The sequence below is a fragment of the Pezoporus wallicus genome, unplaced genomic scaffold (assembly GCF_028554395.1).
Source record: "Pezoporus wallicus isolate ANWC-B61680 ecotype Strahan unplaced genomic scaffold, APGP_CSIRO_Pwel_v1 scaffold_1904, whole genome shotgun sequence".
In the NCBI taxonomy this organism is placed as follows: Eukaryota; Metazoa; Chordata; class Aves; order Psittaciformes; family Psittacidae; genus Pezoporus; species Pezoporus wallicus.
The window spans coordinates 70,828-134,126 of NW_026636499.1; the positions used below are offsets into that span (position 1 = coordinate 70,828).

The window sequence follows — 63,299 nt, forward strand, 5'->3', positions numbered from 1 at the left end:
AAAGTATAAATTTTATTAAACTGAGTAAGCGATAGCAGATAAAACAGCACTGGGTGTGCCGGGGAGTCCTCCGCTCCGCCCAAGACGTGCATACGCGGTCTCTGGGAGTTGGTCCTTTATCTTTTTCGGTTCAAGGTCCCAGCCGATCCTGTCGCCCCTCCTCACTCGGATGTTGACATGGCTCTTCCCCATTGGTTCCCTTTGTTGCAGGGGTCTCATTACCGAGAAGTTTCAGGAAGTTTCGAGAAGCTCCCAGAGGCTTCGAGAATCGTCCACTACCAGCCTCCTCACCATCGCAGCCCCCTCCCCTCAAGCGCTGCAACAAGACACCACTTCGAGCCACCCAACCCCCCTCTTTTCTCTCTCACAATACTGTGCAACAATACAACTGACCTCCCCCCCATTACTTACAGAGTACAACAGTTACAGAGTCAAAAGGGAGAATTGTTTCACATAAGGACAGCCACAGAGAGCCTCCCTCCCCCCAAACTTCTTGATGAATAAACCCCACACATTACAGTATGAGGCTTGGGCTTTTATACTGACCAAAATGCACACTCATTCTGACACAGGTGGCCAGCCTGTGCTGGAAGAAGTGGCCAGCAGTATCTACAAAGGTCTCCAAAGGTTGATAGAAACCTGGACATACTTATATTTACCAACTTCTAGTACATGAGTATCACAGAGAAACTGTATGGGCTCCCCCTGTCAATTGCAAGAAAAAAATCATAACATATACAGCTTGAGTATAAGAGGATTTTAACGCATACGTGGTCACTGTTTGTCAGGCCTCCTTAACTATTTTGAGATCAAGAGCTTCCCACTCTTTAGCCCCCTGCTGTGTAGTAAACACAGGATATGCAAAGATGCCCATTGCAGAAAATTCCCCAGTAATGATCGCATCCTTGGTTACCCATTGTTACAGCTGAGCGTCTCCAGGGCCAGTGAGTCTGAGCAGACCGACCTGGGAGACAAAGAGTCAGAGTCTGGAAGCAGAGGATATAAATCTGGATCGGATTCAGGAGATTCAGGGGCTGATCCTGGGCCGAACTCAGGGTCTCTGTTGCTTGCAGCTGTGTCTTTCTTCTCAGATGTCTCTCGTTCGGTATGTAGCCATCTGCAGACCTGGCTCCTCCGTAACTGAGTTAAAAATTTCCACTCTAGGGCATAGTGGGTTGGAAAGGCTCGCAGTTCCTTTAAATCTCCCGCTAGCGCATGATCTCTATTTTCTACTGCGTGCTTCAAAATGGCGCCGCAATCGATCCGGCGCCGAGGCACCGCCCTCTTTCTTTCGGATTCCTCGACATTTATCATGCGTATCCCTTCTAATATACTTTCTCTGTTCTTTTTGAAGTCCCTACTTTCGGAACTGGGGTGGTAGGGGAGCAGGGGGTTACACCTCCTCCACGGCACCTTCTGATGGAGGGGGAGAAAAGGAAGGCAGGGGGAAACCCTGTGCTCCCGCGAGTTGGGGGAAACGAGTTGTAATCTACCCCGGTTTCAACCGACCGGGGACGTCTGTTCCTAGTTTCTCCGTTGCTACCGCAGCAGTTTTCTTTTCCGCCTTGTATCTTTTTATACAATTTATTACTTCTCTCCGTGGTTTATCGAGTTTCTTTGCCGTTTTATCATCATCAAGCACTGAGTCAAATAGTTCATCACCAAACTTTCGCCACTCACTCTCCTCAAAAACTGTATTAGGATCTACAAAAAATCCCTTAGCCTTCCCTACAGCCACTAGACCTGCTAGCTGCTTTAGAGTCTCAGGCTCAATTCCCCGCTTTTATAAAAAGCACTGTAATAAGTTCAGGGCTCAATTCCCCGCTTTTATGAAAAGCACTGTAATAAGTCCAGGGCTACCTCTCGGTCCATTTTCATGGCCAGCCTTTTCCGGATCATCTTTTTCTGGGTCGTCCTGTAACCTCGGTCTCCAGATCGGCCTCCCGACGCAGCAGTGTGTGGTTCGCCCCAGCGGCGGACTCCTTTGGTCAGTCCAAGCACCCAGGTCCGTAACGCCACCGCAGCAGCATTGCCCGCGCTCCCCAGCCGCTGCTGCCGGCACCGCTCACTCGCCGTTCCTGGTCCCTGATACTCAGGGCCCTGTATTCCGGGCCCCTGTCAACCGGGGCCCTGTAATCCGGGTCCCCGTTAAACTGGGCCCTGTAATCCGGGTCCCCGCTAGTCGGGGCCCTTTAGTCCATGGTCCTTGTTCGGGCGCCATTTGTAAACGGCAAGGAGAAGCAAGACAGGCCAACCCAGTATGGGTGATAAGCAAACTTCTACTTTATTTGTGACGCAGTTCACTTATATAGGCGTGGTATTTAGCCACGCCTCCTAGGCACAACAGTATTGGTTAGATCCACACACCTTCCTCCACATTCTCCTCCCACCTCCGGTTTCCGGTTACCTGTGGGGCCTACCCCTTGCCTTGCTCGAACAGGCCTCTAAGGCTCCATGGCCTTGCTCTTAGAGCCATTCTGCAACAGACAGAGATTGCAGAGCACAGAAGAGTGTCCTGGGTTCAGCTCTAACAGTTATTTTTCTCCTTCTTAGTAGCTGGTGCAGTGCTGTGGTTTTGACTTTAGTCTCAGAACAACACTGATAACACATCAATGTTTTTAGTTGTTGATAAGTAATGCTTACCCCAGCCAAGGATTTTTCAGTCTCTCATGCTCTGCCAGTGAGGAGGGGAACAAGAAGCCAGGAGGAAGCAGACACAGGATACCTGATCCAAACTAGCCAAAGGGGTATTCCTTACCACTGCATTTCATGCCCAGTATATAAACTGGGGAGAGTCACCCAGAAAGCCCAGATAGGTGCTCAGGTCAATCTGGGTATCGGTGGGTGGGTGGTTGTTGCAGAATGGCTCCAAGAGCAAGGCCATCGATCCTTAGAGGCCTTGTGAGAGCAAAGCAAAGTGTAGGCCTCACATGCAACTCGAAACCGGATGTGGGAGGAGAATGTAAAAGAAGCTGTGTAGAACTAACCAATACTGTTGTGACTAGTAGGCGTAGCTAACACCAGGAGGATATAAGCGATGTGCGACATGAATAAAGTAGAAGCTTGCTTATCACCCATATTGGGTTGGTGTCCTGGGTTCAGCAGTAGCAGTCATGTTTTTCCTTTGTGTTAACTGGTGCAGTGCTGTGTTTTGACTTCTAGCTTGAGAACAGTGTTGGTGAAGCCGATGTTTTCGGTTGTTGCTAAGTGATGTTTACCCTGACCAAGGACTCTGTGAGGCTCATGCTCTGCCAGGGAGGAGGGGAAGCTGTGAGGAAGCAGAGACGGGGCGCCTGACCCGGGCTAGCCGGGGAGGTATTCCATACCACAGCACGTCATGCCCGGGGTGGGGGGGTAACTGGGAGTTACCCGGAAGGACAGGGGCTTCCGGGTGGAACTCCCTTTCTTGGCCAGTGGTATCGTATTCTCTTCCCTTGTTATTTTCCCTTATCATTGTTGTAGTTGATAGTAGCGGTGGTGATTTGTTGCTGGACTGTTCTTGTCTCAACCCGTGGGAGTTGCACTCTCTCGATCCTCCTGCCCGTTCCTCCGGGAGCGGGGAAGGGGAGAGCCCCGGTGCGGGGGGGGGAGACGGACACGGACCTCGATTGTTGTCAGCTCGGCACCACTCACTGGGAAGTGAGTGAACGAGTTACCTGACTGGGTTTAAACCACGACAGTTCTTTTTGGCGCCCAACGTGAGGCCTGTCTTGCTTCTCCTCGCCATCGCAGGTGGTGAGCAATTGTATTGTGTGTCATATGTGTTAATTGGTTTGGTTTTTTTTTCTTCCTTTTTTAGTTTTATATTCTCTCCCCTTGTTATTTTGCTTATCATGATTATTATTAGTATTATTAGTAGTGGTTTTGTACTATACTTTAGTTATGGGACTGTTCTTATCTCAGTCTGTGGGAGCTACATTCTTTTGAGGCTCCTCCCCATCCCTCCGGTAGGGGGAAGGGGGGGGGGAGAAGAGGGGGAAATGAGTGAGCAGCTGTCGTGGTTTAAACCCAGTCAGGTAATTTGTTCGCTCACTTCCCCCCCTTTCTTGCCCTCCCCCTGCTCTCGGAGGGACGGAGAGGAGAATCAAAAGAATGCAACTCCCACGGGTTGAGATAAGAACAGTTTAGTAACTAAGGTATAACACAAATCACTACTGCTACCACCAATGATAATAATGATAAAGGAAATAACAAGGCAGAATACAACACCTCAGCACCAGCCGACCGATAACTTGCCCCCTCAGCCCGACCAAGCACCGACTAGATACCTCCTCCAACCCTGCAGTCTCCCAGCCCTTCCGGCTAACTCCCAGTTACCTCCTGGGCATGACGTGCTGTGGTATGGAATACCTCTTTGGTCAGTTTGGGTCAGGTGTCCTGTCTCTGCTTCCTCCTGGCTTCCCCTCCCCCCTGGCAGAGCATGAGGCTCACAAAGTCCTTGGCCAAACCAAAACATCGCTATCAGCTCTGCTCCCGAGCTGAAAGTCAAAACACTGCACTACACCAGCTACCAAGAAGGAGAAAAATGACTGCTACTGCTGAACCCAGGACATTATCCACCCCTTATTCCATACCATTCACGTCATGCTCAGATCCCACATTTTCAATATACCATCACTCTTATCTCAGTGCACTCTTATCTTAGTGCATGGACCAGTCCCTATAAAGCTGCTGAGTCCATCTGGTCCATGATGTCAGGCTCCACCTCTTGTAACAGTCTTCCAGAGCAGGAGAGACTGTGTGCAGTGTTCACACTTGTGGATAACCTGGGCAATAGTGTCCATTGCTAAGTCCACCCCTCGATCATGAGTCCATCTCTATGTTGCATCTCTGCTCTGATGGCCTGAAGTGCCATGGGCCCACCAGGCTTAAAATAATTCACTGTCCCCTTCAGCAGTTTCTGCAGCTTGTTGCTGGGGACTCCATACAGCTGCCTTCCATCTCCAATGCTTCCAAAGCACTGGAGGGGCCCAGTGGACTAGATACTTGCCGATACTGTCCCACACACCCTGCCACTCATGACTATCCAGCCTTGGGGAAAACCTCTTGGTCCCCCTATATTGTCGTCTAATCCCAGACAAGACCCAAACCTGACTCTGCTTAACTTTTGAGATCAGACAAAATGGTTGTGGGTAAAACACAGTCTGTATGTGTGCCAACATGCTGATCCCCATCACAATCAGCAGGCAGGTCCCAAGGATACCCAAAGGCCACTCAAAACCTTCAGAACTCTCAAACGATGCTGCTGTACTTGTCACTGGGGCTGGTGTAGCTGCTGTGCTTGTCACTGGGGCTGGTGTAGCTGCTGTACTTGTCACTGGGGCTGGTGTAGCTGCTGTGCTTGCCGGCTCTCCCACCACCGGCTTCTCTTTTCCTGAGTCCAGCTCTTCCTCCTCTGCCTTGCTGGGAAATGCTGCGTGGTCTCCTGCATCCTCCTGAGGCTCGGCGGGTGGCTGCCGGGGAATGCTCTCGGCCGTCGCGGGGCTCGGCTCCTCCGCGGGGCTCGGCTCTTCCGCGGGGCTCGGCTCCTCCGCCGCCTTATCCCGCTGCTCGGCAGCCGCTTCCTTCTGCTCCTCGACCGCCCCGACCTCCTCCACCGGCAGCCGTCCCCTGGCGGCCTCCGGCCCCGCTCCCGCCGCCGCTTGGTCCCCGGGGCCGCTCTCCCGAGCCGCTTCAGCAGCCGCCGGCTCCCGGGGCCGCTCCCCCTCGGCTCCCCGCAGCCTCACGAAGATGGAGAGTAGGGTGAGGGCCAGGGCGGTGAAGAGCAGCCGGACGGCCAGGTACAAGTCCACGGCCACGTCCGTCCCGCCCTGCTGCTGGAGCCCGCCCGTATTACAAGCCATTGCCATAAAGCACAGTGAGACAAGAACCTTAGCCCAGGCCCCACACTTGATAAACACTAACACAGCAAATACCGGCTCTAAGTAAGTTACAACATTCTGAAGCTGTGAGATCAACAAGAACAACTGTGAGAGCCAATAAATCAGCATTGTGGACGAGTGACTATTAATCCAGTCAAATCTGTTGTTATCTCAACCCTTCGTGCCCCACGTTGGGCGCTATCACAGGAGCTGGAGTAAAATCAGCTGTGTGATTCTGAGTTACCGGCTGGGCTTAAACCACGACATATACTTTATGGGACTGTGTTCAGTATGTTAAGGAGGAGGGAATGAAGACTGCTGTTTTTGTTGGAGATGCAGACCTATCAGTTCCATTTTGAAACAGGATTATTAGGACGGGGGTTCCGAGATCGAAGTGTGGGCCTGGATGATGATTCAGTGGTAAATGGTGAAGTATTTCGTCTTAATCTCTGCTCTCTCGTTATGGTGTATAGGCTGTCAGTATCTCTTGCAGTCGGAATATAGCCGGCCTCGGATCCTGTGTAGCCCCAACTCCAAAAGCTGAGGGGTTGACCTCAAGTCTCCCCTGGTGCTTTCTGTCAGAGGCTCGAGGTAGGACTGCTACTTCAAAAGTTGGTTAGAGAAACTCTCTAAGCCTCGATTTGCAGTTCTAGAAAGAAGCATTCTTCATTGCAGCGCTGGGCGAAAGCACAAATCATTTTGCAAAGGTGAGTGTACCATTACTTGCAGGCAGCAGCTATACATTTAGCATACTCATGCATGTTTACAGCTTTTCAAGTAAAAAATGATTTGCATATTCATGAGATTTCTGGGAACTAATTATAATAGTGTTATAGAATCATAGAATAGTCAGGGTTGGAAAGGACCTTAAGATCATATAGTTAAAACACCCCTGCCATGGGCAGGGACACCTCACACCAAACCATGTCACCCAAGGCCCTGTCCAGCCTGGACTTCAACACCGCCAGCAATGGAGCATTCACCACTTCCTTGGGCAACCCATTCCAGTGCCTCACCACTCTTACAGTAAAGAACTTCTTCTTATATCCAATCTAAACTTCTCCTGTTTGAGTTTTAACCCATTGCTCCTTGTTCTGTCACAGCAGTCCCTAATGAAGAGTCCCTCCCCAGCAGCCTGAGGTCTCCACACAGCCATCTCTTCTCCAGGCTGAAGAGCCACAACTTTCTCAGGCTATCTTCATACGGGAGGTGCTCCACTCCCCTGATCATCCTCGTGGCCCTCCTCTGGACTTGCCCCAAGACATCCATGTCCTTTTCATGTTGAGGACACCAGAACTACACACAATAAGTGAGGTCTCACAAGAGCAGAGTAGAGGGGCAGGATCACCTCCTTCAACCTGCTGGTCACACTCCTTTTGATGCAGTCCAGGATACGGTTAGCTTTCTGGGATATGCGTACACACTGCCGGCTCATGTTCATTTTCTCATCAACCAACACCCCCAAGTCCTTCTCCACAGGGCTGCTTTGAATCTCTTCTCTGCCCAACCTGCAGCTGTCCCTGGGATTGCTCCCACCCAGGTGTAGGACCTTGCACTTGGCATGGTTAAACTTCATAAGGTTGGCATCAGCCCACCTCACAAGTGCGTCAAGGTCCCTCTGGATGGCATTCCTTCCCTCCAGCGTATCACCCGAACCACACAGCTTGGTGTCATCAGCAAACTTGCTGAGGGCGCACTCAATCTCACTGTCCATGTCAGCGACAAAGATGTTGAACAAGACCTGTCCCAACACAGATCCCTGAGGGACACCACTCGTTACTGGTGTCCATCCAGACATTGAGCCATTGACCACAACACATTGTGTGCAGCCATCCAGCCAGTTCTTTATCCACCGAGTGGTCCATCTATCAATTTGATGTCTCTCCAATTTAGAGACAAGGATGTCATATAGGACAGTGTCAAATGCTGTGCACAATCCAGGTAGATGACATCAACTGCTCTGCCCCTGTCCATCAGTTCTGTAGCCCCATCATAGAAGGCTACCAAATTGGTCAGGCAGGATTTCCCCTTAGTGAAGCCATGCTGGCTGTCACCAACCGCCTCTTTGTTTTTCATGTCTTTAGCATGCCTTCCAGGAGAATCTGCTCCAAGATTTTTCCAGGCCCATAAGTGAGACTGACTGGTCTGTAGTTCCCTGGGTCATCCATTTTCCCCTTCTTGAATATGGGGGTTATATTTCCCTTTTTCTAGTTGTCGGGAACTTCACCTGACTGCCATGAGTTTTCAAATACGATGGCCAGTGGCTTAGCAGCTTCATTCCCCAGCTCCTTCAGGACCTGTGGATGGATTTCATCAGGTCCCATGGACTTGTGCACGTTCACGTTCTTAAGGTGGTCTTGAACCTGATCCTCTCCTACAGTGGGGCCTAGGGTCATAATTCTCACAGTCCCTGCATCTGCCTTTCAAGACTTGGGTGGTGTGGTCAGACCATTTGCCAGTGAAGACTGAGGCAAAGAAGTCATTAAGAAGTTCTCCAAATCCAGGGTAGCCAGTTCTCCTGAGAGCTTCTGGAGAGGGCCCACATTGTCCCTAGTCTGTCTTTAACTTCTACATGCCTGTAGAAGCCCTTCCTATTACCTTTCACATCCCTAGCCAAGTTTAATTCTAACTGGGCCTTAATTTTCCAAAACTGGTCCCTAGCTTTCCGGACAATATTCCTGTATTCTTCCCAGGCCATTTGTCCCTGCTTCCACTTTTTATAATCCTCTTTTTTCCCCTCAAAGTTTCCTCAGCACTCCTTATCCATCCAAGGAGGTCTCCTGCCTCTCCTGATGCACTTCCTTCTAGTTGGGATCCAACACTCCTGAGCTTGTAGCAGGTGATCCTTGAATATCAACCAACAGTCTTGGCCCCCCCTCCCATCTAGGGATATATGCATGGAACCTTACTAAGCAGGTTCCTGAAGAGGCCCATGTTTACTCTCTTGAAGTCCAGGGCAGTGAGTTTGCTGCACACTCTTCTCACTGTCCTGAGAATCTCTAACTCGACCATCTCATGATCTCTATGACCAAGGCTGTCCTGGAGCAGCCCCTCCCTGTTGGTGAGCACTAGGTCAAGCATGGCACCTCTCCTTGTCGGCTCCTCTATTACTTGCAGAAGGAAGTTGTCTTCCACACAATTGAGGAACCTTCTGGATTGCTTGTGCTGGGCTGTACCATCACTCCAAGAGATATCAGGGTGGTTGAAGACCCCCATGAGTACAAGGGCCTGCAAGTGTGAGGCTGTTCCTTGTTGCAGAATGGCTCCAAGAGCAAGGCCATGGATCCTTAGAGGCCTTGTGCGAGCAAAGCAAAGTGTAGGCCTCACATGTAACTGGAAACCAGATGTGGGAGAAGAATGTGAATGAGACCATTTAGAACTAACCAATGCTGTTGTGACTAGTAGGTGTAATTAACACCACGAGGATATAAGCCATGTGCGACACGAATAAAGTAGAAGCTTGCTTATCACCCATATTGGGTTGGCATGTCTTGCTTCTCCTCGCCATCGGGAAATGGCGCCCGAACAGGGACCCCGATAATTGGGACTAAAAGCCAGGAACGGCGAGTGTGAGCGGCACCGGCGGCAGCGGCCGGGGAGCACAGGCAGTGCTGCTGCGGTGGTGTGTCTGACCCGGGTGCTTGGACTGACCAAAGGAGTCCGCCGCTGGGGCGAGCCAGATACAGGTGGATCGGGGGAACGATCCGGTAACGGACGATCCGGAGACAGAGGTTACAGGACGATCCAGAAGAGGACGATCCGGAACAGGGAACAGGCCGGCTGAAGAAAATGGACTGAGAGGTAGCCCCTGATTTATTACAGCGCTTTTTAGAAAAGCGGGGAATTAAGCCTGAGAGTCTAAAGCAGCTAGCAGGTCTAGTGGCTGTAGAGAAGGCTAAGGGATTCTTTGTAGATCCTAATACAGTTTTTGAGGAGAGTGAGTGGCGAAAGTTTGGTGATGAACTATTTGACTCAATGCTTAATGATGATAAAACTGCAAAGAAACTCGGTAAGCCATGGAGAGAAGTAATAAATTGTATAAAAAGATACAAGGCAGAAAAGAAAATTGCCGCTGTAGCAACGGAGAAACTAGGAACAGACGTGCCCGGTCAGTTGAAACCGGGGGAAGATTACAACTCGTTTCCCCCAACTCGCGGGGTGCTCCCTGTGCTTGGAGCATGGGGTTTTTCCCCCCTCCTTCATCAGAAGGTGCAGCGGAGGAGGTGCAACTCTCTGCTCCCCCGCCACCGCAGTTGAGTTTCGAAAAGCAGAGGGATTCTGAAAGTAGGGATTTTGAAAAGGACAGAGAAAGTATAATAGAAGGGATAGGTGTGATGAATGTCGGGGAAGCTGAAAGGAAGAGCGTACTGCCTTGGCACTGGATTGATTGGGGAGCCAATAAAAGGAAGAGCCAGGTCCGCAGATGGGCCACATACCGAACGAGAGACACCTGACAAGAAAGACATAGCTGCGAACAACGGAGACCCCGAGGCCCCTGAATCCAAGCCAGATTTATATCCTCTGCTTCCAGACTCTGAATCTTTGTCTCCCGGGTCGGTCTGCTCATCTCATCAGCAACTACTTACTGGCCTTGGAGATGCTCAGCTGCAACAACTGATGAAAAAGCTTGAAGCCCTTGAGACTCGGATTGACACATCTCCATCGGCGCCTCCACCTTATCCTCCGTAAAAACCCCTTCCTTAAAGAAGGCAAGCAGGGGGAGGGGGTGGGAGAGGTACCCGGGGGCGGGGGGCACAAATCCTGCGCACTGTTGGCACGGGTTAATCAAAGATGCAATTATTACTGGTGGATTTTCTGCAGTGGGCCTCTCTGCATATCCTGTGTTTACTACACAGCAGGGGGGTAAAGAGTAGGAAGCTTTTGATCTCAAAATAGTTAAGGAGGCCTGACAAGCAGTGACCACGTATGGGTTAAAATCCTCTTATACTCAAGCTGTATATGTTATGATTTTTTTTGCGATTGACCAGAGACTTTAATACCCCCCCCCCCCCCCCCCCCCGCTATGATACATGGTCAGGCATTAGGTTCAGGTTATATGACTAAAACTCCGGGTATTCAGGTCCAGTACAAGGATTTGGAAACTGGCATTTGGAAAGGTCCTGTGAAAGTCAAACTAACAGGTTAAGGTTATATGTGTGTAAATTACAGATTCCGGTTTGCAGTGGGTGCCAGCTCGATGGGTGAAACCCTGGAAAGAGTCAGCACCCCTCCAGGACACCCCCTTGTCAGTGTTTGAATGAATTGAAATTTGAGCTTAGGACATCCGTTTTATGGATGTTTTCAGTCCTTCTTAAAGTGAAGGGAGCAACTTTTTTTACGTTAAAGTAAACAAACAAACAAACAGAAAAAAAAAGGCAAAACCCCCAAAAAAAAACCCACCCCCATGCCCCCCTCCCCCAAACCTCCAGGGAAGCAAGATCAGCACGGGATACAGACTTATTGTGTGATTTTCTGGTGGTGGGAAGGTCTTTCATATGTTCTTATCAGGGGTATTGGGCATACTGTGACTCATTTAATACAGTCTCTCTGTGATACTTATGAATTAGAAGTTGGTAAAAATAAGTATGTCCAGGTTTCTATCAATGTTTGGAGACCTTTGTAGATACTACTGGCCACTTCTTTCAGCACAGGCTGGCCACCTGTGTCGGAATGAGTGTACATTTTGGTCAGTATAAAAGCCCAAGCCTCATGCGATGTGGGGGAGGCAGAGCCTCTGCGGCGACGCCCACTAAGGATGAGCCTGCCACCTCGCACTGCAATGATGTTTCTCGGAGCTGTTTTTTTTTGTTAGTCTCCACAGGGTCCTTATGCCACGTTCTGCGCATGGGACCGTGTAGTGGGAGTAATGATTGTCTGGATTTTGTGCTTCAAATATTGTAGTTGTGTGGAGTGTGCTTGTGGGATCCCACACGTGTGTGTGTGTGTGTGTTGAGGGCAATCGGTGTTCTGTGTATTGTTGGGTTCATGTAAAAGTTTTTAACGGGTAGCTGTTTAACATTTCGGGCATGAAAGGGTTAATGTAAAAGTGCGGCTGCCGGCAGGTATTTATAGTTGCTGCTGAAGCAGGCAGGCGGCTGTAGCTGCTGCCGTGCAGGCCCGCGTTTGCTGGGATCACAAAAAAAAAAACCCAAAAAACGGGGGGGGGGGGGGGGAAGAGCAGTGATACTGCAAATATGCAGTTTAACCTGTCTACTTCTCAAGAACTGATAACCTGGGGGAAGGGGTATATTTGTGTCCTCCTGCCTACGGGTCCATGGCGACTTCCTGCAAAGTTTGCCAAGCCTTGCCATGAGCTGGACAGACGAATGGAGGAACCTGGTGCCTCAGCTACAGGTGCTGACCGTGAATACCCCAAGCAGAATGAGATAGAGGAAGAGAAAAATGAATGATTGCAAAACATCACTTGGGGACAACTGAAAAGTGACATCCTGAATATGTGTGCTTGTAAAGTAGCTATTATTAGAAGTTGTGATTATGTGTATAAAACAACCTGTATTTACTAGCTAGGTGCTAATAAGAAACTAGAAATGGTAGTGTTATAAAGCAGGTGATGGAACAAATTAAGAGGGTGGGAGAATTCCACTGGTAAGAAATTTCTTTGGCTAGTCCCTCGCTAGCACCAGCATCTTCAAACAAAAAGGGGGAGATGTGGAGACAGTGTTATCACGGGAGAATGAATAATTGGTACATAAACTCTGAATAATTCTGAAAGATACAGCAAGACCATGAGAGGCCTGAAGAAGCTTAAGCAAGCAAGATAAGAAGCTGAAATTCACCAAGTTAATGAGAACTGTGGACTGTTGGCAAGCTTTCAAGGTTGAGTTCTCACACCTGTGTTTAACCAATTATATGTTAGTCACTAAGGGTCTTCAAGACATGTATCCAATCATAATATGCCAAATCACTGTAAGTGCTTCAGCCGGGGCCTTGGCTTAACTAAGCAGACTGAGTTGCTAAGCAGACAAATACTACATCGAAGGCAATTTCTGATTTGTTGTTTAAATGTTGACTCTCTAAGACATGCAACACTGCAGAACCTTTTGTTGTTGGAACAGGGACATGGATGTGAAGAGTTTGATGGAATGTGTTGTATGAATCTTTCTGGTCATTTTAATTCGATACATGCACAGCTGAAAACCCTGGCTCAGCTTACCCAGCAACTGCAAGTGAGCAATGACTTAGGGATAACTAAATGGTTGTCCTCATGGGGCATTACAGGTTGGCTTAAAACACTGCTATTTGAAGGATTGCGCTTATGTATCATTGTTATTTTAATCATTGTAGTTGTTAGCCTTGCTTATAGTTGTTTAATGAAACCAGTGAACAGAATGACCTGCAATGTTTTGCTCACACAAAAGAAAAAAGGGGGAATTGTTGCAGAATGGCTCCAACAGCAAGGCCATGGATCCTTAGAGGCCTGTGCGAGGAAAGCAAAGTGTAGGCCTCACATGTAACCGGAAACCGGATGTGGGAGGAGAATGTAAAGGAAGCCGTGTAGAACTAACCAATACTGTTGTGACTAGTAGGCGTAGCTAACACCACAAGGATATAAGCGATGTGCGACACAAATAAAGTAGAAGCTTGCTTATCACCCACATTGGGTTGGCGTGTCTTGCTTCTCCTCGCCATCGGCAGTTGGGCAGAGAAGAGATTCAGAGCAGCTCTGCAGAGAAGGACTTAGGGGTGTTGTGTGATGAGAAAATGAACATGAGCCGGCAGTGTGCGCTTACAGCCCATAAAGCCAACCGTATCCTGGTGTCGTGGTTTAAACGCAGTCAGGTAACTCGTTCGCTCACTTCCCCCCACCTTTCTTGCCCTCCCCCTGCTCTCGGAGGGACGGAGAGGAGAATCGAAAAGAATGCAACTCCCACGGGTTGAGATAAGAACAGTTTAGTAACTAAGGTATAACACAAATCACTACTGCTACCACCAATGATAATAATGATAAAGGAAATAACAAGGGAAGAGAATACAACACCTCAGTACCAGCCGACCGATAACTCGCCCCCCCCAGCCCGACCAAGCACCGACCGATACCTCCTCCAACCCTGCAGACTCCCAGCCCTTCCGGCTAACTCCCAGTTACCTCCTGGGCATGACGTGCTGTGGTATGGAATAGCTCTTTGGTCAGTTTGGGTCAGGTGTCCTGTCTCTGCTTCCTCCTGGCTTCCCCTCCCCCCTGGCAGAGCATGAGGCTCACAAAGTCCTTGGCCAAACCAAAACATCACTATCAGCTCTGTTCCCAGGCCGAAAGTCAAAACACAGCACTGCATCAGCTACCAAGAAGGGGAAAAATGACTGCTACTGCTGAACCCAGGACACCTGGGCTGCATCAAAAGGAGTGTGACCAGCAGGTCGAAGGAGGTGATCCTACCCCTCTGCTCTGCTCTTGTGAGACCTCATTTGGAGTATTGTGTGCAGTTCTGGTGTCCTCAACATAAAAAGGACATGTGTTGCGTGTCTTACAGAGTCAACATCAAACAACAAATCAGAAATTGCCTTCGATGTAGCATTTGTCTGCTTAGCAAGCCAGCAACCTAGCTTGTTTAACTGAGCCAAGGCCCCGGCCGAAGCACTTACAGCGATTTGGCATATTACGATTGGATCCATGTCTTGAAGACCCTTAGTGACTAACGTGTAATTTGTTAAACACAGGTGTGAGAACTCAACCTTGAAAGCTTGCCAACAGTCCACAGTTCTCATTAACTCGGTGAATTCCAGCTTCTTATCTTGCTTGCTTAAGCTTCTTCAGGCCTCTCATGGCCTTGCTGTATCTTTCAGGATTATTCAGAGTTTATGTACCAATTATTCATTCTCCCGTGATAACACTGTCTCCACATCTCCCCCTTTTTGTTTTATATATGTTTTGGGTGACCCTACTTGAGCAGGGGATCTGGGCTAGATTATATGTCCAACATATGCCAACTAGAGGCTGCTGGGCCTGCCCCTTTTTTCTGCTGTATGGCTCTCTGATAACAGGGGAGGCCATCCTTCACATCAAGGTCTGGCATAGCATGTGTCCCCACCGCTCCACCCCTGCTGGGTCGCAGCCAGCAGCGGAGCTAAAGGTTCTTCTTGGTGCCAAACACAGAGGCCAACCCAGTCTTGCCCTTGATTTTGGTAGCAGGCATTTTGTCAGCCTCAGTCCTTGCACCTTGTTGTCAATGCAGAGTTTCACCTGCTTCATCCAGTAATAAGTCGCTACTACAGCAAGACGCATATAAATTTACATTAGCAGAGTAACTATTACAGGGTGCAGCAGCATGTTGAAGATGCTGATGGAAGCAAGGGACTAGCCAAAGAAATTTCTTACCAGTGGAATTCTCCCACCCTCTTAATTTGTTCCATTACCTGCTTTATAACACTACCATTGTATTAGAATCTTCCCAGCTTTTGCCTTAGCGTTTTCTAGCAGCTACTGCAAATTTCCATACTCTAACATCTCTTTTACAAGTGACAAATCTATACAATACAAGGTGTAGTTTCTTATTAGCAACTAGCTAGTAAATACACAAAATCACAGCCTCTAATAATAGCTACTTTACAAGCACACATATTCAGGATGTCACTTTTCAGTTGTCCCCAGGTGATGTTTTGCACTCACTCATTTTTCTCTTCCTCTATCTCATTCTGCTTGGGGTATTCACGGTCAGCACCTGTAGCTGAGGCACCAGGTTCCTCCATTCGTCTGTCCAGCTCATGGCAAGGCTTGGCAAACTTTGCAGGCAGTCGCCATGGACCTGTAAGCAGGAGGACACAAATATACCCCCTCCTCCAGGTTATCAGTTTTTGAAAAGTAGACAGGTTAAACTGCACATTGTTAACAGTTGAGGAGTTTGCTGCATCTTTGCATTCTTTTTATTAATTTTTTTTGATCCAAACAAACTTGGCCCTACAAACACGGGCCTGCTCGGCAGCAGCTACAGCTGCCTGCCTGCTTCAGCAGCAACCATAAATACCTGCCGGGAACCACACTTTTGCATTAACCCTTTCATGCCCGAAATGTTCAACTGCTACGCGTTAAAAACTTTTACATGAACCCAACAACAAAAAATACACAGAACACCGTCTGCCCTCAACACACACACATGTATGGGATCCCAGAAGCACACTCCACACCACTACAATATTTGAAGCACAAAATCCAGACAATCATTACTCCCACTACAGTCCCACGTACAGAACGTGGCACAAGGACCCTATGGAGACTAACAGGAAACTAGGTCCGAGAAACATCATTGCAGTGCAAGGTGGCAGGCTCATCCTTAGCGGGCGTCGCCGCAGAGGCTCTGCCTCCCCCACATCGTATGAGGCTTGGGCTTTTATACTGACCAAAATGCACACTCATTCCAACACAGGTGGCCAGCCTATGTTGGAAGAAGTGGCCAGCAATATCTACAAAGGTCTCCAAAGGTCGATAGAAACCTGGACATACTTATATTTACCAACTTCTAGTACACGAGTATTACAGAGAAACTGTATTAAATGAGTTGTATATGGGCTCCCAAGTCCACAGTCCGTCACAGTATGCCCAATACCCCTGATAAGAGCATATGAGAGACCTTCCCACCACCAGAAAATCACACAATAAGTCTGTATCCCGCGCTGATCTCGCTTCCCTGGAGGTTTGGGGGAGGGGGGCATGGGGGTGGGGGGTGGTTTTTTTTGGGTTTTGGTTTTTGTTTGTTTACTTTAACGTAAAAAAGGTTGCTCCCTTCACTTTAAGAAGGACTGAAAACATCCATAAAACGGATGTCCTAAGCTCAAATTTCAGTTCATTCAAACACTGACAAGGGGGTGTCCTGGAGGGGTGCTGACTCTTTCCAGGGTTTCACCCATCGAGCTGGCACCCACTGCAAACCGGAATCTGTAATTTACACACATATAACCTTGACCAGTTATTTTTACTTCCGCAGGACCTTTCCAAATGCCAGTTTCCAAATCCTTGTACTGGACCAGAATGCCCGGAGTTTTAGTCATATAACCTGAACCTAGTGCCTGACTATGTATATTAGCAGAGGAGTTATTAAAGTCTCTGGTCAATCGCAAAAAAAATCATAACATATACAGCTTGAGTATAAGAGGATTTTAACCCACACGTGGTCACCGCTTGTCAGGCCTCCTTAACTATTTTGAGATCAAAAGCTTCCTACTCTTTACCCCCCTGCTGTGTAGTAAACACAGGATATGCAGAGAAGCCCACTGCAGAAAATTCACCAGTAATAATCGCACCTTTGATTAACCCGCACCAACAGTGCGCATGATTTGTGCTCCCCGATACCTCTCCCACCCCCTCCCCGGGTTTGCCTTCTTTAAGGAAGGTGTTTTGCGGAGGATAAGGTGGAGGCACTGATGGAGATGTGTCAATCCGAGTCTCAAGGGCTTCAAGCTTTTTCATCAGTTGTTGCAGCTGAGCGTCTCCAAGGCCAGTAAGTAGTTGCTGATGAGATGAGCAGACCGACCCGGGAGACAAAGATTCAGAGTCTGGAAGCAGAGGATATAAATCTGGCTCGGATTCAGGGGACTCGGGGTCTGATCCCTGGTCGAACTCAGGGTCTCCGTTGTTCGCAGCTATGTCTTTCTTGTCAGGTGTCTCTCGTTCGGTATGTGTCCATCTGCAGACCTGGCTCTTGCTTTCATTGGCTCAGGGCATTGATTTTTTCGGCGCCGTTCCAGGTGCCACAGGAGGTGCAAAAGTCATAGCCACAGCACTATGAAGGGGGTTAGGGGAGACAGTCCCTTCTGGAGCTGTGGTGGCAAATACAGAAGCTACCGCCGCCCTTTCCAATTTCATCTCTTTCAAAGTCTCAAACACCAATCTCCAAAGTGTAAAGTGTTTCTGTGCACCTTTGGTCCCTTTACTAACCTCGCGATCACGGGACCACTTTAACAGCCTCTGTAAGGCGGCACTATCATATTGCAGTCCTCTCTTAGAGAGAATGTGTTGGAGGAGCTTCACCACTGCCTGTTCCTCTTTGGATAGCAAGTGCCCCATCTCCTCCCCGGCCGCTCACCTGATCAGGGCGAGATTCCTGAAGTTTTGCAGACGTCTGAATTCTCAGCGCCGGGGCAGCGCTGAATTTCGGCCAGCTCTCCACCCCCTCCTTTTTGTTGGACCTTCAAACTCGTCTTTGTCGAGTTACCGATCGGAGGGTCCCTGTTCGGGTGCCAGTTGTTGGCGGCGAGGAGAAGCAAGACACACCAACCCAATATGGGTGATAAGCAAGCTTCTACTTTATTCGTGTCGCACATCGCTTATATCCTCGTGGTGTTAGACACGCCTACTAGTCACAACAGTATTGGTTAGTTTTACACGGCTTCCTTTAAATTCTCCACCCACAGATGGTTTCCGGTTACCTGTGAGGCCTACACTTTGCTTTGCTCACACAAGGCCTCTAAGGATCCATGGCCTTGCTCTTGGAGCCATTCTGCAACAAACCTCCCTTGTTGTGCTGATGCATTTGCGTCTCTCCACACCAACTCCTTCCCTCTCAGGCAGTGGAGATGGGTCTTCCCCCACATCTCTCAGCTATGAGCAGTTCCCACACCAGAGACTGGAGTCCTCAAGGGGGAACAGGGAGCTGTTGTAGAAGCCTGAGTTACAGCTGGGACCTTGGCACTCCTGAGATGAAGCGTGTTATTGTTCAGAGATGAAATCACTCTCCCAAACCCATCAGCCCCCAGCCCTCCCAGCCCCCTCAGAGGCCACCAACACTTACCAATGTACGAACATTTGAATTTTAAGCCTGCTGCTTGAATTTATCCATCACTGCAGACACTTTCTGAAGGTCCATGATGCTCAGAGCCTTGTCCAAGGCCTTGGTCACCTGGGCCATGTTGTTTGTCATCTGCAAGAGGAGATTGTTTCATGGGTGCTCCCCAAAAGTAAGGTATGTCACTGCTGAGAGCAAAACACACATCAGCAAGGGAGAAGCCAGCATTTCTGATGCTCACAGCAGCACTACAAGGCAGAACAGGCTCTGTGGGCTCACCAGACACACCAGGGTCCAGCCTGGCCATAGGTTTCTCTAGCCACACACTGCCACTGATAACCCTGGGCAGTGTTCCTGGAAGGATGGGTCCCAGCCCACTACCCCTTTACACACCATGAGGCAAGAGACCCAAGAATGAGTCTCTGGCACTGGGCAGCCATGATTTAAACCAAAGAAGCACTGCTGCGAGGCCATCTCAATGGGCTTCCCCTCCTCCCTGGCAGAGTATAAGACTGAGAATGTCCTTGGTCGGAGTAAACATGACTTAGCAACAATTAAAACCATCGGTGTTATCAGCATTGTTCTCAGGCTGAAAGGCAAAAACACAGCACTGCACCAGCTACTAAGAAGGAGAAAAATGACTGCTACTGCTGAATCCAGTACAAGCACACCTTGTTTCTGCCTGACAGCTTTCCAGGAAGAAGCAGCTCTTCTGTGACCCTCAAATGGTAATGAAATCTCTCTTGGTGTCACAGGGACAAACAGTGTCCACCCAGCACATTCGAAAGCCAAGGGTAGTACTTGGAACACTTGGAAGCTGAGCTGGCTCACACAAAGTGAGGCCTGGGAGGGAAACCTTTCCCTTCCCCAGCTCCTGGGTGGAACACAGCAGGAGGCCAGCACCAGCCTGGCAGCTCCACATACTGGGCAAGCTCCAATGCCGCAGAAAATATACGGACTCAGTCAGAGATCATTATGATCAGACAAAAGCCATTTATTACAAAGCCTTAACTCCTTATATACTATTTCTTACATGCACTTACAGTGATTTGGCATATTATGATTGGATACATGTCTTGAAGACCCTTAGTGACTAACATATAATTGGTTAAGCACAGGTGTGAGAACTTTACCTCGAAAGCTTGCCAACAGTCCACGGTTCTCATTAACTCGGTGAATTCCAGCTTCTTATCTTGCTTGCTTACACTTCCTCAGGCCTCTCATGGCCATGCTGTATCTTTCAGGATTATTCAGAGTTTATGTACCAATTATCCATTCTCCTGTGAGAACACTGCCTCCACACTCCAACCTACCTTTTTTGACTTTAGTTTGCTCAGCCTTGGAGTCATTCTCAGCTTTTTTTAGCAAATTTCTCCAGCTGCTTCACTGTGAACTGTGGAGAAAGTACCTCCTGAGGGCTAGGAGTCAGCAGCACAGAACCAGGGCCCTGGCAAGTCCCGCAAGCCCCAGCACTCTGGCTATAGGAGGGAACCGAATACACCCAGCCACCCCAGAAACAGGAGCCTCCCAGAGCACACACTAAACCGGGAAGCCCATTTCCCATCTTCCAGGAAGGGAAGTGGCAGGAACAGCAGCCAAGGAGGACAAACACGGCTAAAGGGCTCCCTCTCCCCTCAGCCACCAACATCAGCAGGACGGCCCCAGCACCCCTGCGCCTCCCGAAGGCAGATCTCCACAGGCCAAAGCCTCCTTCTGGTACAGGGCCACAGTAAAAGCCCCGACGAGGCGTGACTCCGCGGGCAGAGCGGTGCCCGGGGCCATCACGGAGAGGTGGACAGGGACCCCAACCCTCCAGGACCAGCGATATGTAATGGTGAGGAGACAGAGTGCCTGCCGCCAGCCTCACCTTTATCTGGAGAAGCATGTCTAGAAAAGCAGAAGAGCACAGCCTCAGGGGTACTGCATCGAGGACAGTGCCAGCATCAGAGGCCAAGGCTCAGGCCCTGGTACCTGCTCTCATTATACCCCCATCTCCATTCCCATCCCCACCCTCATCCCTGCCCCTGAGCCAAGCCTCAGTTCTCCACACAAGGCTCCATTACCACCCACCCCACCCATACCATCCATCCTGCCCCACGACCACTTCTGGATTCAGTACTGGTGCCACCACTGCTTCCGGGATGTGCACACCAATTCTCATGAGAGCACCCTCTGACTGAAAAGCTACATGGGGTTGGGGGTGGGTCAGGCACAGCACCCAAGAGGACGGGGATCACAGTGGGGATGATCTTAAAGGGGCATAGCTACTACTGGGGTGTGGCTTTACAGTAGCAAGGCCCTAGCAGTGGTTGGCAAGGGTCAGAGTGGGTTTGTGGCACTATGTATGCGTAGCGTCAAGGCACCTGCGTGGGGTCGTCATGGAGAAGGGTGGTATTACTGAGGCAGAGTTGGAGTTGCTGTGAGGAGAGGGTTACTTAGAGGTGTTGGTGGCTGACTGGGGCGGGACCTCTGGGTTGATCCATGGTGTCTGTGGATTAAGAGGGAGTCCCAGAGCCCTCAGGACCCACAGGTTGTGGGCATGTCTGGGGCCTGCTGAGGGGGGACACTGCCCCGGGTTGGGAACAGGGAAGGATTCATGCAGGCCTGGCCATCTGGCTGGGAGTGGCTTGTATGGTGACAGGGAGTCTCTTCAGTGTAGGCTTGGGGCAGACGGGGCTGGGGGAGCCGCTGCAGCCTGAGCTGACGTGCCCATAGTGCTTCTGTACTGCTGGTTTGTTTTGTAAGCACTGGAGCAGCACTGGTCGGCCCCATGGGAGGTGGGAGTGTAGCTGAAGGTATTAGCATCGTACTGAGGTCGTGTGTCCCTGAGAAGGTCCATGAGAAACCTCTGAGAGCTGCCCCAAGGGCACTACTCGCCTGTAATATGGTTAATTGGCTCCAGCTGGGAAGATGCTGAAATGTGAAAATGTTAGAGAAGTTGGAGAGGGTACCTATGGCATTGTGCGCATGTGTAGTTCTGGCTGCTCTCTGCAGGTCTGGGGCAGAACCAGTTCCTGGGTGGGCTGCAACCCATCTGCTTGCACCGTAGCACCAGGAGCATGTGGGGATGAGGGGCCAAGGCTGAGGACACTTATCAGCTCAGGGGTCCTACTGGCTTATGATAAAAACAGTGTTTGTCTGCTGGTGCTGACTGGGTGGCCTGTGCTGTTCTTCCAGACTGTGCCTGAGACACCCTGGCAGATGAGATTGTGACACTGAAGAAGGTGCATATGGACAATGAGAAAGATGGTAAAGGAGGAGCAGGGGACCTGTGGCAGGGTGTCCTGGGTTCAGCTGTAGCAGTCATTTTTCTCCTTCTTAGTAGCTGGTGTAGTGCTGTGATTTCGACTCTAGCCTGAGAATAATGCTGATAACATACCAGTGTTTTAGTTGTTGCTAAATAATGCTTACTCCGATCAAGGCCTTTTTTCAGTCTTGTGCTCTGCCAGTGAGGAGGGCCACAGGAAGCCAGGAGGAAGCAGAGACAGGACACCTGACCCAAACCAGCGAAAGGGGTATTCCATACCACAGCATGTCATGCCCAGTTGTCCTGGGTTCAGCTCCAGCAGTTATTTTTCTCCTTAGCGCAGTGCTCTGTGTGTTTGAAGATCATCTCATCCCTTGCATCATTTCAGCTGTGAAAACAGCTGAACAATTGAGAGATGATCTCTCCAGCTCCCCACATGTACCAACCCATATCTCAGCTATTAACAGAAGGCACCCTATTTCCTGAGAGAAGATATAGAAGGTACAAGCCACGAGCCACCCTAAATTTTTACCTGTGGGATTACAGTGAAGACATGAGAAAGTGGGATGGAAAACCTACCTCAGTTCAAGAGGAACAGGTGCATGAATTGAAGAGGAAAACAGTGGTCAAGGCTGATCCTCCCAAGAAAGTAGCTGCTGTAGTCTTCAGTGAGCAGCTTCCCAGATGGACTGGAAGAGCTGATTTTACTCCAATTCCTGTGATAAGGAATTCTAATCCCTTTCTACAAGATGTAAGTGGAGAATCTTATGATCACTATTAGAGGGGCCCTGCCTCCAGCCAGGTGGAGGAGAGGGACAATCAGGTTTACTGGACTGTGTGGATCAGATGGCCTGGCACATCAGTCCCACAGGAGTATAAGGTTCTAGTAGATACCGATGCACAATGTAATCTGATGCTGTCAAGGGGTGGAACCCATTTGTATTTCTGGAGTGACAGGAGGAACCCAAGAGTTGACTGTACTGGAGGCTGAAATCAGCCTAACTGGGAAGGAATGGCAAAAGCACCCCATTGTGACTGGTCCATGCATCCTTGGTATAGACTACCTCAAGAGAGGGTACTTCAAAGACCGAAAGGGTACTGATGGGTTTTTGGTATTGTTGCCTTGGAGACAGAGGAAATGAAGCAGCTGTCCACCTTGCCTGGTCTCTCAGAGGATCCTTCTGTTGTGGGGTTGCTGAAGGTCGAAGAACAAGTGCTAATTGCAACCAGAACAGTGCACCGGCGGCAATATCATGCCAACTGAGACTCCCTGATTCCCATCCATAAGCTGATCCATAGACTGGAGAGCCAAAGAGTGATCAGCAGTACCACTCACCCTTTAACAGCCCCATATGGCAAGTGCGAAAGTCTAATGGAGAGTGGAGGCTAACAGTAGACTATCATGGCCTGAATGAAGACACACCACCCTTGAGTGATGCTGTACCAGATGAGCTAGAATTTCATTATGAACTGGAGTCAAGGGCAGCCAAGTGGTATGCCAAAACTGATATTGCCAGTGCATTTTTCTCAATTTCTTTGGCAGCAGAGTGCAGGCCACAGTTTGTTTTTACTTGGAGGGACGTCCAGTACACTTGGAACTGACTGCCCTGGGGGTGGAAACACTGCCCTACCATCTGCCATGTACTGATCCAGACTGCACTGGAACAGGGGCAAGCTCCAGAACACCTGCAATACATTGATGACATTATCATGTGGGGTGATACAGCAGAAGAAGTTTTTGAGAAAGGGAGGAAAATAATCCAAATCCTGCTGAAAGCCGGTTTTGCCATAAAATGGAGTAAGGTCAAGGGACCTGCATAGGAGATGGAATTTTTGGGAACAAAATGGCAAGATGGATGTCACCAGATCCCCACAGATGTGATCAACAAGATAACAGCAACTTAACCATAAAATAATAAAGAAACAAAAGCCTTCTTAGGTGTTGTGCGGTTCTGGAGAATGCACATCCCAAATTACAGTTCGATTGTAAGCCCTCTCTGTCATGTGACCCGGAAGAAGAATGATTTCAAGTGGGGCCCTGAGCAACAACAAGCCTTTAAACAAATTAAACAAGATGGAGTTCATGCAGTCACCCTTGGACCAGTCCAGATCAGGCAAGATGTGAAAAATGTGATCTACATCGCAGCCAGGGAGAATGGTCCTACCTGGAGCCTCTGGCAGAAAGCTCCAGGGGAGACTCGAGGTCGACCCCTCAGATTTTGGAGTTGGGGATACAGAGGATCTGAGGCCAGCTACACTCCAAATGAAAAAGAGATACTGACAGCCTATGAAGGGGTTTGAGCTCCTTCAGAAGTGATTGACACTGAAGCACAGCTTCTGGCACTCCAGTTGCCTGTGCTGGGCTGGATGTTCAAAGGCAGGGTCTCCTCTACACATCATGCAACTGATGCTACATGGAGTAAATGGGGTGCACTAATTACACAACGAACTTGAATAGGAAATCTCAGTCGTCCAGGCATTCTAGAAGTCATCATGGACTGGCCAGAGGGCAAAGATTTCGGAATGTCACCAGAGGAGGAGGTGGTGCGTGCTGAAGAGGCCCCACCATATAATAAACTGTCAGAAAGTGAAAAGCAGTATGCCTTGTTTACTGATGGCTCTTGCCGTATTGTGGGAAAGCATCGGAGATGGAAGGCAGCTGTATGGAGTCCTGGACGACAAGTTGCAGAAACTGCTGAAGGAGAGGGTGAATCGAGTCAATTTGCCGAGGTGAAAGCCATCCAGCTGGCCCTGGACATTGCTGAACGAGAAAAGTGGCCAGTACTTTATCTCTATACTGACTCATGGATGGTGGCAAATGCCCTGTGGGGGTGGTTGAAGCAATGGAAGCAGAGCAACTGGCAACGCAGAGGTAAACCCATCTGGGCTGCTGCACTGTGGAAAGATATTGCTGCCCGGGTGCAGAACCTGGTGGTGAAGGTACGTCATGTAGATGTACCCAAGAGTCGGGCCACTGAGGAACACCAGAACAACCAACAAGTGGATAAAGCGGCTAAGATTGAAGTGGCTCAGATGGACTTAGATTGGCAACATAAAGGTGAATTATTTTTGGCCCGGTGGGCCCATGACACTTCAGGCCATCAGGGCAGAGATGCAACATATAGATGGGCCCGTGACCGAGGGGTGGACTTAACAATGGACACTATTGCCCAGGTTATTCATGAGTGTGAAACATGTGCTTCAATTAAACAAGCAGTTCAAGCCTCTTTGGTACGGAGGACGATGGTTGAAATATAAATATGGGGAGGCCTGGCAGATTGACTCTATCACACTGCCACCAACCCACCAAGGCAAGCGCCATGTGCTTACCATGGTGGAAGCAACCACTGGGTGGCTGGAAACATACGCTGTGCCCCATGCCACTGCCCGGAACACTATCCTGGGCCTTGAGAAACAGATTTTGTGGCGACACGGCACCCCAGAGAGAATTGAGTCAGAGAATGGGACTCATTTCCGGAATAACCTTATAGATATTTGGGCCAAAGAGCATGGCATTGAGTGGGTATATCACATCCCCTACCATGCACCAGCCTCTGGGAAAATCGAACGGTACAATGGGCTGTTAAAAACTACACTGAGAGCGATGGGTGGGGGAACTTTCAAGCTTTGGGATACACACTTACCAAAGGCCACCTGGTTGGTCAACACCAGAGGATCTGCCAACAGGGCTGGCCCAGCCCAGTCAGAACTTTTACATATTGTAGAGGGGGACAAAGTTCCCGTGGTGCATATGAAGAATTTGCTGGGGAAGACAGTCTGGGTTATTCCTGCTTCAGGTAAAGGCAAACCCACTCGTGGGATTGCTTTTGCTCAGGGACCTGGATATACTTGGTGGGTAATGCGGGAAGATGGGGAAGTCCGATGTATACCTCAAGGGGATTTGATTTTAGGGGAAAACAGCCAATGAACTTAATTGTATGCTGTGCCTGCTGTGTAATACTTTTATAGCCCATCATCTAGATGTCTCCAGGTCACCAGCGACTGGCCCTGACTTACCTCCAGCTATCATCCCAACAGAGAATGAACTTTGATAGAACTGGATGATTTCCGCAGTAAAGGAACGACCAGCATCAGCAGGCAACGATCTAATACTGCACACAGCCTTTCCTCCCCTGAAAGATTGTTAGAAGAGATGGAACCTGACATCATGGACCGAATGGACTCGGCAGCATTATAGGGATTGGTCCATGCACTAAGAAAATGATTTTTTTCTCTTGGTCTGTGTGTATATGGATGTATATATGTGGGAGATTGATGGTGTATTGAAAATGTGGGATCTGAGCATGACGTGAATGGTATGGAATAAGGGGTGGATAATGTCCTGGGTTCAGCAGTAGCAGTCATTTTTTCTCCTTCTTGGTAGCTAGTGTAGTGCAGTGTTTTGACTTTCAGCTCGGGAACAGAGCTGATAACAAGGATGTTTTGGTTTGGCCAAGGACTTTGTGAGCCTCATGCTCTGCCAGGGAGGAGGGGAAGCCAGGAGGAAGCAGAGACAGGACAGCTGACCCAAACTGACCAAAGAGGTATTCCATACCACAGCACGTCATGCCCAGGATGTAACTGGGAGTTAGCCGGAAGGGCTGGGAGACTGCAGGGTTGGAGGAGGTATCGGTCGGTGCTTGGTCGGGCTGAGGGGGGGCGAGTTATCGGTCGGCTGGTGCTGAGGTGTTGTATTCTCTTCCCTTGTTATTTCCTTTATCATTATTATCATTGGTGGTAGCAGTAGTGATTTGTGTTATACCTTAGTTACTAAACTGTTCTTATCTCAACCCGTGGGAGTTGCATTCTTTTCGATTCTCCTCTCTGTCCCTCCGGGAGCAGGGGGAGGACAAGAAAGGGGGGGAAGTGAACGAACGAATTACCTGACTGGGTTTAAACCACGACAGTTCTTTTTGGCGCCCAACGTGGGGCACGAAGGGTTGAGATAACGACAGATTTGACTGGATTAATAGTCATTCGTCACAATGCTGATTTATTGGCTCTCAGAGTTGTTCTTCTTGATCTCACAGCTTCAGACCGTTGTAACTTACGTAGAGCCGGTATTTGCTGTGATAGTGTTTATCAAGTGTGGGGCCTGGGCTAAGGTTCTTGTCTCACTGTGCTTTATGGCAATGGCTTGTAATACGGGTGGGCTCCAGCAGCAGGGCGGGACGGACGTGGCCGTGGACTTGTACCTGGCCGTCCGGCTGCTCTTCACCGTCCTGGCCCTCACCCTACTCTCCATCTTCGTGAGGCTGCGGGGAACTGATGGGGAGCGGTTCCGGGAGCTGGCGGCTGCTGAAGCGGCCCGGGAGAGCGGCCCCGGGGACCAAGCGGCGGCGGGAGCGGGGCCGGAGGCCGCCAGGGGACGGCTGCGGGTGGAGGAGGCCAGGGCGGTCGAGGAGCAGAAGGAAGCGGCTGCCGAGCTGCAGGATAAGGCGGCGGAAGAGCCGAGCCCCGCGGAGGAGCCGAGCCCCACGGAGGAGCCCAGCCCCGCGACGGCCGAGAGCATTCCCCGGCAGCCACCCGCCGAGCCCCAGGAGGATGCAGGAGACCACGCAGCACTTCCCAGCAAGGCAGAGGAGGAAGAGCTGGACTCAGGAAAAGAGAAGCCGGTGGTGGGAGAGCCGGCAAGCACAGCAGCTACACCAGCCCCAGTGACAAGCACAGCAGCATCGTTTGAGAGTTCTGAAGGCTCTGAATGGCCTTTGGGTATCCTTGGGACCTGCCTGCTGATTGTGATGGGGATCAGCATGTTGGCACACACACAGAGTGTGTTCTACCCACCACCATTTTGTCTGATCTCAAAAGTTAAGCAGAGTCAGGTTTGGGTCTTGTCTGGGGTTAGACAACAATATAGGGGGACCAAGAGATTTTCCCCAAGGCTGGACAGTCATGAGTGGCAGGGTGTGTGGGACAGTATGGGCAAGTATCTAGTCCACTGGGCCCCTCCAGTGCTTTGGAAGCGTCGGAGATGGAAGGCAGCTGTATGGAGTCCCCAGCAACAAGCTGCAGAAACTGCTGAAGGGGACAGTGAATTATTTTGAGCCTGGTGGGCCCATGGCACTTCAGGCCATCAGAGCAGAGATGCAACATAGAGATGGACTCATGATCGAGGGGTGGACTTAGCAATGGACACTGTTGCCCAGATTATTCACGAGTGTGAACACTGCACACATTCTCTCCTGCTCTGACTGGTACAAGAGATGGAGCCTGACATCATGGACCAGATGGACTCAGCAGCTTTATAGGGACTGGTCCATGCACTAAGATAAGAGTGATGGTATATTGAAAATGTGAGATCTGAGCATGACGTGAATGGTATGGAATAAGGGGTGGATAACGTCCTGGGTTCAGCAGTAGCAGTCATTTTTTCTCCTTCTTGGTAGCTAGTGTAGTGCAGTGTTTTGACTTTCAGCTCGGGAACAGAGCTGATAACAAGGATGTTTTGGTTTGGCCAAGGACTTTGTGAGCCTCATGCTCTGCCAGGGGGGAGGGGAAGCCAGGAGGAAGCAGAGACAGGACAGCTGACCCAAACTGACCAAAGAGGTATTCCATACCACAGCACGTCATGCCCAGGATGTAACTGGGAGTTAGCCGGAAGGGCTGGGAGACTGGAGGGTTGGAGGAGGTATCGGTCGGTGCTTGGTCGGGCTGAGGGGGTCGAGTTATCGGTCGGCTGGTGCTGAGGTGTTGTATTCTCTTCCCTTGTTATTTCCTTTATCATTATTATCATTGGTGGTAGCAGTAGTGATTTGTGTTATACCTTAGTTACTAAACTGTTCTTATCTCAACCCGTGGGAGTTGCATTCTTTTCGATTCTCCTCTCTGTCCCTCCGGGAGCAGGGGGAGGGCAAGAAAGGGGGGGGAAGTGAGCGAACGAATTACCTGACTGGGTTTGAACCACGACAAGCAGTCATTTTTCTCCTTCGTGGTAGCTGGTGCAGTGCTGTGTTTTGACTTCCAGCCTGGGAACAGTGCTGGTGATACCGATGTTTTTAGTTGTTGCAAAGTGATGTTTACCCTGACCAAGGACTTTGTGAAGCTCATGCTCTGGCAGGGAGGAGGGGAAGCCGGGAGGAAGCAGAGACAGGATGCCTGACCCAGGCTAGCCAAAGAGGTATTCCATACCACAGCATGTCATGCCCGGGCTGGGGGGTAACTGGGAGTTACCCAGAAGGATAGAGGCTTCCAGGTGGGACTCGTTTCTTGGCCGGTGGTATTGTATTCTCTTTCCTTGTTATTTTCTCTTATTGTTGTCATTGGTAGTAGCGGTGGTGATTTGTGTTGTACATTGGTTGCTGGACTGTTCTTGTCTCAACCCGTGGGAGTTGCATTCTTTCAATCCTCCTCCCCGTTCCTCTGGGAGTAGGGAAGGGGAGAGCCTGGGGGGGGGGCCTTGATTGCTCTCAGCCTGGCACCACTCCCTGGGAGTGAGTGAACAAGCTGTCTGGCTAGGGTTTAAACCACGACAATCAGCTTGAGTCCGTGTCATGAAATGCCACACTCCATGATCCTGCAGGTAAAACCATAGGGTGGCTCGTGGTGTGTACCTCCTGTCTTCTCTCTCGAGCAGTAGGGTGCCTTCTCTTAATAGCTTAGACATGGGTTGGTGTTGGTGATGGGATAGAAATAGTTAACGAAATGGATCCCGGTGTTATCGCCCTGGGCTGGTTTAAGCCTTTGTAATGGTAAAGAAAACACCAGGTGTTAATGCCCTGGTCAGGCCTAAGCCTTGGGAACTGTAAAGAGAACAATAGGGATTGGTGCATGAACTAAGAAATGATATCTCTCTTTTTGTGTGTGTGTGTATGTGTATATATATATATGACACAAGAGTAATGGTATACTGAAAAATGTGAGATCTGAGCATGACATGATGGTATGGAATAAGGGTTGGATACTATCCTGGGTTCAGCAGTAGCAGTCATTTTTCTCCCTCTTAGTAGCTGGTGCAGCACTATGTTTTTGACTTTCCACCTGGGAACAGCGCTGATAACACCCATGTTCTTAGTTGTTGCTCAGTAATGTTTACTCTGACAAAGGACTTTGTGAGTCTCATGCTCTGCCAGGGAGGAGATGAAGCTGGGAGGAAGCAGAGACAGGACACCTGACCCAAAACTAGCCAAAGAGGTATTCCATACCACATCACATCATGCCCAGTATATAAACCTGGAAGACCCAGATTGCTACTCAGGTCGGGCTGGGTATCAGTTGGCGGGTGGTGAGCGGTTGCATTCTCTCCCCTTGTTATTTCCCTTCTCATTATTATTATTGGTGGTAGCAGTAGTGGTTTTGTGTTATACCTTAGTTACTGGACTGCTCTTATCTCAGCCTGTGGGAGTTACATTCTTTCGATTCTCCTCCCCATCCCTCTGGAAGCAGGGGGAAGAAGGTGGGGAGTGAGCGAGCAGCTGCATGGTTTTTTGGCTTGCTGGCTGGGCTTAAACCATGACACTGAGCCTCCTCACTGCCCTGCAGCCTGTGAGCCAGAGCTCATGCCCACCTTCCTGCACCACCACAAGTGGGCAGCTGCTGCCAGCATGGGCACAGAGATCCAGGCAAAGCGCAGCAAGCCCTGAGCTCTGTCTCACAGGAGAGGCATGGCACATGCCAACTGCGATGGCTTTCCTTGACTGAACTGTGCCACAGGCTCCAGCCCTTACCAGGATGGCTCCTGAATTCAGTTCCCCTCCCTCCCCCAACATGTGAATGGACCATCTGTGGTGGTGAAGCACTCACTGTGACTCAACCCTTGTACCAGATGCCTGCTCCAGAGCTGGGCAGGCTCCAGTGTGGGGCACTGAAGGTGGAGAGGAGAGATAGAGTGCAGGGACCACCCAGGCTCTACAGGGAGAGGCTGGAGTGCTGGTGGCCCTCAGCTAGTGTTGGCTGCATGGATAACCCCAACTTTGCAATCGATAAAACCACCTGCCACTAGCTGAGAGTGAATTGCCTCATCCCTCGGCTCCACCTGAGCCAGAAGCCACAGCCCTGCCCTGCTCCCCTTATGCCACAGTGATGAGAACAGCTCTGCCTCTTGAAAATGGCCTTAAGCAGAACCTGTCCCTGCTCTCCTATAAGGCAAGAGTTGCTCCCACAGGCTCTATCCCTTCACCTGGATACTGCTCATCCCAGCAGAGCAGAAAGACACCACCACACCGCAAGGCAGCTGTGCTTTACTGAGATGCATTGAGGCATGTACAGCAGGAGGGCTGGAGCAGGCTCTCACCACCCTGGAGATGAAGCAGAGCATGGCTTAGGCACTTCTCCCTCCCAGCAGGGCAAGTTCATTGGGCCTCAGGCCTAAGCAGTGGCTGCTCCCATCCCTTTGTGGGCACAAGGAGGTGGGCACAGCCAGCAACAGCAGCACACTGCAATGCTAGGACCAAGGGCTGCAGCCATCAACATGTCCACATCTGAGTGCTGCAGCTGATAAGCAGATAGACTCCACAACTTGTTAAAGTTGTAAAGTAGGTATGCCTTTATTCAGCTGAGGCACATGGGGGATTATTCCTCCGAAAGCATGTGCACCCCAGCATTGTTCTCCTCCATATTTATCCTCTGAAGTACTACATATGCATTAGGTTACACAATACGCCTATACATATTCATGTCCTATCCCCGCTTCACATTATAATGAGCTCAAAGGTCCTTTGCACATGCGTAGTGCCCCCTCTGGTCATGGGCAGGGGTCTCAAGATGAAGTAACTGAGTCTTCCTCCTGTGGGTAGGGGTCTTCAAGATGAAGTAAATGAGTCTTCCTCTTCTTGAACTTTTCACCTTTAGTCGTCGCGCATGCTCTCTGGTTGTTTTGCCACCATCCAAACCGTAAAGCTAATTTCAGCCGGTTTAGGGGTCCAGAGAGCAGGAACCAGGGTACGGTTCCTTCCTCTTATCAATAGCCTTGCATCCTCCCATCCTGCTTCGGCAAGCACAAGAACTGCTAAGCAAGCAATGTACATTGTTTAGCAAGCAGCTGCAGCCCCTAATAAATTCCTTAACCCTGACTCTCTTGGTAAGGCACAATGGGTTTTTGCTGAGCAATATATCTGTTGAGTAAGCCATGTAACTTAAACAATACCCCCTTGTACAACCCCCCCCTGTACAATAGTCCACATCACAGCCACAGCACCTGCCTGCAGTAGCAGCTATGACAGGCCAGCCCAGCCAGGCAGCTGCTGGCAGGTGGTGCAGCAGTAGAAGGGCAGTGTACCCCCACACAGGCACAAGTGCAGCTGGTAGCAGGGCAGCTCTGGGGCTTCATGGGAGGTGGCAGGGGGCAAGTCCTAGGGATCCCCTGGCACTGGGGGGGGCTTCTGCTCCCTACAACCAGGGCAGAGAACGGGCTACTGGCCCCACCAAGGTCCTGCTCCAGTAACAGGTGAGAGAAGGAGGTGTCCAGGTCAGGGTTGCCTGTGGAGGTCACCAGCTCCTGCCCAAGCTTGGTGTCTCTGTGATGCAAAGGGTTAACCAATGTACAGAGGGGTTAGGGTTAAGCCCCTTGCTTAACAATGTTACTGCTTACTCGTGCTTACTCAACAAATACGTGCTCAAAACTTATCGTGATTGCCAGAACAGAGTGGGAGGACCACGGCTATTGATAGGAGGAAGGAACAGTAACTCCTATTCTCTGGACTGAAATCAGCTTTGCGGTTTGGACAGTGACTAAATCACCAGGGAACATGCACAACGACTAGAGATGAAAAGTTCAGGGAAGACTCCTTTACCTCATCTTGAGGCCCCCGCCCATGACCAGCAGGAGACCCTAGGCAAGCAAGGACCTTTTACCTCGTTATAATATGAAGCGGGGATAGGTCATGAATATGTATAGTCGTGTTGTGTAACCTCATGAATATGTAATAGTTTAGAGGATAAATATAAAGGAGAACAATGCTGAGGTGCACATGCCTTTGGAGGAGCTATCCCCCATGTGCCTCAGCGCTGAATAAAAGCATACCTACAACTTTAACGAGTTGTGGAGTCTACCTGCATATCATCTGCAGCAGTCCCAGCTCCTCATGGGCATGTCCTGAGCACCTAGTGGGCTGCCAGGGTTCCTCTGCAGCACTGTGGGTGCTGCATCATTACCCTCCACATTTTCGGAGCTAGTTGGCACCTCCTGGTAAAGGTCCACGCAGTCACTGCAGGTGGCAGCTGCCTCGGGCCACGTCCCTAGCTGCTGAATCACCTCCACGCATCCCTCCATGTCCAGCTGCCACGTCTCCAGCCGGTCCTTGGCGCTAGGTGAGCACAGCTACAGCACCACATCTGCCAGGATCTTGCACTCCAGCTGGCAGGTGAAGAAGCTGCAGGCAGCGACGAGCCGCTTGGGCGCCGGGAGACCATCAGGCGGTGCTGGTCATGCTGTTCATAGCCCAACAGGACAAAGCTCCGCTCCAAGTTGGTTTTAGGGAGTGCCGAGCGCAGCGAGTGCACGTAGGCGCTGGGAAAGATCTGCAACGAGAGCGGGGACACGGCTGGAGCCTCGCGGCCTGCCCCCCAGCTCCGGGAGCGCGGGCAGGGTCGCGGGCCCTCACCTGCACGGTGCTGAACTCCTTGCGCCAGGGTGAAAAGTAGAGGTTGATGGCCGCCAGCTCCAGCGGCCCCCGGGCCAACAGCGCAGACGCGTCCTCCTGCAAGGTCCCTAGCACCGCCGGCTCCCGCCGCAGCCGTTCCACGAAGGACTGATCGGAGCAGGACCTGGTGCAGCTCCAGGAGAACTTGCACTCCAAGCAGCGCCGGTACTCCTACCGCAGCTCCGAGCCCGCGCACATATTGAGGGTGCAGCAGCGTCTACCCCACACCCGGTTCCCCACCGGTGCCAACTCCCGCCCCGCCTGAGCTCCCTTTCTAGTTCTCGCGTCACGATGACGTCACCAAGAGGGGCGGAGCCGCAGGACGGGAGGAGCAACACCCGGGCTAGCCCCAGGTCTCCCCATCCCCACCTCGGGGATGCGATGGGGGGCTCAGCTCATCCCACCCCACGGGGACCCCCTGACTCCCCCATCAGGTCCGCAGGGATGGGGCGCAGCAGCACTTGGCTGCCACCTTACTGCACGGATTCCATGTAGGACACGGTGCTCTGCAGGGACGTCAGGCAGTACCCCTTCTCCCCAGTCAGGTACCTGCACCACGTCCACCTGCACCACGTGGCTGCCACACCGCCATGGCTAGGACACTGCCATGGTCACCACAGCATCACTGCTGGGACACTGCCATGGACAGGATAGTGTCGTGGTTTAAGCCCAGCTGGTAACTCAGAACCATGCAGCTTCACTCACCACCGCCCCGTCTTAACCCCCCTCCCCTGATCCTGGAGGATGGGGAGGAGAATTGAAAGAATGTAAATCCCATGAGTTGAGATAAGAACAGTCCAGTAACTAAGGTATAATACAAAGCCACTACTATTACCACCAATAATAATAATAATAATAATAATAATGGAAATAACAAGGGGAGAGAATATAAAACTAAAAGGGGAAAAGGAAAAGAAAACAATAAACACAAGTGATGAACACCACCCACTGACCGATACCCAGCCTGACCTGAGCAGCATCTGGGCCTTCCAGGTAACTCCCCCCAGTTTATGTACTGGGAATGACATGCTGTGGTATGGAATACCCCTTTGGCTAGTTTGAGTCAGGTGTCCTGTCTCTGCTTCCTCCCAGCTTCCTGTGCCCCTCCTCACCGGCAGAGCATGAGACTGACAAGTCCTTGATCTGAGTAAGCATTAATTAGCAACAACTAAAAACATCGGTACATTATCAACGTTGTTCTCAGACTAAAGTCGAAAACACAGCACTGGACCAGCTACTAAGAAGGAGGAAAATAACTGCTACAGCTGAACCCAGGACAGATAGCAACCCAGACAGGACACCATCATGGCCACTGCACCATCATGACCACCACACCACTACGGCCAGGACCATCACAGCCAAGACACCAGGACACCACTGTGGCCACTGCACCACCATGGCTAGGATACCACCACAGCCAGGACAGTCACAGCTGCCACACCACCCTAGCCACCACACTGCCACAACCACTATCCCACAGCCATGCACCCACAGGAGCTGCGGCTCCCACCTAGCACCCTCCCCATGCCTCTGTCGGTGCCCCCACCCAGGGGAAGCTGCACACCCCCAGTCCCCCTGGGCACCTACCCCTCGTAGATTAACTCCTCCAGGGCAGCACACTCAGCCAGCAGTTGGGGCAGCCCTGTCTGCAGCACCACATAGGATAGGATGGGCAGCAGCTTGTCTGCCCTGTGGATGGGAACCATCAGTTCTGGCAGAAACAGGACCCCCCACCCTTACATCCACACCCCCAACACTCCACCGGGTCATGATGTAGTAGGTGGTCATGATGGTGTCCTGTCTGTGTTGCTATCTGTCCTGGGTTCAGCTGCAGCAGTTATTTTCCTCCTTCCTAGTAGCTGGTGCAGTGCTGTGTTTTTGACTTTAGTCTGAGTACAGTGCTGATAACACACCAGTGTTTTTATTTACTGCTAAGTAACAGCAGAGTGGGGAGTGTCAGGTGGTGGGGCCATCTTTCCCTGTACTCACATGGGAGCAGAGGTGGAGGTCTGACAGTCCCAGGCACCACAGTACTCCTTGGCACACTTGTAGATGCTACACAGCAAAGCATTTGACACAGTCTCCCACAGCATCCTCACAGCTAAATTGAGGAAGTGTGGACTGGATGATCAGGTAGTGAGGTGGACTGCGAACTGGCTGAAGGAGAGAAGCCAGAGTTGTAGTCTATGGGGCTGAATCTAGTTGGAGGCCTGTAACTAGTGGAGTGCCTCAAGGGTCAGTACTGGGACCAGTATTATTTAATATATTCATCAACGATTTAGATGAGGGAATTGAGTGTACTATCAGCAACTTTGCTGATGACACTAAGCTGGGAGGAGTGGCTGACACGCCAGAAGGCTGTGCTGCCATCCAGCGAGACCTGGACAGGCTGAAGAGTTGGGCAGGGAATAACTGGATGAAATATAACAAGGGAAAGTGTAGAGTCCTGCATCTGGGCAGGAACAACCCCAGGTTCCAGTACAGGTTGGGAAACGACCTGTTAGAGAGCAGTGTAGGGGAGAGGGACCTGGGGGTCCTAGTGGACGACAGGATGACCATGAGCCAACACTGTGCCCTTGTGGCTAAGAAGGCCAATGGCATCCTGGGGTGTATTAGAAGGGGGTGGTTAGTAGGTCGAGAGAGGTCCTCCTTCCCCTCTACTCTGCCCTGGTGAGACCCCATCTGGAATATTGTGTCCAGTTCTGGGCCCCTCAGTTCAAGAAGGACAGGGAGCTGCTGGAGAGAGTCCAGCGCAGGGCAACAAATATGATTAAGGGAGTGGAGCATCTCCCTTATGAGGAAAGACTGAGGGAGCTGGGTCTCTATAGTTTGGAGAAGAGGAGACTGAGGGGTGACCTTATAAGTGTCTATAAATATATAAAGGGGGAGTGTCATGAGTATGGAGCCAGGCTCTACTCAGTGGCAAACAATGATAGGACAAGGGGTAACAGGTACAAACTGGAACACAAGAGGTTCCACTTAAACTTGAGAAGAAACTTCTTCTCAGTGAGGGTGACAGAACACTGGAACAGGCTGCCCAGGGTGGTTGTGGAGTCTCCTTCCCTGGAGACATTCAAAACCCGCCTGGACACATTCCTGTGTAACATTATCTAGGTGTTCCTGCTCCGGCAGGGGGATTGGACTAGATGATCTTTCGAGGTCCCTTCCAATCTCTAGCATACTGTGATACTGTGATACACTGCAGCACAGAGCAGGTGCTGAGGGTCATCCGGGCACCCCCCACTGTTGGCTTAAATTGTAGGTTTAAACTAACAATACTGTGTGTGACTTTAACATAGTAAAATACAACAAGCTGTTCTAACTTGCTATCACATAGGTAGTAAAGAATGCCTGGCTGATGGGGGAAGGAACATCATGGGACTGATAACAACAGTCAGTAAATAAGACGCAGGATGCCAGCCTTCAAGATAACAGAGACTGGAATAGAACAAAAGCAAGGACATGCCAACTGCTAACTCAGCACTAGGACCTTGCAAGCATGAAAGCACTGAGGTCAATCAGCAAATACAGTGAGGAAGACTATCGACGACCACCAGAGAACCCCACTCAGCAAGAAAGTGCATGTGTAATTGGAATGAAAACTAACAGCATTATAATTAGTTCCCAGAATCTCATGAATTTGTAAATCATTTTACTGGAAAAAACTGTAAATATGCATGAGTATGCTAAATATACAGCTGCTGCCAGCAAGTAATGAGTGCACTCACCTTTGAGAAATGATCTGTGTGTGAGCCCAGCACTGCAATAAAGAATGCTGCTTTCTAAAACTCCAAATTGAGTCTTAGAGAGGTTCTCCAACCAACTTTTGCAGTAACACTACCAGCCTGCCCCCCCCCCAGCCACTCACCAATGCACTCCAGCTTCCTGCATGCATAAGTCTCCAGAGGGATGAGTCACAGGTCCTCAATGGCAGAGCTGTACACGGGGAAGCCAGGGGCAAGAGCCAGGATGCCAGCTCCATGTTGATGGTGCTGACATGCCAGTGCTGCTCCATGCTGTGGGCCAGGGTTGCCTCATGGAGCTGGTGCACACTCCTGCAGGCAGAGGCGAGGGGCTGCCAGGGAGGGGGTTGCAGGGGCCTGGCCTGGCCCCAGGGCCTCAGTACCTACAGAGCCAGCAGCAGGGCCCACAGTGTTGGGAAAAAGGCCTCCTCCAGGCAGGCCAGGCACTGGTCCTTGCTGGTGGCTGTGTTCAGCCTTTTGAAGGCCAGCAGCATCAGGGACAACAGCCTGTTTGGGAAAGGACAAGTTACACAGCATTCTTGGTGGGTGTCCCCCGAGACCACCCATCCAATCCATCCTGACCCCAAGTCTGCTCCAGCTAAAACAACAGGGTACAGGGATCCTCTTGCTCCCCCAGAGAGCCCACAGCAGGGGAAGAGCCCTGCCCAGGCCCAGAAAGCCCCCAGATCCCAGCAGCCACCCCTCACCGATGGCATTGTGGATGTCCCACACGATGCCCTTCAGCTGCTCCAGCAGCATCACCTCTGTCCTGAGGCCAGCCAGGGGCTCCCTGGGGGCCCAGCCCTTGGGCGATGCCAGGAACTGTTCCAGGTCCTCGAAGGAGCTCTCCCAGGGGGTCTGGGGGGCTGCTGCTGGCTCTGGCCAGCTGCCCTCTACCGTTGGGGTGCTGGGGCCAACAGTGAGGGGCTTGCTGGAGAGGCTGTGCTGCCGCCCAACTGCGCCATGCTCGGGCACCAAGAACACGTGGTAGAAGCTTTGGGAGGCTCAGAGCCAGCGCCCCCCCTGGGTCCAAGCAAGTGGAAGGAGAGGCCGGTGGGGGAGGCTACAGTGGTGTCGGCAGTGCCCCAGGTGACGGCTGGGTAGAGGCGGGTGTACACCGCACACTGCAGCTGGCTGCAGGAGCTGGGCGATGGGGTGCTTCGGGAAGCTGAAAGCACAGGAAGGGGTCTGCAGGGGGCACCAGCAAGCAGCCCCCTAGCTCCGAGAAGGGCCCCTCCCCACCCTAGCACTACCTGAGGAGGCAGGAGAAGAGCCCTGACAACAGGGAGAGATCCACTGGGCTCCGCTTCAGCCTGGCTTTCCACTGCCTCAGCCAGTCCTGGGGAACATCAGTAAAGACAGCACCCTGCCCCATGGCATAGCACCCTGTACGAGAAGCACTCAGGGGCATCAAGGACTCTTGCCCCACAGCACCCAAGGCCAGCACACATCCTGCACCCACAGCACAGACCTCTGTCCCCACAGCAGCCTCCGACATATACTCACATGGTCCTGCTCATACTTGAGGATGGTGGTGTAGAGGGAGCTCTGCTCCTGCTCCTCAGGCGTGAGGTCCATGCTGCTGGAGAACCTCCTGGGGGTGGAATGGCCCCAGGTGAGGGCACTGCCAGGGTGGCCCCCAGGGTCCCTGCTGTGACACCCCCTATACCTGTTGGCAGCCTCCTGCAGCTGCAGCCGCTGCTCTTCCATCTTCCATTGCAGCTGGGCCATGGCAGAGTTAAGGCTCTAGAGCTCCTGCACCACTGCAGCACCCACCACCCAGCACAACCTGCTGCCCAGCACAGCCCCAGCAGCCTAGGGGCTGGGCTCAACCCTTCTCCCACCTTCATCCTCCCAGTCAGCAGGCAGCAAGACAGGAGCAGGACCCCAAAAGCCTGTGGGGGATTGGTACAGCCCAGGGATGGGGCACAGGCACTGGAGCTGGAAGGTATGCGGCTCTGCTGGAGCCCAGTACACCCTCAATGCTGGTGTCGTGGATTAAGCCCAGCTGGTAACTCAGAACCATGCAGCCAATCGCTCAATCCCCCTTGCTTCTTCTCCTGCCACTCCTAAAGGGATGGGGAGAAGAATGAAAAGAACATAAACCCCATAGGTTGAGATAAGAACAGTCCAATAACTAAAGTATAATACAAAACCACTACTACTACCACTAATAATAATAAAGGAAATAACAAGGGGAGAGAAAATAAAACTAAAAGAGGAAAAGAAAAAGAAAACAATAAACACAAGTGATGCACAATACAATTGCGCACCGCCCACTGACAGATACCCAGCCTGACCTGAGCAGCAATCTGTAACTCCCCTCAGTTTATGTCCTGGGCATGATGTGCTGTGGTATGGAATACCCCTTATGGCTAGTTTCAGTCAGGTGTCCTGTCTCTGCTTCCTCCCAGCTTCTTGTGCCCCTCCTCCCTGGCAGAGCATGAGACTGAAAAGTCCTTGATTGGAGTAAGCATTACTTGGCAACAACTGAAAACATCAGTGCATTATCAGCATTGTTCTCAGACTAAAGTTGAAAACACAGCACTGCATCAGCTACTAAGAAGGAGAAAAATAATTGTTACAGATGAACCCAGGACAGCTAGGAAGTATACAGTCTCCTCCTGGGCCTTGGCAATAACCAGGTTTTCCACCATCTGAAGCTGCAGGGACAGCATCTGTAAAGCAGGCAACGTGTTGGGGACATTTGCCCAAAGGCCACGGCCACCAGCACAGACAGCATGGAGCAGGGGGTCCCTCAGGCACCCCAGGATCCCTCTCCCCTCCCAGCCTGCCCTGACTTTCCACCCAGGGAGCTCCTCACTTGCCAGGGAGGTCTTCTGCAGGGCCTTGCTGAGGTTCAGCTGCAGCCTTCAGCTTCCACTTCTGCAGAGATGCTGCCTCCAGCAGCATCAACTCCCTGCCCTCAGGACCCACTGCAGGACACGGCAACAAATGCCAGGGCCCTTTCCCTGCTGTTCCCCCTACCCAGCAAAGCCAAAGCCTGGGGATGGCCCATCCTAGCCCCCTAGGCAGGTGTGAGGCAAACACCAGCCCCCCCCCCCCCCCCCCCCCGTGTCCAAGCTCACATACTTCCATATGCTCTGTGCCTCAGTGATCTGCAGCTTCTGGAAGATCTTTGGGGGTAGGAAGGAAAAGAGTTTCCCACCCTTCCCCCTCCCCCCCCCCCCCATCCGAGCAAACACTGCAGTGCCTGGGGAGGGGAGCCAGGGCCCCCTGCACAGCCGGATTGGCCTGGGCTTTCCCTGGGGAGGGAGGAAGTCAGCTGTGACCCACTAGCCCTACTCCCACCTGGGATGGGGTTCCAGGTCCCCGGAGCGGGACCCACAGCCCCTCACTCACCCAGTGCCACTACAATGGACTTGACTCTCCCCAGGCACTGCTCCGCAAGCTTCACCATCTTTGGGGTGTCGGGGTAATCCCCCTCAATCCCACCTGCGAGGAGAGCAGGGTGCTGTGGTCACCCACCCCAGTGACACTGGCCCCAGACCGTTCTGCGATGGAGAAGGCACTAGCGGGGACAAAGGAGCAGGCCCGGGTGCTTTACATGCCGCCTCTTCCTGCAGGGCCTGCACAATGAGAGTGATGCTGAGATAGGGGAGTCCTAAGATTTAAAACTTGTTGCTGGTTGGGTAATTAGTTCGCATTGTTAATGTAATTAGTAATAATATACCTTAATCGCATTGTTAGTGCAACCTAAAGGTTAACAAAGTGCAGGACTTGACACCTATGAAAAGTTAGCTACATTTGTAACTTTTGGGATAAGATCAGCCAATCCAAGGGGCGACTGAGCTGAGCAAAAGAAGAGAACAGGTGCAAGCCAGCTTTGTGGTTTGGACACGATCCAAGGAGTAACTGAGCCTGCGCAAGACCAAAAGGTTACTTACGATGACGAAGAAGAGCTGCTAGCCTTCATCCCCACGACCCCCTATGACCACTTACAAAAAGCACTGTGCAGGAGGAGTTTATGGAAATACTAATTATCATATGAAGCGGGGACAGGTTATGAATATGTATAGATGGTCTCATGAATATGTAGCCACAATGCTATATATGTTTGAAGGATGGGCGGCTGCGGCGCTCACGACTTTGGTGGGATATCTCTGTGCCGCCCAGCGCTGAATAAACATACCTACTTTACAACTCTAATTGGCTGATTGGTTGTAAAGTCCTTTCTCCGCAAGTCAATACTCTTCAGGTACTCCACGTAGGCCTCCTGCCAGAGAGATGGGGATTGAGCCGAGGCTCCCCAAGGGGAACACGGAACCCTGAGGTGGCCAATGGAACATGGAACCCGACGAGGGGCCAAGCTGCGCCAGGGAGGGGGGCAGGATCGTGCCCATCCCCGGGGTGTCTGGGATCTGGGCGGGGCGGGGGGTGGTCCGGGGAGACACACACCTCCGGACACCCCATGGAGTTGGAGGGATCCGGCGTTCCCAGTGCCGCCTGTGCCGGAGGAACCCGACGGAAGGCCGGGCCCGGGGTGCGCGGGGAGTCCCGCCGCCCGCTCACTCGTGTCCGGCCGGCGCTACCCATCTCCAGGGCGCCACTCGCCGCCCTAATGGCGGTCTGCAGGGCCCGGCCTGCCCCGGGCCCCATCGGGGCCCGCTGAGCCTGCCGCGACCATGGCGGCCGCCAGCGGCTCCCGGGGTCCTCCAGCCGACAGGGGGCGCTGCGCCGGGTGGGGCTGGGCCGGGCCCGCGGCGGCGATGAAGCGCGATCTGCGCGGACGGTTCTTGGCGGTCCCGGGCGGCTCCGATGCGGAGCTCTCCGGGCCTCGGCAGCTTCCTGGTACGATGGCTCGCGGGAATGAGGCGGCGTCGCAGTCCAAGTCCTTCACGGGGTGGGTCCCAGCGGGTGCCGCCTGGACACGGCCCGCCGTCCTCGGCGGAGCACCGGAGGCAGGTGAAGCGAGGTCCGGCCGGGGCGGGGGGAACTGGGTGGTGGGGCCGCCCTGGGGCGGAAGCCAGCAGACGGGAGCGAGAGGTCAGTCCCTCACCCCGCGGGCACCCACCGGTACGGACTGCGGGCTGGTCCTGGCGGGTGTAAGGCCGGACACCGCCGAGCTCTGCCGCCGCCTCTCCTCTCGGCTGGGGCGCGGACCGCAGCTCCCGGGGTCGGTACACCGGAAAACAGGCCTGGGGTTGCCGGTTTGTGGAGAGCGTCTTCACTTGTAAGGAGTACAGGCTCCCGGTGCCAGTAACCGACGAGGTAAGAGGGGCTGGGGCAGTATGGCAGGGCGAGCGGGTGGGAGCTGATTCTTCCCTCCATTTTCCGGTGCTGCCAGTGATTTGGCGGCAGCCGATAACCGAGCCCGTGCGGCTGCGGTGGGAGATAAGTTTGAATGTGGAACGGTTCGAAGTTGGGCATCTGAAGATTAACTGGGTGCTGCAGGTGGGACCCGTGCCTGGGCAGGTGGCCCGGAGGGTGCAGAGCGTTCCAGGAATTTTCCATTATGGCACAACGGAGGGATGGAGCTATGCTCTGCAAAGCTGGGATGCCATGGGATGGGGAAGATGTTGCCAGGTGGGAGAGCAGCGCAGTCAGCGAACTGGGAGCAGGAGAGCTGCTCTGCATCTGCCCCACTGCACCGGGATGGTCCTGTGGCACATCCCAGCTACCTGCTTGCTGCTGGGCACCTCTCAGGTTGAGGGCTGCCACCACTCGCTATAAGTACTTTGGAGATAAATGCTAGGGAGGGAGAAGATCTGTTTAAGCCAAGGGACGCAAAAGCACAAACGTGCTGGCATGAGTCCTGGGAATGCTACAACTGGGAGGAGGTTCCTCTGCAGGGGCAGCCAGGAAAATCAGAGGCTGATTTGGGGGTCAACCAGTTGCAGAGCAGTGTCCTGGTCTGCAGGGAAAGGGTCACAGGGAAGGTGTCTTGCTTCCTGCTTGGTTTTTCCATTCTTATTTTGAAGATGGGACTCTGGAGGCAGCCTGGATCAAGGGAAGGGGAATGTCTTCCCACATGCTGGTGCCATCTGGCTGTAGCTGGTACTCCCTTTTCTGGCAGGAATTGGCAGAGCACTGAGCACTGGGTATTGTCGTCTCTGCCATGGGAAGTTCTCCTCCAGGAGCCTTCACAATGCTTTCGGGAAGGTGTCAGCGATGGGGGAAAACTCGGAGAAGCAGTGCTGTGTGGATCAGGTCTTCTTCATGGACTTCCAGCAGCTGGTCGGCGTGGCTGTGCGACAGGACCCCACGCTCCCTCAGTTTGTCTGTAAGAAGTGCCATGCCCAGTTCTACAAATGCCAAAGCATCCTCAGGACCTTCATCCAGAGGGTGAACGCATCTCCCACAGATCATGCAAAGTCCAAAGGAAAGTATGTTGCTTTTCTTGCTTCCCGGGAGCAGTAAGTTGCCACGTATTGATGCCTCGTCCCTCCGTAACCCCTGAGACCCCACTGTGCTGTTCTGGGTTTTACAGGAGCAGCATGGCCCAGGCCCAGATGGGAATGGAAGGAAGTGCCTCCTGCATGGGTGAGTGTTTGCCCTCTTTCCCTTTTTTTCCCCCCTTCCTTTCTCCCTTTTTTTCCTTTCCCTTTCTGTAATACTATCAGCACAGGTCTGGGTTTTATGGGTGTTGAGGAGCTCCCCAAGCAGAGCTGCACAGGTGCAGGCTCACGCTGGTGGCATGAAGAGTAGGCAGAGAGGATGTGGGCAGCAGCACCAGGCCTGTCCCTGCCACTGTCAGACATGGGGGAAAATCAGAAATACACTTTCCACTATATAATTATCAATATTGGCAACTACTGGGGCTGCCCCAGCCCATCTTTAGGGGGTCTCTCACCTGCTGTCTCCCACAGCCCTGGGGGAGTGGGTCTGCAGCCCTGTCCCCTCCTGGGGGGAGTGTGTCCCTCCACACGGGTGGCTGTGTCCCTGGTTGTCCCAGGGACTGACTGACCATGCATGTGCTGCCTCTCCTTCCAACAGTTGACCCGATCACATCCAGCCTGCAGTGCCTGCACAGTCTGGTGTCATGGACGCACAGGCATGCTGGGAGCTGTGCATCAGTGCCCAGCCTGCAGAGTGTGCTCTCCTCTGAGTACTGTGGCATCATCCATGCCATCTGGGGCTGCGGCAGTGGCCACGACTACATCATGGACACAGATTCGTACTGTAGCACAGTGCTTGTCAACAGCGCCTTGTCTGTCAAGCAAGAGTGGAACAAAAGCACAGCACAGCACTTAACTGACAGTGGGGCAGAGGCAGACAATGCCAAGGCTGTTTCTGCTCCCAAACCCCAGCATGCTTCAGTAAGGACAACTCCTTGCCAGCAGCCTGCAAACAAGGGGACCACATCAGTGCCACTGAACATGAAGAATGAGTCGCTGCAGAACAGGGATTCATTTCACTCTCAACTGGACAGCATGGTCTCCTTGCAAGAGACAGCCCTGCCGCAGCCTGGGTCACCACTGAGCAATGCTACAGGTAAGGGATTTTGCCTTCTTATCTCCCCCCAGGCATCTGGGGGGCAAGGAGCCACAGAACTGGCCCAGGGAGCGAGCAGTGGTGGGGCTGCATCCCGTCCCCAGAGACTGCCATGATGCAGAGCAGTCATTGGTTCTCCAGCACTGTATTTGCCAGATGTTTCTTTCTGCTCAATCCAAGCCCCATCCATATACAGGCAAGGAGGGGCTTCCTGACCCACCTTGGGTGATGCTGAACAGAAGGAGCCCCTTCTCTCTGCAAAGGAAAGTTGCTGGGCTCATGAGTCGAGTTACTGTGGATTTACTGCTGAATGTCACCCCCCCCTCCCCCCAGTACCACTTCTAGAAGAGAAGAATTAAATTAACACTGATTCTGAGTTACAGAAGTCAGGCTCTGTTTAGCTCTGACAGCCACTGCTGGAAAGGGGAACAGCAACTGGGACTCCCTGAGGGATGAGTCTTTTGGGTGTCATGGGGGAAATCAAAAGATGTTCAGGGGAACTGCAGGGTAAAGGCTCTCCCATCCTTGAGTGTGAGACATGAAGTTTGGTTTAAATAATCATTAACTTGTCATGGAATGCATAGTTTGGTGTGGGCCATGCTGAGGGAACCTGAAGCAGCCAGTTCCTTCCTGGCAGCTGTCTCTTCTAGCTTGGTTTTGCTGCTTTTCCTTATAATGCACCGTGTTCTCCTTCATTCCCTAGGACAGTTGAGTGGGAAGCAGATTCTGTCCGCAACATTGGATGAGCGGGTAAAAGACGAGTTCAGTGACCTTTCTGAGGGGTGAGAGAAGAGTGGGTTTAAAATAGCGTAAATGTCTTCTTTGCGAGTATGACCTGGTGCACCTCAGAGAGCTCTTTCTCCACCAGTGACCTGGCCCTTTAGGCCCCTTGGAACCAGTGTTGGAGGCACAGAGCAGTGGCTCTGCAGTGGTGGGATGGAGTTCACACCACTGATGTGCTGAACTTGCCACCTGCACTGCAGTGGGGGGGGAGGGGGGAGTTTGCACAGTGGGGTGTGTGGTTTTGCATGCACATGTGCTCTCTGTGTTGTCTGCTTCCAGCAAACTTGGTCCTGTTTCATTCCCTGCTCTGGGGAAGGAACAATGTAGGGGTTTGCTCAGGCCTGGGTCCTTCTGCTCCAGCCCCTTGGAGCAATTCTCCTTCATGGCTGCTCCAGAAGAGCAGTCAGTGTGAGGGGTGGCACTTGGAGAGTGATTAAATGGGAGGTGAGAGGGACACTGGCAGCTTAGCAGTCTTTATGATCAAAGATTTGGCTAAATCCTTCAAACATTGGTATTTAAAGTGAGGCTTGTAAATAACTGAGAACTGGGTCCAGTCATTCAGAGTCTGAAGTATGGATCAGTGCAGATTTATTTTAGTATGTTAGCTAAATCCATTGGTTGTCACATTAAAAGTGCCACAATAATTTATTGCCTGTTTCTTGGCTTCTGAATTAATTGCTTCTTGTATGGCTTAGGACTTAAAAGGAGGAAAAAGTAAAACCCAAACCTATGTGGTTGCTATGTATGAGGAACTACAGAATGACTTGCAGCTTAATTAACCTGCACCAGACAGTTATATTACATTTTGATCTAGGAACTTACTTTCCCAGTATTGAAAATGGTGGCAGCATCCCTCAACAACCAATAGACCTATTCAGTAACATCTACTTTTTGTTCTCCTGACAGCAGTTCAGTTATTCTTACAGAGATCTAGACCTAAAAGAACCCAAATTTACTATTTTCTGTGTGCACCAGTGCTGTATTTGCTTGGGGAGCTTATGAGGGAGGAGGATATGTGGAACCTCAGCTGCCATGCTGTGGGGAAGATGGATGTGCTGGGAATGGAGAACATGTGCTGCTGCTGCAGATGCTGGTGCTGAAGTACCAGGGCGGTGCTGTGTGGGTTAAGGGCATCTTCTTTCTCTTAGGGACTTCTTGAGTGACGATGGAAACGAGAAAAGAAACGTGCAGTCTTCAGATGACTCCTTTGAGCCTTACCCTGAGAAGAAGTAAGGGTCTCGCAGTGTGATAAGCAGAGCACTCCATGGGTGAGCGGGAGGGCTGGTGCCCGCTCCACAATAGGCTCTGCTCAGCTAACACTGTGTTCTTTGGGGCTTCCATTTCTTGCATGTTCCTGCTTGGAGGTCACAGTGATGCCTCTGTTCCATGAGCTCCCTGTCAGGCCTGAACTCATTCCTCAGTTCTAGGCCCACAGCTCAGCTTGTGCACATGCTCCTGCTTTGCCAAGCATCAGGCAAAGCTGTCAGACACTCAGGGACAATTAGGTGGGAGGACTAAAACCAAAATTGAGTATTGAACCACTGTCCTTGTTCCTTCTTGGAGGATTTCTAGCAAGAAAAGCAACATCAAAGAAGTAAAGAAGGCAGAAGAGCCCAACACAAGGAAGAAGCCAGGGCCTAAGCCTGGCTGGAAAAAAAAGATCAAGTGTGAGAGGTAATAAGGAGGCGGGTGGCTGGGCAGTACCCCTGCTCAGCACGCTGGCTGATGGCTGGGCTGTGCTTCATAGGGAGGAGCTGCCGACCATTTACAAGTGTCCTTACCAGGGCTGCACAGCTGTCTACAGAGGGGCTGATGGCATGAAGGTGAGTCAGGGTTTGCTCGTTTCCTAAACCTGTAGCTTTGAGTACTGCAGAACCACTTCCACATAAGGAGAGGGTCCCTGAGACTTAATTCACTGCCTTGCTCTGCAGGAGGCAGAGTCCCTGGTCTCTCACAGTGGAGCAGCACTGATGCATGAGTCTGCTAAGATGGTTTTTGAGGGATTCACGTTTTTGGCTGGGGGAAATACAACCCAGTGCTTAAAAGCTTTGTCCTTTATTTACAGAAACACATCAAAGAGCATCATGAAGAGGTACGGGAGAGGCCCTGTCCTCATCCTGGTTGCAACAAGGTGTTCATGATTGACCGGTACCTACAGCGGCATGTGAAGCTCATTCATACAGGTGTGTCCTGGCTGGTGACAGGCATCACAAACACCCAACACTTGATTGTACAAGGCTTGTAGGTGCTGTGGCAGAACTCTGTGTGGGGTTTAGAACTGTCTGCCTTGCCTATAAACCTGGAACAAGCCATAGTGTGTGGGATGTGAGGCAGAGGGAGGAATTCAGACTCCAGCAGTAAGCATGGGCAGTGGCACATGAGCATTTCCTGTACGAAGAAATAAGCAGAATTGATGACTCTTCCGTTTTCCATTGCAGAGGCACGTAATTATATCTGTGATGAATGTGGGCAGACCTTTAAGCAACGCAAACACCTCTCAGTCCATCAGATGCGGCACTCGGGAGCAAAGCCCCTTCAGTAAGTGCACACCAACCTTGCCTTCATAGCTGAGGGAAGGGTAGTGAAGTTCTGCTGAGCCCTCGCAGTCACTGACCTTAGCCCAGAGTGATTCTGTGACCTAAACCCTGCCAGTAGGTGGTAGTGTCCTGGCTGAATCACTTTAAATGTGCATCCTGTTGTTGAGCAAGTTTTAAACATCCTTCTGATCCTGTTGCCCTTCTGAGTTGAGCAGGGGAGTGCTCAGCTACCACCAGCAAGCTGCAGGCCTGAGGAGAGAATCGTGTTGGGTGACTGGGGTGGTTGTAGGAAATACTACAAAGCTGTGGCTGTCTTGTGGGCTTATTCAGTGCAACAAAGTGCAAGCACCACAACCATGGCTTCAGGCTTGGTGCTGAGCCCCTGTTTTGCCTTGCAGGTGTGAAATCTGTGGTTTCCAGTGCAGGCAGCGAGCATCGCTCAAGTACCACATGACTAAACACAAAGCTGAGACAGAGCTGGAGTTTGCCTGTGACCAGTGTGGGAAGCGCTTTGAGAAAGCCCATAACCTTAACGTACACATGTCCATGGTGCACCCTCTCATCCAGGTTCGGGACAAAGCTAAGCCACTGGAGCCAGAGCCTATTCTCCTCCTAAATACTTCAGGGACTTCAGAAAGCCAGGTGGTAAAGCCAGAAGTGACTGCACAGCAGGAGCACACCTGAGGGGGATGGGGAAGATTTCCCAGTCCAGCCCTGTAGAAACCATATGGCAGAGCAGAGGTTTTTAATCTATGTTTTAGTCTCCCAAAGAACTCAGTGAAATTAGCTTCAGCTTGCTCAGAAAAAGCTTGTCTTCATGCTGTGATTATCCATGCTCGTGTCTGATTCAGCAGTGTTGTACTGAGCATCTGTCTAACCCCAGAGGGATGGATGTTCAGCAGCATCCTTTCATGGTCTCCTTTCTCCCCATGCACACAGTTGTAGAATCAGACTTCCCTGCCTGAAGGAACTGCTGCTGCCTGTACAGAAGTGGCCAGATGTGGCTCTAAGAGTACATAGGACAGTGGAGTGGACTTTAAGCAGACTTCTTTTTTCTGGATTTAAAGAAAAAAATAATTCTCAAAATGAAGTCTAAACTGAAATTTGTAACCTACTTTTTATTGTAAAAAAAGCTTCATGCCTAGGCTTGTAATGAACTATTTACAAAAGTAACATGAAAGGAACAGCAGTAGTGAAGAAGGTAACGCCTTATCTGGTCCTTCAGCAATAGGCAGGGTGTTTTGCACTTGCTGGGCCGTGTGCTGCTTATTGCCCTGCCTGTCCCTCAGAACAGATCAGCTCTTTGTTCAGCTCCATGGCTGCAGGGGACCTTAAGACCTGCAGGAGGGTGGCTCCCAGCTCTGGGTCAAGTTCCTCACAGGTGGCCAGTAGCTGGGGAAAGAGGGTGAATAGTATTGGACCTGCTCATGTTCCTCAAAGGAAGGCCAGAACATTTTGCCGCTTCTCAAAAGTGCGGGGTTTGTGGGAGACTAACACCTGCCTCTTTGCTGTGCTTGATAATTTCTCTCAAGACTAAGCATTTAGCAGTGGGAGTGAGACTGCAAGGGCAGTGTTTAATGTTGCTGAGAAAGAAGGAGCCTGTAGCCCAGTTGAGGGAGGACATGGCTATATCAGTGGTTGAGCAGCAGGTGTTCCTCATTGCTCCCAAATTGTTCCATGAAGTACAGTGAAACAATAACCCTAGTCCAGGCCCCCAGGCTGATAATCACTAAAACAGCAAATATCGGCTGTAAGTAAGGTACGACATGCTGAAACTCTGAGATCAAGAGCAACAACTTTGAGAACCAATAAACCAGCATTGTGACGAGTGACTATTAATCCGAAACAATGAATGCTTCTCACAAATATGGTTAGACACACTCTGGTCAGATCTGTCATTATCTCAACACTTCGTGCCCCACGTTGGGCGCCACAAAGAACTGTCATAGTTTAAGCCCAGCTTGTAACTCGGAACCACACAGATGCTCGCTTGCTCCCTCCCTTCTTCTTCCCCTGTGTCTTGGGTTCAGCAGTAGCAGTCATTTTTTTCCTCCTTCTTAGTAGCTGGTGCAGCGCTGTGGTTTTGAATATCGGCCTGGGATATCTGTTGGAACAACGGTACGGCCCAGCACAAGCAATACAGGAGGTTGCTCGATTGTGTGGAAGACAACTTCCTTCTGCAAGTAAAAGAGGAGTCGACAAGGAGAAGTGCCATGCTTGACCTTATGCTCACCAACAGGGAACGGCTCATTGGAAATATGATGCTCCAGGGCAGACTTCCTTGTAGCGATCATGAGATGGTTGAGATCGAGATCCTCAGAACAGTAAGAAAAGTGTGCAACAAGCTCACTGCCCTAGACATCAAGAGAGCAGACTTAGGCCTCGTCAGGAACCTTCTCAGTAAGGTTCCATGGGATGTAGCCCTAGAGGGCAGGGGTGCCCAAGACTGTTGGTTGATATTCAAGTATCGCCTGCTACAAGCTCAGGAGTGTTGCAGCAGGAGGGCCAGGAAACCACCTTGGATGGATAAGGAGCTGCTGAGGAAACCCTGAGGGGAAAAAAGAGGCTTATAAAAGGAGCAAGCAATGACAGGTGGCCTGGGAAGAATACAGGGATGTTGTCCGGGAAGCTAGGGACCAGCTTAGGAAAGCTAAGGCTCAGCTAGAATTAAACTTGGCTAGGGATGTGAAAGGTAAAAGGAAGGGATTCTATATTTACACTGCAAATAAAAGACAGACTAGGGACAATGTGGGCCCTCTCCGGAAGCTCTCAGGAGAACTGGCTACCCTGGATTTGGAGAAGGCTGAGGTTCTTAATGACTTCTTTGCCTCGGTCTTCACTGACAAATGCTCTGACCACACCGCCCAGGTCTTGGAAGACAGACTCGGGGACTGTGAGAATGAAGACACTAGGCCCTCTGTAGGAGAGGACCTGGTTCGAGACCATCTTAAGAACCTGAACATGCACAAGGCCATGGGACCTGATGAAATCCATCCGTGGGTCCTGAAGGAGCTGGCGAATGAAGTTGCTAAGCCACTGGCCATCATATTTGAAAAATCATGGCAGTCAGGTGAAGTTCCCAATGACTGGAAAAAGGGAAATATAACCCCCATATTCAAGAAGGGGAAAATGGATGACCCAGGGAATTACAGACTAGTCAGTCTCACCTCTGTGCCTGGCAAAATCTTGGAGCAGAGTCTCCTGGAAGGCATGCTAAGACACATGAAAAACAATGAGGTGGTTGGTGACAGCCAGCATGGCTTCACTAAGGGGAAATCTTGCCTGACCAATTTGGTGGCCGTCTGTGATGGGGCTATGGAACTGATGGACAGGGGTAGAGAAGTCTGACGTCATCTACCTGGACTTGTGCAAAGCATTTGACTGGAATGGGTTGCCCAATGTGATAAACACGTAAATGTATTGGTTATCGCAAATCATAGGTGTTGCTATGTGGATATAACTGTATGAGTTCACAATAACGGAAAAAAAGCTCGCTAAGGGCACAAGATTAGACAACAAGTTGAAAATGGCCAGAACTCTTGAGCAAAATGGAGTCACACAGCAAAAGAATTTGTAAAGGTTTAAGAAAGAAGGGGGGGGGGGGGCTTGATATAAGAAAAGCTAGTCCCTGGAAAAAATAGAGTTAAAGTACTTTTTAGCTTAACTTAGGTCAAAGATAAAGACCAGTGTTTGTGTTGTAAGTCTGTGGTGAGATAACAGGATTTAGTGGCCCCACTAAACATGAATGAGTTATTTCACACCATCCTTCTACTTATCAGTTAGTTTATTGACAGAGCCTCCCAAGCATCTGCTAGCTTTGCATACTCCTGTCCTGCAATAAATTTTGCAGGAAGGTCACACTGTTCTAAATCTTTGCCCACTATCAGGAGAATTATAGATATGGCTGGTTTCAGCTAGTTCTGAGATTAGTGGGGTGTTCAACTGTGCCAAAGGTGAAAAGTACACTGCGAGGAAGACTGCTTACTTCATCTTGAAGACCCCTACTCACAAGAGGAACACTGCTTACTTCATCCTCAAGACCCCTGCCCACAATCACCAGAGAGCAGTGCACAGACACCAAGAGGAGGAGACTTATGATAGTAACTTCCTGGAGCTAGTTATAATATTCTTCACCTATATGCTGGAATTATGATTATGTATGTGCCTAATGCAATAGTGAAAGTATATTAACCTGTAACAAATGTTAATCAGTGCGCCTCTGGCTACGGTCAGGCGCCCAGCGCTCTTGCTTTTGCTTTATTGATTTGTCACTCAATAAAACCTTGTTATCTCTATTAGAGGAGTGAGTTTGTATTTCACACTCAAGGAAGTTGTGAATGCTCGATGCCTGGCGGTGTTCAAGGCCAGGGTGGACAGAGTCTTGTGTGACGTTTTAGTGTGAGGTGTCCCTGCCCATGGCAGGGGGTTGGAAGTAGTTTTTCTTAAGGTCCTTTCCAACCCTAACTATTCTGTGATTCTATGACCCTGTAAAGACGATCAGGAAACCAGCTCCAAGAATCATCATCACAGTGCGAGGTGGCAGGCTCAACCTTATTGGGCATACCTGCAAAGGCAGCGTTGACCTGGGTGGTATGAGGTTCTGCCTCCCCCGCATCGCATGAGACTCGGGCTTTTATGCTGACAAAAATGCACGCTCATTCTGACGCAGGGGGCCAGCCTATGTTGGAAGAAGTGGCCAGCTATATCTGGAAAGGTTTCCAAGGGTCGAGACTTTTCTGGGGAGTTCTAAAGTGGAAATTTCCAGGTAGGAACCAAAGCAGGACTTTCTGGGGAGGAGCCAAAGCAAACAAACAGTACTTTTCTATCTTTCTGTGTTGCACCATGGACCATTATGTATTGTCCCTGACACATTCCACTCCGTGGTCCGTGGTTGGAACACACAAATATTTTACCATTCATGCTACAGTTTTATATAGTATACTGTCTATAAGGGAATGGATTAGCGCTAAAAGACAAGGAACATAAAATATATAAAAACCCAATACATATTACCCCTAATAATGCAACAGCTTTTTGCAGCTAGTCCCACCCCCCACATCCATCTCTGAAAGGGTTTCCACCTGGTGTTTTCTGCTAGTTGGTTAGCGAGGGTCTTCAACTTTTGTATTTATGCATGTACTGAACTGGAGTTGTCACTTAAATTCATGCAACATACCCCATCGAAGTCTTCACACCCATGCGAATGTACTAAAAGCAAAAAAAACCAATCACTGTCCTATTTTGTTTTGCACGATCAAGGCGGCGAGCACTTTGTCTTTGGTTCTTCACAAATTGTTAACAAGTCTCCAGATGACATGGAGGAAAAGCAAAGCAAAGCGGTGATGTCCAGGCTCCAAACACAAGGTTTCATCAATGCATTGACCAGATATACTGGGAGTCTTGGGAACCTGGAAATAGATAATGTTACTTCCAAAGACACAGTCCTTGGCTTTTTTTATCCCCGTCTCTGCTTAAGAAAACTTAAATCACACAAGAGCAGCTTCTTGACTTTAGCCTTTGAGAAAAGAAGATTCAAATATGATAGTTATTTATTATATTATTATTACTTAAATAGTTACTTATGCTAATGATGAAACCTGCTTTAGATGACCCTGCTTGAGCAGGGGATTTAGACTAGATCATCTCTCGTGCCAACCACAGGCTGCTTGGCCTGCCCTTCTCTCCTGGATGACCCTCTTTTAACAGCGGAGGCCATCCCTCACTTCAGGGTCTGGCATGGCATGTGCCCCCACTGCTCAGCGCCTGCTGGATTGCAGCCAACAGCAGACCTAAAGGTTCTTCTTGGTGGCAAACGCAGAGGCCAACTCAGTCTTGCCCTTGACTGTGGTGGCAGGTATTTGGCCACCCTCAGTCCTTGCACCTAGTTTTCAATGCAGAGTTTCACTGGGTTCATCCAGTAACAAGTCGCTACTAGGGCAAAGTACACACAGATTTACATTAACGGTATAACTACTACAGGGTGCAGTAGCGTGTTGAAGTTGCTGATGGCAGTGGGGGACCAGCTAAAGAAAATTTCCCACCAGTGGGGGGTTATTTTACCAACTCCAAGGACCCTCTGAAGATGATCAGTGTGATAAACACATAAACATATTTGCTTTTGCAAATCATAGGTGTTTCTATGTGGATATAACTATGAGTTTGCAATAACAGAAACAGGTCTCGCTAAGGACACAAGATTAGATAACAAGTTGAAAATGGAGAGAACTCTTGAGCAAAAAGGAGTCACATAGCAAAAGAATTTGTAAAGGTAAAAGAAAAAGGGGGGGGCTTGATATGAGGAAATCTAGTGCCTGGAAAACATAGGGTTAAAGTACTTTTAGCTTAACTTAGGTTGAAGATAAAGAACAATATGTTTGTGTTGTAAGTCTGTGGTGAGATAACAGGATTTAGTGAGATAACAGGATTTAGTGGCTAAACACCAGTGAATTATTTCACACCATCCTTCTACTTCTCAGTTAGTTTAGAGACTGTGCCTCCGGAACATCTGCTAGCTTTGCATACTCCTTGTCTGCCTGTCCTGTTTTGATTGCAAGAAATTTTGCAGGAAGGCCACACTGTTCTAAATCTTTGCCCACTATCAGGGACCTTGGAGTTGGTAAGATAACCAAACATCAGAAGTATCCTTGACTGTATCCTTTACTATCTCTATATTTCCCTATATTAATAAACTAGATGAGGGTTCTCTATTTGTCTCTCGTTTTCTCTCACCTGGAGTCACTGAACTCTGGAACATAAATGACGACAAGGATGGGATTCCGGATCTGAGAGAGAGTGAGAGAAATAGTTGGGTATAACAAGAATTAGTGGGGCCGGGTAGCGGAGTACACCACTACCAGGCTATGCCACCTATTACTATGAAGTGAGGATGCACAGCATTGTTGTCAGCTCGGCACCACTCACTGGGAGTGAGTGAACAAGTTACCTGACTGGGTTTAAACCACGACAATTATTTTTGGCGCCCAACGTGGGGCACGAGGGGTTGAGATAAGAACAGATCTCACTGGATTGATAGTCACTCGTCACAATGCTGATTTATTGGCTCTCAGGGTTGTTCCTCTTGATCTCACAGTTCCAGTATATCGTATCTTACGTCCATCCGGTATTGGCTGTATTAGTGTTTTTCAAGTGTGGGGCTTGGGCTAAGGTTTTTGTCCCATTGTACTTTATGGTAATAACTTGTAATACAATAGAATCATTGATCATGAAACTGATCTGGCTTATGTTCCCAGTGTGGTCACCACCTTTATACTTTGGGAGGTATATGATGGAGGTGCTTAGCAATTACATATCTTTTTTCTCCTTCTCAGGTGCTCAACCTGTGAAGGAGACATCCTTTTACCCTCCTAGTCGTCCCCCCAGACCATTTACATTTGAGAGTTTTGAATTTTTTGAATGGCCTTTTAATGCTGTTGAGACTTGTTTGCTGATGGTGATGGGAATCACCATGCTAACACACATACAGAGTGTGTTTTGCCCACTACTGATTTCAAGAGTTAAGCAGAGTCAGGTTTGGGTCTTGTCTGGGGTCAAACGACAATGTAGGAGGACCAAGAGATTTTCCCAGAGGCTGGACAGCCATGAGTGGCAGGGTGTGTGGGATAGTATGGGCAAGTATCTAGGTCAGTGGGCCCCTCCAGTACTTTGGAATTTCACTACCGAACAACTGCAAAATCCAGAAGAATAAGTAAAACACTTAAATGAGGTGTGTGGTCATTCTGGCCATACCAGAGATGGACAAATCATGGAAACGTGCTGGGGCTTGGCCTATGCTTACAGGGCCTTGTTCAACACTATCCAGCACCTTCAAAAGGAAAAGAATGTCGGCGGATCTGAGGGCAAAGCAACAGTCGCTACTCAAACTTGGGCTGCAATGAACAGCACAGCTACCCCAGAGGCAAGTACAGCAGCTGCTCAAACTTCAACTGCAACAGACAGCGCGGTTACCCCAGCTCCAAGCACAGCAGCTGCACCAACCCCAGCGACAAGTACAGTCGCTACTCAAACTTTGGCCTCAATGAACAGAGCAGCTACCCCAGTGGCAAGTACAGCAGCTGCTCAAACTTCAACTGCAACAGACAGCGCGGTTACCCCAGCTCCAAGCACAGCAACTACACCACCCCCAGCAACAAGTACAGTTGCTACTCAAACCACAGTGATAATCACTGCAGCCAAACCAGAGGACCAATTCGTACCAATATCGGTTGCCCCTGTACGCAAGAGAACAAGCAAAAAGGAGGCAAAAAGGGTGAAGCGAGATGAAGAAACAATAAATTCACCACCCGGTCCAGAATCTGATCAGGAGTCATCATCACATGACGAAGAAGAAGAAGAAGAGGTAACTTCTCGACCTCGGACCTCAACCGAGCTGCGGAATATGCGAAAAGATTTTACCCGTCAACCAGGGGAGCACATCATCACCTGGTTACTCAAATGCTGGGACAATGGGGCCGATGGTCACGAACTAGAAGGTACAGAAGCCAAGCAGCTGGGATCACTTGCTAGAGAAGGGGGAATTGACAAAGCAATTGCAAGAGAGAAAAAATTCCCTCAGCCTTTGGAGGTGGCTCTTGGCAGCTGTGAAAGAAAGGTTTCCGTACAAGGACGATGTTACGAGTCGTTCGGCCAAGTGGATTACTATAGACAAAGGCATCCAGTCTCTGAGGGAATCGGCCATCGTAGAGATGCTCTATCACATCAAGCCGAATAACGGGGATACACCTATAGATCCAGATGAAGTTGAATGTACACGACCCATGTGGCGAAAACTTACACGGAATGCACCGTCATCATATGCCCATTCATTGGCAACAGTAACCTGGAATGACATAGTACCACTAACAGTGGATGAAATGGTTCATAAACTCCGAGAGTTCGAAGACAATCTCACCCCTTCCATCATCTCAGCTGTGAAAAAACTGTCCCAGGACCTCAAACAATTGAGGGACGATGTATCTGATTTATCCAGCTCCTCACGTGTACCAACACACGTCTCAGCTATTAACAAAAGGCATCCTATTGTTCAAGAGAGGAGATACAGGAGGTATACACCACGGGGTACCCTATGGTTTTACCTGCTGGATCACGGAGAAGACATGACAAAGTGGGATAGAAAACCTACTTCAGCTTTGGAGGAACGGGTGAGTGAACTGAAGAGGGGAGCAAGGGCCAAGACTGATCGTCCCATGAGAGCTACGGCTTCAGTCTCTGGTGAGCAGTTTCCCAGATGGAATGGAAGAGCTGATTTTACTCCAGCTCCTGTGATAACGAAGAATAATCCCTTTCAACACGACTTAAGTGTCCAATGCTGTGATGACAATTAGAGGGGCCCTGCCTCCAGCCAGGTGGAGGTAGGGGACAATTGGATTTACTGGACTGTGTGGATCAGATGGCCTGGCACATCAGTCCCACAGAAGTATAAGTCTCTAGTAGATACCGGTGCACAGTGTACCCTGATGCCATCAAGCTGATACTTGGTGGGTGATGCGGGAAGATGGGGAAGTCCGATGTATACCTCAAGGGGATTTGATTTTAGGGGAAAACAGCCAGTCAACTCAATTGTATGCTGTTGCCTGCTGTGTAATGCTTTTATAGCCCATCAACTAGATGTCTCCAGCTCACGAGCGACTGGCCCTGACTTCCCTCCAGCCATCATCCCAACAGAGAATGAACTTTGAACATCATGGACCGAATGGACTCGGCAGCATTATAGGGATTGGTCCATGCACTAAGAAAATGATCTTTTCCTCTTGGTCTGTGTGTATGTGGATGTATATATGTGGGAGAGCGATGGTGTTCTGAAAATGTGGGATCTGAGCATGACGTGCATGGTATGGAATAAGGGGTGGATAATGTCCTGGGTTCAGCAGTAGCAGTCATGTTTTTTCCTTTGTGGTAGCTGGTGCAGTGCTGTGTTTTGACTTCCAGCCTGAAAACAGTGTTGGTGAAGCCGATGTTTTCGGTTGTTGCTAAGTGATGTTTACCCTGACCAAGGACTTTGTGAGGCTCATGCTCTGCCAGGGAGGAGGGGAAGCTGTGAGGAAGCAGAGATGGGGCGCCTGACCCGGGCTAGCCAGGGAGGTATTCCATACCACAGCACGTCATGCCCGGGGTGAGGGGTAACTGGGAGTTACCCGGAAGGACACGGACTTCCGGGTGGAACTCGTTTTTCTTGGCCGGTGGTATTGTATTCTCTTCCCTTGTTATTTTCCCTTATCATTGTTGTAGTTGATAGTAGCGGTGGTGATTTGTGTTGTACATTGGTTGCTGGACTGTTCTTGTCTCGACCCGTAGGAGTTGTGCTCTTTCGATCCTCCTCCCCTTTCCTCCGGGAGCGGGGAAAGGGGAGAGCCCCGGTGGGGGGGGGGGGACAGACCTCGATTGTTGTCAACTCGGCACCACTCACTGGGAGTGAGTGAACAAGTTACCTGACTGGGTTTAAACCACGGCACTCTTGATCTCAGAGTTTCAGCATGTCGTACCTTACTTACAGCCGATATTTGCTGTTTTAGTGACTATCAGCCTGGGGGCCTGGACTAGGGTTATTGTTTCACTGTGCTTCATGGCAATGTACAGTACACTGTACTTCAGGCTGAGGAAGTTGGAGCTGTTCAGCCTGGAGAAGAGAAGGCTGCGTGGAGACCTCATAGCAGCCTTCCAGTATGTGAAGGGGGCCTATAGGGATGCTGGAGAGGGACTCTTCATTAGAGACTGTAGTGACAAGACAAGGGGTAATGGGTTAAAACTTAAACAGGGGAAGTTTAGGTTGGATATAAGAAGGAAATTCTTTCCTGTTAGGGTGGTGAGGCACTGGAATAGGTTGCCCAGGGAGGTTGTGAATGCTCCATCCCTGTCAGTGTTCAAGGCCAGGTTGTACGAGGCCTTGGGTGATATGATTTAGCGTAAGGTGTCCCTGCCCACGGCAGGGGGGTTGGAACTAGATGATCTTAAGGTCCTTTCCAACCCTAACGATTCTATGATTCTATGATTCTATGACTTGTAATACAATAGACTCATTGGTCATGAAACTGATCTGGCTTGCTTTCCCTGTGTGGTCATCACCTCTATACTTTGGGAAGCATATAATAGAAGCGTATAGGAATTACAAATCTTTTTTCCCCTCCTCGGGTGGTCAACCTATGAAGGAAACATTTCCTTAGGTTCCCAGCTCCCCCCACCAGACTATTTACAGTGTCATTTGAGAGTTCTAAAGGTTTTGAATGGCCTTTGGGTACCCTTGCGATCTGTCTCCTGATTGTGATGGGGATCACCATGTTCGCACATATACAGAGTGTGTTTTACCCACAACCATTTCATCTGATCTCAGAAGTGAAGCAGAATCAGGCTTGGGTCTTGTCTAGGGTTAGATGACAATATAGGAGGACCAAGAGATTTTCCCGAGGCTGGACAGTCATGAGTGGCAGAGTGTGTGGGATAGTATGTGAAAGTATCTAGGCCAGTGTGCCCCTCCAGTGCTTTGGAGCTTCACCACTGAACAAGTGCAAAATCCAGAAAAATCAGTAAAACACTTAAAGGAGGTGTGTTGTCATCCTGGTCATTCCAGAGAGGGACAAACCATGGCAACGTGCTGAGACTTGGCCTATGCTTACAGATAGTTCAACAGTGTCCAGCACCTTCAAAGGGAAAAAAACATCTCTGGATCTGATGGCAAAGCAACAGACAATTCAGCTACTCCAACTCCAAACACACCAGCTACAACAAACCCAGTGACAAGTACAGCAGCTACTCAAACTCTGACTACAACAGACAGTGCAGCTAATCCAATTCCAAGCCCAGCAGCTACACCAAGCCCAGTGACAATTACAGCAGCTACCAAACCCCCCACTGCCATAGACAGTGCAGCTACTCCAGCTTCAAGCACAGGAGCTACACCAGCCCCAGTGAAAAGTACAGCAGCTACTCAAACCGTGACAGCAACAGACAGTGCAGCTGCTGGGGCAACTCAAACCCCAAGCACAGAGGCTGCACCAACCCCAGCAACAGATACTGCAGCCACTCCAACCACAGTGATAATCACTGCAGCTAAATTAGAGGACCTATTTGTGCCAATACCTGTTGACCCTGTACGCAAGGGGAAAAGCAAAAAAGAGGCACAGAAAGCAAGCCATACAGTGAAGAAAGATGAAGAACCAATGCACTTACTACACGGGACAACATCTGATCAAGTGTTATTATTACTTGAATCAGAGGAGGAAGAATAATAATAGGTGACTTCTCGTAACTGGACCTCAACCACACTACGGAAAATATGTGAAAAGATTTTACCCATCAACCAGGGGAGCACATCATCACCTGGTTGCTCCAATGCTGGGACAACGGGGCTGACAATCATGAACTAGAAGGCAGGGAAGCTAAGCAGCTGGTATCACTTGCTAGAGAAGGGGAAATTGACAAAGAAATTGCAAAAGAGAAATGGTTCTTCAGCCTTTGGAGGCGGCTCTTGGCAGCTGTGAAAGAATGGTGTCCATACAAGGATGATGTTATGAGTCATTCAGCCAACTGGACCATGCTAGAGAAAGGCATTCAGTCTCTGAGGGAATCAGCCATTGTAGAGATGATCTATCACCAGCTGGATGCAGGGAATGCATCCACAGATCCAGATGAAGTCGAATGTACACGACCAATGTGGCAGAACATTACATGGAGTTCACCATCAACATATGCCCACTCACTGGCAGCAATAACGTGGAATTACATAGTACCACCAACAGTGGATGAAATGATTCATAAACTCCAAGAGTTCGAAAACAATCTCACCCCTTCCATCATTTCAGCTGTGGAAAAATGTGGGGAGTTAAGGAGATAAGACTTGCATGAAGAACAGTTTGGGAATGAGTTCTGAGGCCTTGGTGCTTTGACAAGCCCTTAGGCGATGAGTTGGGGCATTTAAGGACAGGGAAGGTCAAAGAGCAAGCCTTGGGAGGATGGGCCAGGATGTAGTTGCGGCGGGAATCTCAGTTGGAGGCCAGACGATGAGGGGTTTGTGAGAGGGTCTGCAGCATTGTGATTGGATTATTTGCCTGGAGAGTTTTGCAGGGGCCAATGAGATTGAACATTGTATGTATGTGCAGTTTGGGAAAGTACTGAACAGGGGGATAAAAAGGGCTTGGTTGTACTAAAGTTGGATTTGAGTCTCGATTGGGATTTGAGTCTCCTCATCAACTTGAGTCCGTGTCGTGAAACACCACAAAAAACTGGCTTAGGAGTTCAAACAACTGAGAGATGCCATCCAGAGGGACCTTGACGCGCTTGTGAGGTGAGCAGATGCCAACCTTATGAAGTTTAACCATGCCAAGCGCAAGGTCCTACACCTGGGTTGGAGCAATCCCAAGCACAGCTACAGGTTGGGCAGAGAAGAGATTCAGAGTAGCCCAGTGGAGAAGGACTTGGGGGTGTTGGTCCATGAGAAACTTAACATGAGCCAGCAGTGTGCGCTTGCAGCCCAGAAAGCCAACCATATCCTGGGCTGCATCAAATGGAGCGTGACCAGCAGGTCAAAGGAGGTGATCCTGCCCCTCTACTCTGTTCTTATGAGACCTCACCTGGAGTATTGTGTGCAGTTCTGGTGTCCTCAACATAAAAAGGACATGGAACTGTTGGAAAAAGTCCACATCCACAAGGCCCCCGGAGGGCCATGAGGATGATCAGGGGAGTGGAGCACCTCCTGTATGAAGATAGGCTGAGAAAGTTGGGGCTTTTCAGCCTGGAGAAGAGAAGGCTGCGTGGAGACCTCGTATCAGCCTTCCAGTATCTGAAGGGGGGCTACAGGGACGCTGGGGATGGACTATTCATTAGGGACTGTAGTGAAAGGACAAGGGGTAACTGGTTCAAACTTAAACAGGGAAAGTTTATATTGGATATAAGGAGGAATTTCTTTACTGTGAGGGATAAAGTTCCTATGTGTCGTGGTTTAAACCCAGTCAGGTAACTTGTTCACTCACTCCCAGTGAGTGGTGCCGAGCTGACAACAATCGAGGTCCGTGTCCCCCCCCCCACCGGGGTTCTCCCCCACTCCCGAAGGAACGGGGAGGAGGATCGAAAGAGTGCAACTCCCACGGGTTGAGACAAGAACAGTCCAGCAACCAATGTACACAAATCACCACCGCAACTATCAACTACAATAATGATAAGGGAAAATAACAAGGGAAGAGAATACGATACCACCGGCCAAGAAGATGAGTTCCACCCGGAAGCCCCGTGTCCTTCCAGGTAACTCCCAGTCACCCCCCACCCCGGCCATGACGTGCTGTGGTATGGAATACCTCCCTGGCTAGCCCGAGTCAGGCGCCCCATCTCTCTCTGCTTCCTCCCGGCTTCCCCTCCTCCCTGGCAGAGCATGAGCCTCACAAAGTCCTTGGTCAGGGTAAACATCACTTAGCAACAACTGAAAACATTGACTTCACCAACACTGTTCTCAGGCTGGAAGTCAAAACACAGCACTGCACCAGCTAGCACAAAAAAAAAAAAAAACAAACATGACTGCTACTGCTGAACCCAGGACATTATGGTAGATATAAAGAATTTGCTGGGGAAGACAGTCTGGGTTATTCCTGCTTCAGGTAAAGGCAAACCCACTTGTGGGATTGCCTTTGCTCAGGGACCCAGATATACTTGGTGGGTAATGCGGGAAGATGGAAAATCTGATGTGTACCTCAAGGGGATTTGATTTTAAGGGAAAAAAGCCAATGAACTCAATTATATGCTGTTGCCTGCTATGTACCACTTTTATAGCCCACCAACTAGATGTCTTCAGGTCACCAGCGACTGGCCCTGACTTCCCTCCGGCCATCATCCCAACAAAGAATGAACTTTGATGAAAACAGACGAGTTCTGCGGTATCATCAGCAGGCAACAATCCAACACTGCACACCGTCTCTCCTGCTCTGAAAGTCTGTTGCAAGAGATGGAGCCCAACATCATAGGCCAGATGAACTCAGCAGCTTTATAGGGAATGGTGCATGAACTAAGGAATGATATCTCTCTCTTTGTGTGTGTGTGGATGTGTATATATATAAGACAAGAGTGATGGTATATTGAAAAATGTGGGATCTGAGCATGACGTGAATGGTATGGAATAAGGGGTGGATACTCTCCTGGGTTTAGCAGTAGCAGTCATTTTTCTCCTTCTTAGTAGCTGGTGCAGTTCTGTGTTTTTGACTTTCAGCCTGGGAACAACGCTAACAAAATCGATAGTTTTAGTTGTTTCTCAGTAATGTTTACTCTGACCAAGGACTTTTCTTAGTCTCATGCTCTGCCAGGGAGGAGGGGAAGTCGGGAGGAAGCAGAGATAGGACACCTGACCCAAACTAGCAAAAGAGGTAT

At 50.4% G+C, this 63,299-nt stretch overlaps 2 protein-coding genes across 11 annotated transcripts; one reads left to right on the forward strand and one right to left on the reverse strand.

Moving 5' to 3' along the window:
* Window positions 1-36,618: 36,618 nt before the first annotated feature.
* On the reverse strand, window positions 36,619-40,082 carry LOC130594474 (VPS9 domain-containing protein 1-like). 6 transcript variants are annotated; one of them, XM_057400360.1, is made up of 6 exons: window positions 39,780-40,082; window positions 38,834-38,886; window positions 38,667-38,758; window positions 37,872-38,503; window positions 37,290-37,671; window positions 36,820-37,181 (listed from the first exon to the last, which is right to left on the reverse strand). In XM_057400360.1, exons 1-4 carry the CDS (start codon window positions 39,840-39,842, stop codon window positions 38,058-38,060), a joined length of 654 nt encoding a protein of 217 aa, XP_057256343.1. In that variant the 5' UTR covers window positions 39,843-40,082; the 3' UTR covers window positions 36,820-37,181; window positions 37,290-37,671; window positions 37,872-38,057. The 6 variants fall into 6 exon arrangements, 3 of the variants coding, with proteins under 3 accessions (XP_057256343.1, XP_057256344.1, XP_057256342.1); XR_008971095.1 differs by lacking the exon at window positions 39,780-40,082 and having other exon boundaries at window positions 37,872-38,332; window positions 38,418-38,503; window positions 38,667-39,269; XM_057400361.1 differs by having other exon boundaries at window positions 38,418-38,503; window positions 38,667-38,886.
* Window positions 40,083-41,894: 1,812 nt separating this feature from the next.
* On the forward strand, window positions 41,895-49,002 carry LOC130594471 (zinc finger protein 276-like). Of its 5 annotated transcripts, none has more exons than XM_057400352.1 (11): window positions 41,895-42,090; window positions 43,202-43,511; window positions 43,616-43,668; window positions 44,122-44,619; window positions 45,323-45,401; window positions 46,551-46,631; window positions 46,966-47,076; window positions 47,150-47,225; window positions 47,468-47,585; window positions 47,841-47,940; window positions 48,338-49,002. In XM_057400352.1, exons 1-11 carry the CDS (start codon window positions 41,895-41,897, stop codon window positions 48,621-48,623), a joined length of 1,908 nt encoding a protein of 635 aa, XP_057256335.1. In that variant the 3' UTR covers window positions 48,624-49,002. The 5 variants fall into 5 exon arrangements, with proteins under 5 accessions (XP_057256335.1, XP_057256339.1, XP_057256336.1 ...); XM_057400353.1 differs by lacking the exon at window positions 41,895-42,090 and adding an exon at window positions 42,111-42,711; XM_057400355.1 differs by lacking the exon at window positions 41,895-42,090 and adding an exon at window positions 42,111-42,396.
* Window positions 49,003-63,299: the final 14,297 nt, after the last annotated feature.

Coding starts and splice junctions, on each gene's coding strand:
- LOC130594474 (XM_057400359.1), bottom strand. CDS start 39,842: ATGCTGTCCCTGCAGCTTCAGATGGTGGAAAACCTGGTTATTGCCAAG. Junction 38,887..39,779: donor CCAAGGCCCAGGAGGAGACT/GTATACTTCCTA, acceptor GCCATGGCCCAG/CTGCAATGGAAGATGGAAGA. Junction 38,504..38,666: donor GTATGAGCAGGACCATGTGA/GTATATGTCGGA, acceptor GATGTTCCCCAG/GACTGGCTGAGGCAGTGGAA.
- LOC130594471 (XM_057400352.1), top strand. CDS start 41,895: ATGAAGCGCGATCTGCGCGGACGGTTCTTGGCGGTCCCGGGCGGCTCC. Junction 42,091..43,201: donor CGGCGGAGCACCGGAGGCAG/GTGAAGCGAGGT, acceptor CTTTTCTGGCAG/GAATTGGCAGAGCACTGAGC. Junction 47,226..47,467: donor GAGGGGCTGATGGCATGAAG/GTGAGTCAGGGT, acceptor CTTTATTTACAG/AAACACATCAAAGAGCATCA.